This window comes from Hydra vulgaris, chromosome 03 (genome assembly GCF_038396675.1).
Source record: "Hydra vulgaris chromosome 03, alternate assembly HydraT2T_AEP".
NCBI classification, from domain to species: domain Eukaryota; kingdom Metazoa; phylum Cnidaria; class Hydrozoa; order Anthoathecata; family Hydridae; genus Hydra; species Hydra vulgaris.
Window position 1 is genome coordinate 16,873,099 of NC_088922.1, and position 72,089 is coordinate 16,945,187.

Here is a 72,089-nt window from a genome sequence, read left to right on the forward strand (position 1 = left end):
TGAAGATCGGTCTCGAAGAAATAATCTCAGGATTAATGGACTGAAAGAAAACGAAAATGAAACATGGATGGAAAGTGAAACAAAAGTGATCAAAGTGTTTGAACAGACTTTAGGGGTAAAAAATGTTAAAATTGAACGAGCGCATCGCTGCGGATGTAGAGATGCAAAAAAACCACGAACAATCATGATAAAACTTTTAGATTACAAAGATATAGTGGAAATTTTAAAAAATTCTTTTAAATTAAAGGGTGAAAGTATTTTCATTAATGAAGATTTTTGCTACGAAACTAATGTAATAAGAAAAGAATTGAGAGAAAGAATGAAAACTGAAAGGCAGCTGGGAAAATTTGCATATATATCGTATGATAAGCTAATTGTGCGCGATTGGGTATCAAAAAAACCGTGCCAAGAAAGCAAGAGTTAAGTTTTATTGTTTTGTTTGCAATTATTTGTTTATACAAATCCTTTTTATTTTCTATTATTATTATTTTATTTTATTTGAAAACAATTAAACAAAAAATGGAAGAAAACTTAATAATTAAATTTTTTGATGAAAATATCATTCTCAGGGACGAAGATGACTCTGATAATTTTAATCAACAAATATTTGAAAGTCAATACTATACAGTTTTTGAATCTTTTCAATATCTACAAAAAAGGGAAGTTTTTTTTTCAATTTTAAACATTAATGTTCAAAGTTTAAAAAAAAATTTTGAAAATATTAAGTTTTTGTTGGATGAATTAAAACATGACTTTAAAATTATTTGTCTTACGGAAACTTGGTGTAAGTGTGGTGGAACAAATGCGGAATTTGAACTAATTAATTACAATTCAGTTCACCAACCACGTAATTTTGGTATTGGTGGGGGCGTAAGTATTTTTATCCACAACTCAATTAAATATAGTTTACGTAATGATCTCTGTGTGAATGAAATAGATTGCGAGTCATTATGTATTAAATTAAAAAATAAAAACACAAAAAACATAATTGTAAATACGACATATAGACCACCATCAGGTAATTTAAAAAAGTATAAAACTCATCTGAAATCATTTATAACAGCTATCAATAAAACGCGAGATCATGTCTTTTTGGCTGGTGATCTAAACATTGACCTAAAAAAACATGCTTCAAATAATAATGTAAAAAATTTTATAAACACTCTTCTTCAAAGTAGCTTAATTCCCACAATAAACAAGCCAACTAGAGTGACTAACAACTCTTCGACACTTCTTGATAATATAATAACTAATAACTTTCATAATAACCGTCTTAACACAGGTATAATCAAAACTAACTTATCAGATCATTTCCCAACATTCTTAGTTACTAATAACATAATAAATAACAACATTCCTTCTAAAACTACCATATTTAGGCGACAGATCAATGAAAACTCTGTAAAACAGTTTCAAAACCTTTTAAGAAACAACGTTGATTGGAATCTGGTATTGCAATCAAACGATGCTAACAACTCATATGATCTAAGTCAATTCTGCAAGCAATATGAAACAGCATTTCCTGAAAAACAAATTATAGTGAACACAAAAACAGTTATGACTCCATGGATGTCTAATGGGTTACTAAAATCCTCAAAAAGAAAACAAAAGTTATATGATAAATACTTAAAAAAAAACCTTATAAAAACGAAATGACATATAAAAACTACAAAAATGTATTCGAAAAAAAAAAATCTCTAAAAAGCTTTATTATGCAAAACTATTAGACACAAAGCAAGCGGAAACACCAAAAAAACTTGGAATGTAATTAAAGAAGTAATTGACAAAAATAATTATACGAGAAACACTCTGCCAAAAAAAAATAACAATTGATGATAAAAATATTTATGATAAATCAATTATTGCTGAAAAAATAAAAAGTTTTTTTATTAATGCTGGTCTAATTTTGGCATCAAAAATTCCTCTGAATTCAACTTTATTTGAGTCTTATTCAAAAAATTACGATAAAGTTATGGATGAACCTAATCTTAAATTAATTGAATTGCGAACCGCCTTTTATTATCTTAAAAACAACAAAAGTGCTGGATTTGATAAAATTAACGTTAATGTTGTAAAATCTGTTTATAATATAATCGAACCTCTTTTGTTTCACATCTTTAATCTTTCTTTTAAAACAGGTATTGTTCCGGAAAAATTAAAAATTGCACGAATCGCACCAGTTTTTAAGACTGGCGATGACTCTATTATTTCTAATTATAGACCTATATCTATATTACCGTGTTTCTCAAAATTGCTTGAAAGAATAATGTACAACAGGCTATTTAATTATTTAACAGAAAACAATATGTTGTACTCAAAACAGTTTGGTTTTAAGAAAAAATGTTCCACTGAACATGCAGTGATTGATATAGTCAATCAAATAACAAACGCATTTAGTACTAACTACTTTACATTAGGAGTTTTCATTGATCTGTCAAAGGCTTTTGATTCTGTAAACCATAACATACTAATAAAAAAACTTGAATATTATGAAGTAAAAAATAATAACTTACTTTGGTTCAAAAGCTATTTGACCAATAGAATGCAATTCATCCAATATGCGCAAAAACAAACAATTCCATATGCTGTAACTTGTGGTGTCCCCCAGGGCTCTATTTTAGGACCCTTATTATTCTTAGTATATATAAATGATTTATACCTAGCAACACACTTCTTAAACTGTATTTTTTTTGCAGATGACTCCAATCTTTTTTATTCTCACAGAGATATTAAAACACTTTTTGAAACAGCTAACGAAGAGTTTGGTTAGGTTAATGAATGGTTTATAAGTAATAAACTGTCTCTAAATGTGGAGAAAACCAAATTTATTTTATTTCATAAAGTAAATAAATTAGAAAATATTCCCATTAAACTCCAAAATCTAATAATCAATAACGCTAACATTAAAAGAGAAACTTCAATTAACTTTTTGGGCGTAATATTAGATGAACATTTACGTTGGAGTGATCATATAAAAAGCATTGAGAAAAAGTTATCAAAAAATATTGCCATGATATATAGGGCTAAACCATTTCTAAATAATAAATCTTTAAAAACTTTATATTTTTCTTTGATTCATTGTCATTTGATTTATTGTTACATTGCATGGGCAAGTACAAATCATACAAAATTAAAAAAATTGTACAGTAAACAAAAACCTGCCTGCAGAATATTATTTGGAGCTGATAAAATTGTACCATGCGAGCCTCTTCTGCGTATACTGGGCGCATTAAATGTTTATAAAATAAGCTTACATCAAGTTTTAATGTTTATGTATAAAACAAAAATGGGACTATCTCCTAAAATATTTCAGTCCTATTTTGAAAAAGTAGAGCATAAATATCCGACAAAATTTTCAAATAATAACTACATTGTCCCTAAATATAATTCAAAACACATTACATATTCAATTCAATATCGTGGACCCTATTTGTGGAAAAAGTTTCCTAATATTGCAAATACGGAAAAAGTTAGTATACATCAGTTTAAAAAAGAATCGAAACAGGTGTTATTACTTATGGATTTTAATATATCCGATTTTAAATGCCTCTTTTAAACTAAAATTCAATTATATAAAATATGTATCAGAATTTATCAATTTATCAATTTTTGTTTGTTAGTTTTTTCATTATTTGAGTTAAGGTGTTTCCTCTAATCTTATAAGTTATTGGTGAAATCTTAGTTTTTCAGCATTTTACTTAACTATTAATGAGTTGTTATTTATTTTACTTTTAATTAAATTGGTTAAAAATATACATACATAAAACGGTATTTTTTAATTAAGTACTCTTTTATTTTGAATTTTTTGTTCTTTATTTAAAAATTACTTTATCACAAATTGTTATAAATTTTATTTTCATATTCTTCAACAAATACTTTGTATAATATACGTATATAGTGTGGCTCTTGAAAATACGTGCTCTTTAATTAATTTATTTTTTTGTTTTTCTTTTTTACTTTACTTTCAGTTTTTCTTGTTTACTTGATTATTACTCTTAATATGAATATTGTTCCTGAAGTATTTCTTAAACTAATTGTTATTTATTTTTATATTTATAATTTTTAATAAATAGTTTGTAAAGTATAAATATATTATCCGGCTATTGTAAATACGTACGATTGGGGCTCGGTGATAAGACAAAATAATGTCTTCTACTTGCCCCGCCAGTTTTTTTTATTTATAAACCTTGTAAATTGTAAAAGTTATTAAACGGTGAAATAAATAAATAAAAAAAACAAAAAAAAAAAACAATTTCTACAATGCAATATTAGCTGCTTAAGATTTGTGCAAACCACTAAAAACTTTAACATTTTTAACCCCAAACTTTGTATGACCCTATATATTCGAAGCTTAATAAGATTACGTCAAAATTATATCAAAATTGGTTCGTATGTTAAATGGAGGAAGATGCAAAGATAAATAAACTAATCATCAAAAGAAATATGCTTTTGACCTGCAAATCTCATCTTTACTTACAATAATATTTTAATCTAAGTTAGCAAAAGACAATAAAATATCAATATTCGTCTTTCTTTCTAATTTTTAAAAAGCTTTTGATATGGTTGATCACAACAAATCTCTCTTAAAACTTCAAAACTTGCTTCCTAGCTAGCTTACATGGATTGCTAGTTCCCAACACAATCGTTGTCAAAGAGTAAAAATAATTAAGCATGTAACCGAATGGAAATGCAATAAAGCTCGAGTCATTCAAGATAGAGTTCTTGGATCAGTTTAACTTATGTTATTCATACATGATATGAATGATTTTTTACAACCAGAGACAAACCTACAAAAATACGTTGATGTTATATTAACTTACATCATCTATGACAACGATGCAAAAAAACATACCTCAATCTATTGTTGATGACGTAGCAAACTGGGCTTCGGTTAATGTCATGAAACTCATTTAAAAATGAAGTCACTTAAAGTGCAAAACATTATTGATAGAGCGTCAGCACCTTAATCAAGTTACAATTCCATCGCCAATTCTTTTAAACTCTAAACTCGAATCATTTGATTGCTACAAGTACCTAGGAATCTTAATTAATAAAAATCAATGATCAATGATTTGATGATGGGATGATCAATGAATAAAAATTCATAACTCTATTAAGTCAGCACCCTATTTACTTAAGCGCCTTAAAAAGATTATTTACACTCAATTAAACTTAATTCCAATTTATAGATCCTACGCATTCGCTGTACAGAATGTGAGGTTCTCTCTTTATCTCACATTCTGTACATCGCCCCTATACTCTCATCTTGCAGTATTGCAGTAAAAAAGAACTATTCTACAAAAAATCACTTGAAGTTATTGAGATCAATTCAATAAACTCGCAACAATTCAATACCTGTCACAATATCAAAGAGCTTATTGGTAAAACAAATATAAAACTGCTTAAAAAATCCTATCTAACCAAACACATGTGATAACTGCAAAATAATCTCAAACCACAGTTAGAAACCCTGACAGATCATTATATAAAGCCAATACTGTTAACACTACATTGTATCAAAAAACGTTTGTTTAGAAATATTTACGTTTACTTCGAGATGGTATCAAAAACCTATACCGACGTAAGTAACATTATCGGTACATCTCCCACTTATAATTTTAACCTAAGAGAATAATACTCAAAATACATTTCAAAGAAAAAGTTGTACAATTCATTTATATGCTATGCAATTTTAAATAAATACTTATATCCATAAATTTGACAATTTGTAGATATGTTTTTGTGTTATTAATCCAGCGATATATACCTGAGTATAAACTTAAGTGTTAACAAACTAAGATAAACTTAAATGTTTTCAAGTTAAACAAAATGTTTAACACAACTGGTGTTTTGTTTAAATTTTATTTTATTCTAAAATAAAAAAAATAGGCGTTATATAAGTCAAGTTTTCTATGACAGAGGATAATTTTAATATTTTATATCTTTTACACCGCGGCAACAAATTACCTATAGGTTACGTTCCAGAACGGTTAGTTAAAAGAAATCACTAGATCACTGGATATGGTACGCTCGATGAAGGTTGTCTGTAGTCAAAAATGGAAATTTCTTTTATGATTGAATGATTTATTTGTTGAACGTTTCTGTTTAGCAACCATCTATAAGGCCATGATAATGTTAAAAAATGAGCGAGTTGAAAATAAAACTTGTTCATCCAAAACGGCCGGGTAGCATTGGAGTTTTTAACTTTGTCTTTAAACCCAGGAATTTTAATATCTTCGTCGTATTTAATATATAAGTCTTTATTCTTGTTTCTTTCGACTAAATCCGATCGAAGTTTTGCAAACTTTTTGCTTGTTTGTTCGTCCCTAAAAGAAAGCACTTTTGATAGATTTATTCGCATAATGCTTTTTCGAGCAGACGGAATTTCACTACGATCTGATAGGTCTCGACAACTTTTGTAATCAAATTTTACAGATTCAGTATGGGTGGTTACATTTACTGTATAGGCTTCTTCACCATAACCTTCTATTACCTGGTGGTAGCATTCAACTGTAAAATAAATTTGAGGATCACTCTCATAGATCATATTTAAAGTATAATCTATTTCATCACTGTTATCTGAATATTCAAGGTATCTTTTTTCTCTACAACACTGCGCCTCTAACAATATGTACAAGTAATAAAATGATATTAAAACTGCAGCAGTTATGTTTATAGTAAAAAACAACGGAATGTTAGATTTAAGACTGAATATAGCCATAGCAACAACTAAGCAAATGAGTATTACCATACCTAAAAAATAAAATATAGGGAAATGATATTGATTAAGATAAATGTAAAACTAAATTAAAAGGGTATACAGTACCATCTTCTCAATACTTGTCATAAAAAAAAGAGAAGAAAAGTTGCAAAAAAGAAGAACTGTTTTGTTATACTTGGTTTTTTGATAATTTTAATTTTCTTGCCACTACCTCAATTCTCCTAATTTGGACATTAGATAAATCTTCTGATATCTCAATCAATTAAAACATTAACTTAATACTCAAACGGTTTACATCCATCTAAAGCTTAAACCACACACACACACACACACACACACACACACACACACACACACACACACACACACACACACACACATTTATGACCATTTTCTAACCATTTTATTGATCACGTTTTTCTAACCAATTTATTGATCACGTTTTTTATCACTATGGGATGCACAAAAAAAAAATATATGTATATATATATATATATATGTATATATATATATATATATATATATATATATATATATATATATATATATATATATATATATAAATATATATATATATATATATATATATATATATATATATATATATGTATATATATATATATATATATATATATATATATATATATATATATAGAGAGAGAGAGAGAGAGAGAGAGAGAGAGAGAGAGAGAGAGAGAGAGAGAGAGAGACGTATTTATAAGGTAAGGGTGCAAGAAGAGCTTTGGCCTCGAGCGCAAAGTTTTAATAAGGCACCAGCCGTCAAAATTTCCAGTAATTTGCTTTTTATGCCTTTAAGCATGTGCGCGCATATATTTTTTAAAACGAGAATGTAAACATTCTCGTTTTAAAAAATATATGCGCGCACTTGCTTAAAGTCAGAAATTCATCTTTATAATCATTATAAACATAAAATACGTTTATAATGTTTATAAAGATACTAATGGTTGGCAGAAGAGAGAATCATTCTAAAGGCAATCAAAGTCCACTTGCAAATTATACATAATTTTACGAGAGTTATTCATGCGAATACGTTGATTTATTAAAAAAAGTCACGTGTCAAAATAAATAAAATAAACTTGACGCAGCACCATTACTTATACCAAGACTGTAGTAGTTGAACGCAATGAAAAATAATATATTAGGAATTAATAAATTGTGGGTTATATATATATATATATATATATATATATATATATATATATATATATACATATGTATATATATATACTTAAGCTTTTTTGAGGCTTTTGTCCAAGACAAAGACTCTTGCTTACAACAGATGCGGCATTTATCAGTAAATGATAATACCAGTTTTAACTCAGAACAACACCTTAAGCTTAAATCCAAATCAAGCCAATCATATAACAAGCTTGGAGAATCGAGCAAATGTAGTTATTGGAATACAACCGATTCCATCAGCAACAAATGTCGTTTTTGGAAGTACTTTCCAATTAGAAAGAAAGATTATGTTTAATAATACATGCATAAATTTGGAAAATTATTTCTTCATAAATATGACGAAAATGACAACCTTCTATTATACCGACCAAATGTCAAACTTGAAATTTCAAAATGATCATTTTATTGAATAGGGACTACCCAGCCAACACAAAACGTTAAAAAAACGTTCAACATACGTTCAAGAAGTTTCTATGAATGTTCATAGAACGTGCTCGAACGTTCGCAACGTTTGTCGACGTACTTGAACGTTTTGTGTTAGCTGGGTAGGATTATGACTAAGATTATGGAAAGTAAATTGGGATTAAGATTATAACTATGATTAGAAATAATGAAAGTGGTTTAAAGTTACATTTTTGATAGAAGACGTAAACTGCTTATTTTATACGTATATTTTGTGGTTTTGCATTTTTACTTTTAACTTTTGATTGTATTTTTTTTGTTGTTATGCTCTGTGAAAAAAACAACTTGCTCTGTGAAAAAACAACTTGCCCCACATGGATTTCATATGGTTTCCCATGAATCTGTTACGGAACCCAGATAAGAAACCATGTGGGACATGCATTTTGTTTTTACTGGGTAAGACGCGCATTTTTAGCAGTTTTTAACTGCAGTGTTTTTATATTTATGATATATTTTCTGCATAAATATTTTACAATACTAGTAACAATAATTAATAATATGTTAAGCGCTTTTTTTTTAAATATTTTATCTTATTAATTCTAACTGTATAGCTAAATGGTTTTTATTTTGAAAATAAAAAAGTAATAATATTTTTAATTTTCCCAATTTTTTAACTTGAAAAATTGATAAAAAAGATTTATTGAAATAACTTGACTAAACTTTCCTTAGTTGCATCAAAGCATAGTATATTATCTTAATTTATCTTTTGTATATAGATTTTTCTTACATATGCTGATCTGCAAACTACCAAATAGTGAAATAAGCACATGTAATGCATTCTGTGATTTTGTAAGCGCTGTTCATTTAATATTAACTTTTATAATAATTTAGTTTATAACAACAGTAGTAAAATGTATCTACTTGATACTTTGTGCTTATTTTTGTTTCATCTCTGTTTTAAAATGTTATATGAGTTTCAATAAGCGTTATATTAAAGTAAGGTAAAAAGTGCTTGCCATGCACTAGTCTTTGCAATTTGGTAACAAAAAAACAAGCAGAGAAAAAACTAATTTCTAAAAAGCTTCTAAATCGTATTGAAAAATAATTTTGATGTTCTTTGACAATAATAATCAGCTACCGAATTTGTGGACCATTAAACACACTACTTTGATTTTTGAAAATGAAAGTCCAGGAAATTGTGAGATTATATACTTAAAATAGACCTAGTTTTATGTGCAGAGGTGGAAATATTATTTTTTTGTGGGAATATTAGGAGCACTTAAGAAATAAAAATCAAGAGTTGAATAAAAGTTTTTCTTTAAAAAAAATTACTGTTTCCTAAATCTAATAAAGACTTACTTTCGGAAAATAATTCTGCTGAACCTCATGATAACAATTGATTGTCTGAGATAATAGAATTTCCTTCAAGTAATGCTAATGATATTTACGAAACTTGTACTGAACAGGCTGATGCCAGTTCTAATCAATTATTATCTAAACTCATTCGTATTTGGGCTCTACAACACCAATGCACTCCAGCTAGTGTCGATAATTTGTTTAAGATTTTAAGATCCCATGGTCATCAACTATCAAAAGATTCAGGAACTATATTGGGCACATTTGATAAAGTTCAAACCACTGAACTAAATGTAGGAGAATATTTTTACCCTGGTATAAGAAAAGCTCTTCAAAATATATTAAAGTATAATAGTTATGTTGACAAATAAATTAAACTTCTGTTTAACATAGGTGGTCTTCTAATGTCCATCTGGATACCAGCTATGACAAATAACACTCCTACTATATTGCTGCAATATTTGCTGTTCTATATGCTCAAAATTTGTGCAACAGTTGGACAATGTAGTGGACAACTTAGTGTACAATGCGTGTGAGCGTTGTAATGAATATGGTGTCTCTGTTCAAGGTCATGATAGTATATGTTACAACAAATCACAATTTAATAAGAACTGATAATGGGCTACGGATTTGTCATTATTCTAAAAGAAATGATCATAACAGGTGTCATCATCACATCGTGACACCAATGTATGAATACATAGTCTAGATCTTGTTAGACAATTTCCATTAGACTATGTATATTTGGTTTGTTTAGGCGTAATGCGCCGTATTTTATATTATTTTAAGGACTCGTATTGACGAATATTTTCCGGAAGATTATCTGCTGCCAACTTAATAAAAAATTTTATTTGTCAAATTAAAGGAAGTCAATCAAATAAGTCAAGTTAAAGAAAAGCATTCTTCTGAAATTGCAAGGCAGCCTAGTAAATTTACTGAGGTTAACCGTTGGCAGGTAACTGATTTAGGACATTTATTTTATATGCTGGCATTGTTATTCATAAGAATGTTTTAGACCCTAAAACATACAAACATTTCTTAAGTTTAGTGCTTGCCATTTGTATGTTACTAGAAAGTCCGGACCCTTAAAAGTTGATCTTTGGCCTATAACATAAAAGCCTTTGTTTCCATGTGTGTGTTTTTTTTTTTACTGTAAACTTTTAAACTTGGTTCTGTTCACAGGTCTTTCATGATAGGTCTGATTCACACCTCCCACTTATTTTTTACTGATTTTCAATAGTTTACAGAAAATGGTAGAAAGTATTGATTTTAGTTTCTTTAGAGATCTAATTAAACGTTTCGTTTTGTGTTGCTTGAGCATTTTATGCATATAGCATAACAAAGTCGATAGATATAAAAGTTGACTCAAATCTTTTGACTCCTATAACATCAAAGCTTATTATTTTTCTATACCATTTCCAAAATAAAAACAATGCAACAAAAAACTGAAAAACCTATAAACCTAATAAACTAAAAAAATAAGCTATATATGCATCAAAACATAAATGCAAAATCCTAATCAAAATGTAATAATTTTAAAAAGTTTTAAAAGTCGAAGAAGAGTGTGAGATCACAGTTTAATTAAAGAAGCTACGAAGGAGAATAACTGACTAAGCGTATTAAATTAATAACTCACAATTCATCTATAAAAAAAAAATTTTAAGTTATAATTAAATTTAAAAATATAATTAACATTTACATACAAAAAAATGTAAAAAATATAAGTTGAAAAAATGAAAAATAAATAAAAACTAATTTTTCTTTTATGTGATATTTCGGTCTAATTTGTATAGACCGTCATCGTGCGTAAAATAGGGACTTTAAGCAAACACGACGGAAGCGTATCTACAACGGGATTTTATGACTAATCGTCATATTTTTTTTACTACGCATGCCCAGTTACGGTGATTCCCTTATCCTCATGCCGTTCTGAACTAGTTTAATACAGAAAAAAGCCATTTTGCGGTTGTTTCAAAAACGCGTGCTTTTGCGTTGAAATGGAAAAAAGTGTTGAAGTTACCGAAATTAGCAGAAAAAGGTGATGTATATTTTTATATGATTTATTTTAAGTATAAATATATTTGTTGTATTTATAACAAGAATATAACTAATAATTTAGGCTTGTTATTGAGTTATTTTTAAAACCCTGCCATTAAAAATAAAAGTTCAATAATAAACTTTTCTAAACTCTAAACTTAGCTTGAACGTTATGACTTATAGTTGACTAAAATGTTTTGAAAGAAAATGTCATCAATAGTTTGTAAATATTTTATTTTTTCTTTTTAGAAAAATTATGGTGTGGAGTCCTTTGAAAGACGAACTGCTGTTACGAGAAATAATGCTAATAGAACCTTATAAACATAAAACAAGAAGCAGAGAAAGGGGAAGTTCGTGGAAAACAATTGCAAATAATCTTTGTTCGAGCTCTAATGATGATATATATACGCTCGTGCTGTGAGAGAAAGATTCGATCTTTTGGTTTCTCAATATTTATCTAAACAGAAGACTGAAGAGAAAGCAAGTGGAATTAGTCCTCAGGTCACTCCTGTTGATGAAGCTTTAGAAAGTGTATTAGAACAAATAAAAGTATGCGAAGAAGAGTTGAGCCATAATGAAAAACAAAATGATGAGGAAGCTAAGAGAGAGAAAGCAGAGGACATGAGAAAATAGTCTATGGAAAGCTTTATGGAAACAAAAGCACGTAAAAATACAGAAAATAATGTAACTACTCCACCTTCAAAAAAACAAAGAAGTTCAGGAACTGAGACTATTCAGTATCTCAGAGAAAAAGCTGAAGCAGATCGTGAATTACGATTACAAGAACTAAACCTGCAGCGAGAAGAGCTGAGAGCTCGTCAAGAACAACAAAATCAAATGTTTTCAAATATTCTTCAACAAAATCAGCAAATTCTTGGATTAGTTGTGCAACTTTTACAAAAACAATAAGATAGATAAATATAGTAAATATTTTCTTTGTTTCTATATTTCAATTCTATATTTTTGATATGGTTGTCACCAAATGTATGTAAGTGATGAATAATAAATATATAACATTTTGAGAAAACGATTGTTTATTTTTTGAATAAAAAAGAAAATTAGTTGCAAGTTAATCAATTAAAGATGTCAGTTTTAAATAATAAATTGTTACATATTACCAATTTGGTAAAAAATAATCAATAAGATACTGTTCATAAATTTTGATTTATCATTGTAATTATAGTAAAAATTATGGAATTTGATACTCTAAACATTTATATTTTAAGTAGGAGATAATTATTAATAAAGAAAATATAAAACACGAATAATTATAAGTTATATAGTTGCTAACACCTGAAAATATATAAGAATCATTATAAAAAATAGTGCTCTAACAATCGGGGTTCAACCTCAAAATAATTGGATGTGTTTGATTTGTAAAGGCAAGTGTGAGCATTGGTTAATAATGCACAAACTTGATACATTTTTCCCACTGCACTTAATTGTACTTTCAGTTTTTTTTTAAAATCCAGGAATGCAAAATAGTTAATAATTTCTCCAAAAACCCATTCCACAGACGATCTTACTTTACTCATAGCTTTGTTAAATTCCTTTTGTTCTGGATTTAATGCATAACGATTACTGTAAGGGGTTTGAAGATGAGTTCTCAGTGGATATGCTAGATCTCCATAAATACATAAAGGATCTCCATTTGGTCTTACACTATTTTGTAGTAATAAGTTATACAGATTTGACGAGGCAAGCTTTGAGCTATCGTGTCTGCAACCTTCTACAGGCCCAAACAGATTTGCTATTAGTCCATTTGGAGCCACAACTGATTGAAACTTAATTGAATGAACTCGCTTGTGCCCGTTATACAATACTTGTTGGTCTTGTCCAGGTCTGCACACAGGTCTAACTGTCCCATCAACAAATCTCCAGCAAAAATCAAATGGGGCACCCTTATTATGTATTGCTAAAGCATAACGCTCCAGTTGATTAGGAGCTAACCAATTCTGGTTAAAACTCTTGAGCAAGTGGTGGTGATTTGAAAATATTCCATTCATGACTACGTTTGACATCATACATAGCTCGGGAATTGGTCGACCAAAACGAGGAATTAAGTCCAAATAGCGTGAAGGGTAAGCAAATCGCTTTAGAAAAACACAGAAGGATTCTATGCCATTAAAAACTGATCTGTTGCTTCAGGTATTTCTTCAGGTATTCTGCGATTCGATTTCTTCAGGTATTCTGCGATACGATAGATGTCATTTTTATAAAATCTAAATTCTGCAAAACATTCATCATCTGTCATTAAATCTAATTCAAAATGTTGGTATTTCTGATATGGAAAGTAAAAATTTGTACTGGAATTTATATCATACAGTAATAGGAATTCTTCATCTGAAATCTTGTTTTGGCTATAAGCGGCTAAAATAACTTCTTTTGTTTCTCGTAAGGATGCCATATTTGTTTACGCGAATGCTAAGATAAATTTGCTTAATTTATAAAACTAAAAACGGAAAAACTCAGAACGGGAATTAAAATCGCCTTAAGTTTACCGTTGTCAACAAAACCCGTTGTCTTTGCTTAAAGTCCCTAATACCAATTTAAAAACAGTTACAAAATAAAATATTTAAAATCATAAAGAAGTCATTACAAAGACAACGTCAATAAAGATTGCTTCATTTTTTTATGATTTTCTAAAATAATAGTCTCTAACTATTTGAAGCAACATTTACCCCGTTATCCCTGTTAAGTAGTACCGGATTGTTTAATTTCGTAAGATGTTTGCGCATAATTAATTCCAAGCATTAATAAGTTCGTTTTTTAATGAGAAGAGTCAAAACGTTTTTGAGTAAACAAGAATCCTCAGCATAAATTTTCTCACGAAAATTTTCTCACGAACCACAGTGGGCGGAATTTCAAAAAACCTGGCCAAAAGTCAAAAAATGATTATAATTAATGGAAATTTTCTGTAAAGCATTTTTTTGAATCCCCAACTTTGAATTTGGCATAAGTGTACCAAAATTCAATAACGGTAGATCCAAAATGGCGGTGTTTTTAAAACATTAATTATTAGAAATGCCTTTGGGCTTTCGTGTTTAACCAATTAGTTCTAATTCGACATTTAAGTTCAATAGACTAATGTATTATTTACATTACATATATAAACATTATATATAATACCGATATATAATGTATTATGACTGTATTATTATGCCGCAATGTTAAAAAAAATAATTTGAAAAATTCATTATTTATTCTACTTATTTATTTGTTCAAGGAAAACTTTTATTTGCATCATTTATCATAATTGTTTCATTTATATTACTTTAAAATAAATCACCACTGTCATCTGAATCATTTATTGTTGAAATATTGTTGATAAACTCAATCACAGACGAATGAGTTTCAGAGTTTTCGTTAACCTCCGGAGGTAATAACATTTGTAAAGCTTGAGAAGACAAAGATCTGCTAACTTTTGCATGAGATTTTAAAAGTGAAGATATTGCAGGATCTGACGAAACCAGAAGTCTGCAAAAAACGTCATGCATTGTATTTTTTCTGGAATTTTTCCTGGAGAAATCTTCGCGATATTTTTTTAAGTCTTTGTTTCTCGATTCCTGTGCATCCTCAGATAGTTGTCCTATGGGTAGTATTGCTGTTTTTGTTATTAAGGCTCCATGAATAAGTACTTTGCGTACTGTTGTAGGCATGTTGTACCAAGGATACTTTTCAACAAAAAGTAGTGCAGTTTCGGTAGAATAGTTATCGAATTTGTCTGCGTCTATTGGAAAGCCACTAGATAATACCTGTAAAATTTCATGAAACCGATTTATTAGTTCTAAATCCACTCCTAGAATATCAGCAGACACTTGTGAGTTTTTAAAAAATCTTCGAGCTGTATTTCCGTCATTTGTATTACCGCATCCTGGTTTCGGTCGATAAACTATTAACCCTAGCTGCAGTTTAAAAGCATTCTGGATTAACAATTTTTGTTGTAATATTATACTTTTTTCAATGTCAAAACGTGCTTGCCATTTTTTTATTCCAAGTTTATACCTAAGATGCAAAAAACATTCAAAAAAGCGAATCCATGCGTGCAACGTTGATAAACCGTATTCCAATTTTGATTCGTCAACTTTTATTTCTTTAACAAAATTGATATTATTGAATTGACTCAAAGTAGCAGAACACAAATAACACCGCATTGTTGATTTCGTCAATGTTATTGCATTGCAAACTTTTCCGTCAATCATTGTCATAACCAATTTATAATGTATTTTAATTTCTATTTCATGTTGAACAATGATGAGAGGAACCAGTGATTTAATTTTATCTTCAATATAGTCTTTTTCATTAATGCTTGTATGGACATTTTCGTGAAGAAATTGAAGTCTGATAGGTCGGCAAAACCGAGTAGATGAGGGTGCCCTATTTTTCCATAGAATAATATCTTGACCTAAAACTGAATTTGTACACTAAAGTTGTAATGGTACAAGTGAAGTCAGAAAAACATTTGCATCTGAGTTTCTTCCATCGGCAAATCTCGGTTTATATTCGCTATGACCGGAACTGCCATCAAACCCCCACTTAAGAATTAAAATAAAATTTGATAAAATATTCACATTCAAGGAGTCAATTACATTTTGTTGAGTTTTTATAATTCTTAAACAAGTGTGATTTAATAAAGATTGCAGTTTTACTTCGGCGCTTATTTCAGTTACCGTGATATCTTCAGGGTAACATATTTTCTTGGCTTCTTTAAGTTTTTCGTAAGATGGTAAAAAAGAAGAGCTATTCGCAATTGCAGCACTTCTTATAATGCAATATTGATGTTTAGAAAGCTTTGCTTCCATTAGTATAGAAAGAGCTGTTTCAGCACATAGTTCAGATGTTTGTGAAATTTGGGACAATTTAAGGCTCTCTATATAGTTTGCGACTCGGTGTCGAATTGTGGAAGGTAAATCTTTAACTGTAACTCCGGCATTGCATGCTCCTGAAGCCCGAAGACTCATCTGAGAAGCAAATGCTAACTCGGATGAACTAAACGTCGAACGCATTTCGTCTGTTTTTCGCCGTTTCGTTCGTTCACTAGCTTCATCAAAATTCAAAGGTGGTCGACCCATTGCACTATGGCTTTTTCTCTCTTTATTTCGTGCTTGAACAATCTGAAATTATTTAAATGTTTAGTAAATATAAAAAAGTTTAAAACTTTAATAGAGATAAGCATTAAATAACTTACACAAATATTTGTTGAGGCTTTTAACCAAGTGTCATGTGTCTTTAAAAATATTTTTTTTGTTCGGTTACTACTTTTCCATTTTATTTTTAATTTTGTCAATACATTTTTTAGTTTCTTTTTATCATCTGTTGAAAATTGGAAACAAATTTTTCTTCTTAGACACAACTGTGATTGCAAAATATTAGGCTGGTCATCTAGATCTGAAGATAACTCGTTTTTTAAAATTTAAAAAATTTCAATTCGAGGAATTTGCAAATGATCTTTTTGTGAACCTTAGATATTAATTGAAAAAATCATAAAAAAATTATAACTTTACTAAACTAATTAAAAATAAAGTAAAAAGTAATCGATAATATATAATATTATATAAATTCGATATATAAGAGAAAGGTAAAATATACTGTTAATCATATGACTGTATATAGATATAGTTATTATGTTTTTTGAGAAACTGATTTTGTAAAATTCAATAAAACTATACGAAAATCGTCGTAGCTGAGGTAAAAAAGACGTCGTAACCGAGGGGGTTTGTCTCCCCCCCCCCCTACACCCTAACTTTGTCAAAATCTCATTCACGTGTGCTACTAATTTTTTTGTAGTTTTATTGCACTTAACAAAATCAGTTTCTCAAGAAACATAATAACTATAACTATATACAATTTGACTGATTTTGTAAAGAAAACAAAACACCGCCATTTTGTTTACTAAAAAACACGACTAGCACTACGCAATATAAGTTAATGAAGTAATAGGCAAAAATAGGTGCCTTTTCTTTTAATCAATCTTTAGAATACACTTTTATGAACAACATCCAAATTATAACTAAGCGGAATCTCGCGGGTTCACTACTTTTTCAATGCTTGAAAAATAGGTTAAAGAAAATAAATAAACTTTATTCTGTACTTTTTTGTTCGCACTTTTCGCATAAAATTTAGAGAAATAATATAAAACTTTTTACTAAAATATTATATAAATACCTTGAATAGTATCGTCCATAGTTAGTTTTTTAGTAACGATAAATAACTTTTTTGTAAACGATACTTATTTGACCACATTTTTTTTTTTTTTTTAAATGCCAATTAAGTGTTTTTAATAACAGATGTTTAACTGCGTAGATTTAGGTAACTTTAAAATTTATACAATTTTTTCTTATACAATTAAATGCAACAGGGCTTTGTTTATGTAGTTTCAAAATAATAAAATCGCAATAGTGATTTTTTTTTTTGTGACTTTTGGCCAGCTTTTTTGAAAATTAGCCCACTGAGCGAACTATTTTTCACGTATTTCTCTAAAGAAAACAAGTGAAAAATAAAAAGCGCTAGTTTTGAAAATTTTAAATACTTTTCAGTAATCGCGGTTTTAATGTTTTTAAAAATCGCAAAAGTTGCAATTGCAGTGCAATGTTTTCTCATTTATGATTCTGTTGATAATGAGATAAATTTTAAGATGTACTCTATTATAGTAGTATATCTCATAATAGAGTACATCTCAAAATTTACGCAAATAGACATCATTATATTATTGGTTACCATAAAGTCTTTAAATGAGTTTAATATGGTTTTTAGCAACACATTAAAATCATTTGTAACCAGAGGCGTAGAAAGAATTTTTTGGTGTTCCAGATAGGTAACTTCCAGACATGGAGCAAACTCCAAACATTTATATGTTTATACTTATGTCAAATAATGAGTGTTTGCAAAAAATTGCGTTGATTGGAGGCTGGGAACAAAAATGCCCAAAAAATTTTCGCCCCCCTGCCCCAAACGTGAGAGCAACAAGTTGATGAAGTATTATTTGTACTATTCTTAACTAGACTTATATTCATCGATAAATTTTAGATTTCATTTAAAAATATTTTAGCGTTCAAAAATTATGACCATATAAAGTTTAAACCCCCCTCAATTTGAGGGGGTTGCACATTTTATATAGTAATAATTTTTAAACGCTAATAGATAATACTATGAAACTTAAAATTTATCGATGAATATAAGTCTAGTTAAGAATAGTACAAAAAATACTTCATCAACTTGTTGCTCTCACGTTTGGGGCAGGGGGGGCGAAAATTTTGGGGCTTTTTTGTTCCAAGCCTCCAATCATCGCAATTTTTTGCAAACCCTCATTATTTGACATAAGTATAAACATATAAATGTTTGGAGTTTGCTCCATGTCTGGAAGTTACCTATCTCGAACACCAAAAAATTCTTTCTACGCCTCTGTTTGTAACTATTAATAATATTATTAGTTAAAGATGCTGTTTAAGATTAAGAAATTCTAATCGGTTTGATGATGAAAGGATTTGCCGCATTTTCAAATTATGAAACCTCTTTACATTGCTTTTCACGTGGTATAATACTACGCAATACTTGTATTTAAATTAATTGAAAATTAAATTTTGTATTTTGTTTAATTTATATTTTCATGGATAACATTTTTTAAACCAATTTATTTATATTTATTTATTTTATTATTATTTATTATTTATTTATATATAATAACACTATTCAAAATTTCGGTTATTTATGCAATAATTCTTCTGTTTTAGTATGTGTTTTTAAAAATAATTTCTCTTTTTCTAAAATAACATACTAAAAAATGAGAATTTGGTATTTCAGCTACTCGTATGTTAACTTTTTAGATATATTCCAAAAAAAATACAAAACTATAATTGTCAACTAAAATAAACTTATTAAACTCAAACTTAAGAAAAACATATGATCATTAATTTTTAATGAGCAGTTTTTAATGACTTTATTATGAACGGATATTCAAGGGCTTGGCAATAAGACTATTTTTGTCTTCTTCTTGCCCCCGCCATCCGTATATTTTACCAAAGAAAAGTAATAATTTGCAACGGCAAATTTAGAAAAATAAAAAAATATAAAACTCTAATCAACAACTGCATTAAAGAATGTATTTTTGTAATAATAAAAAAAAAAAAAATCAATGCCAAAATTTAATTTGAAAAAAAAATTAATTTGATTTCTATCAAATTAATAATAAAAAAAAATAGTTTGAACAATATTATAATATTGTTTGAAAAATACAAAAAAACTTATAACCAAAACCACTTATAAAAACTTGATTTTCTTCGTTATTCTTCCACAAATTTTAAGTCCGCGTCATTTGATTAAACTTTCGCTCCGAACTTTTGAAATGAGGAACAGAATTTGATTGTCAGACGAACTTATAACTTAATTTAAAATAATATTTGAAATCCTCTAAATAATTGGGGAGATTGCTCAAAATTAATATAGTTTTTGAACACTAAGAGATTATTGCATGACATTAGAGACTTGTTAATGAACTTAAATTTATTAAAAAAATGTATTTATAAATGTTATAAACTCATTGCTCTCACACTAATGGCATAAAAGGGAAGTTAACTTTTTAGGGGTTTATTGTTAACAGACTTCGATTATCGCAATACTTTTGAAAAGCTTTACATAAACATGAATATATGAATGTTAGGAGTTTGCTCCATGTCGTTACATAAAGTTAAGTTCTCAAACAAAAACAAAAAGTTTGCTACGGGCCTGATTTTAAATATGTGATTGGAATCTGGTTGTTTAAATATTGTGATTTGCGCTTTTGTTATTTTTTTTACTTTAAATTTTTGAAAATTTAAAGTAAAAGAAGTAACAAAAATTTACTGAAATAAAAAAAACTTGAAGTTATTTCATCTGTATAATAAAATAACATCAAGACACTTTTATTCATAATCGACCATATAATTTTAAATTTGAAAGTGTGCTTTTATGAACCATCCTTCTAAATTTGCTATATTAAATAAATTAAAATAAACGGTTGTTGTGGTTATGAAAAGTTATAAACTTTTTTTAAGTTAATTACTTTTAATTTTACTTTTTTAACTTTAATTTTCAATTTTTTTAATTCATCTTGAAGTTATGTACATAAGTTATTTATAAGTTTTTTTAAAAGACTGTCTGGTTTATTGTTCTTGCTTTGGAAATGGCTCTGTATTTTGCAATTTTATTCTAAGTTTTGCATTTTGGCTTCTTTTATTCAGCGTGGTTGTTGTTAAAAACTAAAATGAAATTTATTTCTGGAAATGACTAACTAGAATAATTTTTAGATAATAGAATAATAAAGGAATAATTGTTGTCTGGAATAGACAAATTAAAATCAGTTCATTCCAGACAACAGTTTTATGAATAGCTATTATTAATTAAATTAAAAAAAAAAAATTAATTTTCATTTTTGTTAGAGTGGTTGTTACGACCAGAGTTAATAATGCCGCCCGGCGGCAAAGTAACTTTCTACCGAAAGGCCAACTTTTTAGGGAAGCGGAAGCTGTTGGCAGCGGCCTCCCAATCAATTTTTAGCGGCAAAAATTTGCAAATTTTGATTATTTGCAATTTTTGCATTTGCAATTTGCAAGATTATTTGCAAATTTTGAGTTTTTGAGAAAATTTATTAAATAATAAAATTCTTGTTTTTTTTTTAAACTAATAAATTTTTTTAAACTAATAAATTTTTTTAAACTAATAAATTTTTTTAAACTAATAAATTTTTTTAAACTAATAAATTTTTTTAAACTAATAAATTTTTTTAAACTAATAAATTTTTTTAAACTAATAAATTTTTTTAAACTAATAAATTTTTTTAAACTAATAAATTTTTTTAAACTAATAAATTTTTTTAAACTAATAAATTTTTTTAAACTAATAAATTTTTTTAAACTAATAAATTTTTTTAAACTAATAAATTTTTTTAAACTAATAAATAAGTTTAATAAAAAGTAGTTTTATTCAGCTTTTTACTTTCACTTTTTATTTTGCATTCGTAAATAGTTATTATTATTTAAAACAAAAGTTGAAAAGTTGAAAATTTTACTTTTATGCCATTAGTGAATAAATCTTTTTGACAAAAAAAAAAAAAAAAATTATAATAAGTAATTAAATTGACTGACTTTGGTTTAAGTTTCTTAGAACAAGTCGAAATGCTAAATTTTTTTATCTATTTTTGCCATAACGTTAAATACTTATTTTTAATAATTGGATATTGTAAAATTTATTTAAAAGATATCTGCTAATGTTTATTAAAAATTTGCAATTACGCTGTATTACGCTAATATTTTTTCCAAATTACAACAAAAACTAAAAAAAAAATTTATAAACGTTAAATACATATACTTTTATAAATTATATTTATATTTTATTCTATACTTTTAAAACGTTTCAAAATATAGACTCAACTACTTTTACACGTTTTGAAGTTTTAAGCGATTAAAAGTTTAAAACGTTTAAAAGTTAAAAATTTGTTCGGTAGTCCAAGAAAAACCATCTGACAAAATTTTAATTTTTCTTTTAATTTTTCAAATAGTCAATAAATCATATAAAACAGAACTTTGATGTCAAATTTTTAACATTTTTTCTCAGTTGATATTTAATTGCTCATTAACTTAAAGACAAACGTGCAACTATTTTTCATTACCTGAAGTATTACTCAGAAGTGCCCTCAAACAGGCAATGGATTCGAATACCCTTCCTATCTCAAAATTTATGTTAAATCAACTAATCTTTGAGAAAGTAAATAATATAACTTACATTGTTTTTACTTACAAAGTAAAGTATAAAATTTCAAAGAAAAAAATTGCTTTTATTTGTAAATGTTTTCAAATTACTTTTTTGTAAGCTATTTTTGCTAATTTGTTGTTATAATAAGTAATTTGTTGTTATGATGTAGTTTTATTTTACTTTGTAAAGTAAGTGTTATGTTTTTTAAATATGATGTTTACGTAAGTTTACTTCATAAATAACTAATTTTACATTTAAAAAATAAATTAAATTTTGATGTAAATTTTTTACATAATTATAACCAAAATTGCTTTTAACAGTAATTTACTTTACACGACTTACCATTAAAAGTAAGTTACATTTACAAGTAAAAGTAAAAATGTGAATAACTTTTACTTGTAAAAGTAAATTACTTTTTCAAGTAACAGTTACTCATTTAAAAAACTTAACTTAAGTAATTAAGTTTTACACGTTATATAATTTATATACAAAAAAACAAATTACTTTTAAAAGAAAGTAAATTATATATTTTTATATGAGTTATGTAAAGTAATTTACGCTAAAAAGTAATTCGCGTTTTTACATCAAAATAACTGAAAGTACCATCCCTAATTATGACCCTGCATAAGATTATGCATGATATTTTACGATTCGTTTACTTATTCATAATTTTTAGATCCCCAATATTTTTTCAGGTTTTTTAAGAAGAATAAAAATTTTTTGAAAATATCAATAATTGATAACTGCCAAAAGAATCGTCACATTATTTGATTTATATGATCAAAATTTAATTTTCACAATGTAGTTAGAGGTAGTCCATAAATTACGTACGCCAAAAACTTTGAAATTTGACACCCCTCTTTTAAGTCCTCACCCCCCTTAAAAAGTACGTACATTTTTCAAATACCCCTTTTTTTCAAATAACCCCGTTTTTCAAACACTCCACTTTCAAATCCTCCCTCACCCCCTCACCCCCACTAACTTTTTTTATTTTTCAATAAAAAAGTTTATTGAAAAAAAAAGGTAGAGGAGGTACCTTAGATACCTTATACGATCCCAAAGTCCTTTGTTTGCGGCACACGATCCCAATTTAAAAAACGTCTTCATATAAATATAGAAATATTAATTTTAATAAAGTTAAATTCCACGTAAGCGTATGTGTACTTGGCCGAGAGGTTAATGATATACACTTCGACGGCAACAATCGTAGTTCGATTCCTGGCCAAGTCATAAGTTTTTTTCAGACACCCCTCTTTAGTAAGTCCGAAAAAACAAGTCTTACGAGAGATCAGTAATATTGAAAACAAACCTAGGCCGAGGTTAGGCTACTCAAACAAGAATTGATGAGGGTAGGCTACCCATACCCCTTAATTAGGGAGGAGGGAAGGGGAGGAGAAAAGCAGCAAATTTTGTGCCCTTTTGCTAATTTAAGGAGCTTTTTATTTTAGCAAAACCTAGTAGTAAAATTTGGAAGATTTTGAGATCCTAACGACACGTTTTTTTTAGGGGGCCTTCGACCCATTAGCCACGGCACTGCTAAAACCTGTTTTTTGATGACTCAAAAAATGGGTTGCCTGCAATGCGCCTTACTCAGGGCTAGTATATGAGGGGTGGAATATATGGGCTAGTATATGAGGGATGTTCCAGATAGGACACTTTCTCACCTTTTAAATTAAACTCCCCCCCCTTCCCCTCCCCTCCTCCTCCTCCTGCTATACGCTTTTGTACGTTTTTTGAAGACTTTCCTCCCCCCCTCCTTTGAGCGTACGTACTTTATGGACAACCCCTAACTATTGCAAAGAGCAAAGAAGTTAATCTAGTTAAATATGACTTGCAAAAAATATGTAAAATAATGTATTCGTAACTTAAGAAGATTAATTTATTTTTTAATGATACGTGTTAGTCTTGAAAACGTTAATTTTTTTTTTAAACGTTAATTTTTCATTTACTCGACTAGGTTATTTATTTACTAGTCGAGAAGGAAATATTGTAATAGCAGAGCTAATCGAGACGAGTTCCCTTCGTACCGATGTACTACTGATGCGCTGAGTAGGCGTTGCCGGGATTTGAACTTTCAATCCTGCTGCTACGGCCAATAATTATTCCGAACTTTTAGCATCCCAGATATTTTTAAAATATCTTTAAGCATTTTTTTATTGAACCCATTTTCAACAACAGCAAAATTTTTTGACTGAAGCCAAGTTAAACCAGTTTGCATTAGCTTTGCATAAAGTAAATTGCAATGACGACATTGAATGAGATAAAACAGAAACACTTAAAGTTGAGGATAAAAAATTTGAAAGAAAAGTCCGTGAAGCCTAAGAGACACAAAATCATCAATGTTCTCCAATGTACGGTGGTATAAATTTGGACAATGGACAATATGTAAAAACAAATTTCTGGACTTCATTCTTTGTATATTCAAGTAAAAGAAACCGTTGTAAAGGTGACGTCAAAATTTAAAAATTTTTTGTTATTTATCGGTCACAATTTTTGTAATTATATTAAACTATATGCTGATGATGCCGGTGCCCATAATCTGGCGAAAATTTCAAATAAGTTATTCAGAAATTGAAATGATTCGTATTATCTGATTATTTAAATTAGTTTATATGTAAATACTTTATTAGTTTATATGTAAATATGAAAATATTTTAAATATAAAATTATGTCTTCGATTCAATTAAATATATGTATGTATGTATGTATGTATGTATGTATGTATGTATGTATGTATGTATGTATGTATGTATGTATGTATGTATGTATGTATGTATGTATGTATGTATGTATGTATGTATGTATGTATGTATGTATTTTCACTTGTTGGTAATAAAAAATGACAACATTAAGAGAAATTTCTCTGGTTATATTGTTTATATTTCTTAGATTAGTTATATTTCTTAAACCAAATAAAGGTAATGAAGTTGATGATGTAAACAGTAATGTAGTAATTAAATCAATGCCTTATTTAAAAATTCCACTTTTGCATATATTTACGCTCTCTTTAAACCAAGGAATCTTTCCCGATAAACTTAAAATTGCAAGGGTAATACCTATACTAAAATCAGGAGATGAGACTAGTGTCTCCAATTACAGGCCTATCTCCATACTATCATGCTTTTCAAAGTTATTAGAACACATTATGTATAAAAGATTGTATTACTTTTTAGATGTAAATAATATTTTCTATAGTAAGCAATTAGGGTTTAAAAAGAGCCACTCTACTGATCAGGCTATTGTTCATCTTGTTCATGATATTTTTAAATCATTTGATGAAAATAAATATACATTAGGTGTATTTATTGATCTCAATAAGGCTTTTGACACTGTCGATCATTACATTTTTTTAACAAAATTAGAAAAACTATGGTATTAAACATGTAAATATTGCGTGGTTTAAAAGCTATTTTTCAAATAGAAAACAATACATTTCTTATAATGAAGGTAAAACAACCAATATGAACATAACATGTGGGGTTCCTCAGGGATCTATATTAGGGCCACTCCTATTTCTCATTTTTATTAATGATTTAAGCAAAGCTTGTACTGAACTAGATACAATTTTATTTGCAGATGACACAAATCTATTTTATGCATATAATGATATAAATATTCTATTTAAGTCAGTAAACAAAGAGCTATTAAATCTTAGTGAATGGTTTAATGCAAACAAATTATCTCTAAATGTAACCAAAACAAAATATACTTTTTTCCATCGTTTTCATGACCGAGATAAAATTCTCTTGAAGCTTCCAAAACTTTGAATTGCCAATCAGGACATAAAAAGAGAAACCACTTTAAAATATCTCGGCGTGCTTCTTGATGAAAATGTAACGTGGAGAGATCACATACAATATCTCGAAAATACAATCTCAAGGAACATAGGCCTGCTATGCAGAGCTAAGCCTTTTTTAAATCCAACATGCTTAAAGCTTTTATATTTCTCGTTCATTCATTGCCATCTAAATTATGCAAATATTGCTTGGTTCAGTACAAATAAAAATAAAATAAAAAAGCTATTTAATAAACAAAAGCATGCAATCAGAATCATTTCCAATGTGGATCGTTATACACACTCCCAAGCATTATTTGTTAATTTAAATATAATTAAATGTCTATCAAATTCTTATATTTATGTTCAAAATTAATAAAAATTTATCTCCTAAAATATTTTACCCATTATTCAAAATAAATCAGAATAGATATCTCACCAGATTTTATATATATATATATATATATATATATATATATATATATATATATATATATATAAAATTATGGGTTATAAGAATTATTCACATATTTAAAGGTATATGCTGGTGTAAAAGGAAAGCTTCAGGATTATGCGTATTTGCTTGCTTGCTTTTTAGTAATATAGTTTCCTTGTACGAATTCCTTTTTTTCTTTTTTTTTTTTTTTTTTTTTATTTTAAAGTTTTCTTAACCAACACAAAAACAAAAAGTTAAAGTAGGACTTTAGGACTGATGATTTTTATTTTATTAAATCTTCAGAAAAACGTTTTAAATTATATAGTGTTACGTTTTTTAATTTTTGTTGTCTTATATTTACGGTATAGACTAAGGGGCTTGGCGATAAGACAAATTATGTCTTCTTCATGCCCCTGCTATTTGTATTTATATTATGCTCTACGACTTGAATAAATTTATATGGTAAATAAAAACAAAAAAAATAAATAAATAAGATATGCTTTTTCAAAAAAAAACTTTCGAGCTTTCATTATTTCTATTTTTCATACTGTGACTAATAGGCAAGGCCCAGTTAGTATAATAGAGAGTTTAAGTGTTACGTTGAGGCAGTGGTCAGAATACAAAAGAATTTCTCGTAAACAATAAATAAGTTTTAGCGAAACTTCCTTCTTAACGCATCGCGTTTAAAACATACGCTATAGCGTTCGTTATTACAAACAAAATCTGCTTTATAAACAAAATCTCCGCCTTACAAAATCTGCTCTATAAACAAATTCTTTGCCAAACAAAATGTGCTCTTTTCACAATCAAAGTAATCTTACTAAAAAACCTGCATCAAAGTTTACTTTAAATTTAAAGATGACATATGGAGTTTTAGAGATGTTAACCTCAAAAGTATTAAAACAAATCATTTCTATAGAAATCTTATTTCTTACCACTGCTTAAAAACGTACGTTACATGATCTTAAATCTCATACTTTTGTTTTGAATGATTTGCTTTAATATTTTTGAGGTAAAGATCTCTTTAACTCCTAATATCTTCTTTAAATTTAAAGTAAACTTTGATGCAGATTTTTTAGTAAGATTGCTTTGATTGTTTAAAGAGCACATTTTGCTTGGAATTTCTTTTGAAGTTGTTTAATAATAACTCACAAACGATGATACGCGATAATCATACGATAATACGCGATAATCATAAGTTCAAAAATCCAAGTCTATCCCCTAACTATTAAAACCTTTGACAGGAGAAAACAATTTTGAAGATAGTCCACCTCCCATAAACTTTTAAAAAGCGAAACAGAAGAACGTTCGGAAAAATTCTTAATGATTATATTAGTTTATTTAATTCGTCTTTTGAAAAAAGCTTTACAACCCAGTAGGCACGCAACGTTTTATTCACGTTTCATGTATTTTAGGTGACTTCGTCCCAAAAACATTTATAAAACTCTACTATACATATGAGTTTAAAAACTAATTTTTGTTGTAAATGAAAGCAAAGGGTTTACAACACTAAACAACAATTTAACAAATTTATTTTTAACGCAGCTCGCATTGTATAAAAAAAAAAAAAACGTTTTTCCATTTCGACAAAATTATAAGACCGTTCCCTCTATAGAAAATGGACCGTTCCCTCTTTAGAAAAAAACCGCAATGCATTTTGGTCTTTGTATTCACCGAAAATAAACAAATCTGTGTTAAAGCTATTTAAAATAAACAGTCAAGTAATTTAATTTAAAAAGACTTTTCAAAATGATTTCAAACGATACAATATCTTGTGATAAACTAATAACTCATTCTATTAAAGAAAATATTACTGTTGAGTCAACAACAACAACAAAATACCGCGGTGGCATAACTTGTTGTGTTCCATTATGCAACAATATTTCGCTCAAAAACAAAAACTTATCGTTTTACATCATCCCAAAAGAAAGTAATTTGAGAAAAAAATGGCTATCTTTAATTCGTAGGAAAAACTTTGTTCCTTCTACTTCTCATCGGTTTGTTCAGTCCACTTTACAGGAGGAAAAAAGACTTATATGAACAACTGTCCATCTTTACTGTCAAAACAAGTTAAACAACATAAAAAAACCAAGAATCACAGTAAATAGTTCTATTGGATATAAAAGAAAAATAGATGAAATTGAAAACGAAAAAAATGATGTTAATTTTTCATTTGAAGAAACCGAGCCTGAAAAGTTAAAAAAAGAAATTATTATCCTAAAGGACAAACTGAACATTATAAAAACTAAAAAGAAAGAAATGAAAAGTATTACTATGAACCAAAATCACACTATCAATCAATTAAAATTTACAGTTGACAGATTTAAACATAATCAAGCCCACTTTAAATTTTATACTGGCTTTGAATCATACAATCTATTTAAAGTTTTACTAGAATATTTAGAACCTGCTGCAAGCAAACTTATATATTGGGGGTCAAATACAAACATTGAAAAAACAACAGACTTTAATTACAATAAAAAGGGAAGAGGACGAATGAGTTCAGAGTCTGAATTGTTTTGACATATCCTCAAGTCATGTTAGTAGAATCATAGTGACATGGACTGATTTTTTGCATTCTCAAATGCGCATGCTACCAATTTGGGCAACAAAACAAACTGTAAAAGAAACAATGCCAAAATGTTTTAAAGAAAAATATGAATCAACAAGGGTAATCTTAGACTGCACTGAACTGTTTATCGAAATGCCTACATCTTTTCGAAGCCAGTCTGCAACTTTTTCTAATTATAAACATAAAAATACAGTAAAAGGATTAATTGGAATAGCACCAAATGGAGCCATAACTTTTGTTTCTGATTTATACTGTGGTCGTTTTTTGGACAAACAAATTACTAAAGATTGTGGCATATACAACCTGCTTGAACCAGGAGACAGTGTAATGGCAAATAGAGGTTTTGATATTGCTGATGATTTACCGGAAAACGTTTCATTAAATATACCACCATTTCTAAATGGAAAAGCTCAACTCAGTCTAGAAGATGAGAATGAAACTAGAAAAATTGCTGCTGTTCGTATTCATGTAGAAAGAGCAATACAGCGAATAAAAAATTATCACATTTTACAAACACCATTTAAATTGTCTATGGCACCAGAAATTAATAAAACTTGGATAGTTTGTTGTTATTTAGCAAACTTTTTGCCACAACTTGTTTCAGATAAATAAAATGTTTGTAAAAAATAGAAAAACAGTTAATCTAAACTGCAAATATATTTTCTTGCATAAACTTAAAGTAAAATTTAGTTAATTTTGGTAAAGAAGTTTTTTCCCATTGCTTTTTAAGAAATTTAATACTCTCGATAAAAACATCTTTTTCAGTATAAATTATAAAATCTAGTTCTGTGACCTCTAATAATGCCATAACACCTTGACATTGATAAAAATAAACATGATTTTGTTTAAGCATTGTTTTACCATCAACAACAGAAAGAAAAAATGTTTTATCTAGGCAAGCTTCAGCTATAGTTAAATCTTTTATTGAATAAGGACATTTGATTTCAACAGCCCTTATTTTTTCATTTACAAATACAATTCCATCAGGGCTTGTACCGAACCAAGGCCATTTTGGGTTTATGATAAATCCACATCTCGTTACTGATACGTTTTTTATATATTTCATACTTTTTTATTGCGGTGTTTTCATTTATTTTACCCCAATTACAAGCTTTGTTGCAAGAGCTTTTTTTATTGTTTTTCAAAATTCTATTCAAAATAGAGGCAGGAAATATACTTTTTTGTCTATTAATAACAAAACCAAAGTTTGAAGATGTCAAGCGTTTTTTTCTTTCTTCAAGCCATAAACTTGTAGATTGTGATAATGTAGCTCATTCCAAAGTCTTTATTTTCTCTTTTGATAGAACTAAATATTTTGAAATAAACATCAATTGAGTTTCATCAAATTAAAATGAATCACTGAATTCTACTTCAAATCCATTAATTACGTTATCAACAAGATTAAATATGACATCAGAATTTAAATAGAGTTCTTCTACATTTAGCTGATATTCAGATATTGATGTTTCATAGTAAAACGTGGAATGATAATTGTTTCCTTTTAAAAGATTTGCAAATGCTATTCCTTCTCCTAGATTATATAAACTATCAGACAGTTTTTTAATTTTTTCATCGCTTGGATTATGTACAAAAATTGGGGTTGCACAAAAGTTTCTATTTCCTGATACAAAAGGACGCTTTCGTGAGTTGTTTAAATCCTTTTCTAAATCAATCTTTTCAAAGGAAACTTTAGAAAGCTTAATTGGCTCTGAATTTTTTCCTTCAGCAGGAACATGCCATTGTTGTAACACTTCTGTGCATGTTTTATCGAATGGTACAGAGTTTAAATTGAATTGCTTATATTCATTTAACTGAAATAATACTGCAGCAACATGCTTGTAACATCCTCCCATACCAGCTTTACAATTACATTTAGCATACAAAATATCTCCTTCTTTTTGACAAAAATGTACATAAATAAGGTACTAATTTTTTTTCATTGAAGCTGAAACGTTAGCTCTAACAAGAAAATAATTTATTTCAATCTTGACATTAGGTTTTACAACTAAATTTTTAACGAAGTTCTCCTTAAATAGTTGATACCTAGAGATTTTATGCTTTGAAGCACCTCTAGCTCCGAAATCAGTCGAACTATCGTCTATAATTAAATATTTGTGTATTTTTTCTTGGCTTATATTAGGTAGTAAAGAAAGACATCTTGACCAAGAGCTTATTTGTTCTTGTACAACTTCTTCAGCATCTATTTGGTTAAACTGACTAGATATTTCTCGAAATACTGGTTGAGTAGCGATTGAAATGTTTTTAAAAAACATGGATCAATATCAATAGTATTTGAATCATTTTCTAAACTAGTTTCATAGCTATCAACTTTTTTTATTGCTGACATGATAATATGTTTTGATAATTTGTTTATTTTCGGTGAATACAAAGACCAAAATGCACCGCGGTTTTTTTTCTATAGAGGGAACGGTCGATTTTACAAAAAAACGTTTTATTTTCAAACCGCAGTTGTGGGCAATTAAGAATATTTATTTGATGTAAACACCACAGACAATTATTTAACTGTAAACTTTTGTGAACTGTCAAAAATTTAGTTTAGGTTTTTTTTTTTTTATTAAGTATAAAATAACAAATTAATTAATCCATCAACATTAAGTGACCGTGATTAGCAAAGATACTGATAAAAGATAAAGATTACTGTTAAATAAAAAGGTTCAAAATAACGGAGTGATTTAAATCAATTAATAAATTTATAATAATATTGGATCATATGCATTGTTGTTTGGTGTCATCCATAAAGGACACTTTGCTCTCCGACTTTGAGAAATAAAGCGATCTCAATGTAAATTTCTATGCAATTGCTTTAAGTTTTCATTTGGATATTTAATGGTGAGAAAGAATGTGTACCTATTATAAGGAAATGTCTAAATAATGAGAAAGGAGGGCTCAAAATTTTTGTTTATAAGATCCCTCTGCGGATAATCAAATTCAGTAGACACATTTAAAATATAAAAATTACAAGTTCCTCTGTTTTAGGTTTCTTTTGCATTGATTTTAGAAAAGAATTTTCAGTAAGGGAAGTTGCTTAAATAAACCCAATCATAACAATAAACAACAATACAACTGCTTGCTATTTGTTTAACAGCTCTGATCCTGAACAAGATGAGTTAAAGCTCATCTGTATGAATACATATAATAAATTTTACCTATTTTATTAAGAAGTTGCTTATTATTTTTATAGCCCCACCTAGACTTCCTGTGTTGGTAGCTGTTGTGTCTGTTCCAATATACTGGAAATCTATATCAAGCTTTTTTCTAACATTTTTAATAATAATTTTATTAGTAATGCACTTTTTTTCAAAGCTAAGCAAACGAGGAGAGAAATAGAATAGGGTCGTTTCCACACTTACCGTGAGTTTAACATAAGTTATTATAATATGTCAGATTACTCAAAAAGTAGAAATGCATTAAAAATGAATTTTTGCAGCCGTCAATGTAATACTATAAGGGGTAGTTTAAAGTTATTCTCACTCTGAAACTTAAATCATTATGTACTTATTTTGATTAAACTTTTAAAGTGCAGTTTTCCATACTTATCGTAAGTGTTTCACGCTTATCGTATATATTGTCGATACTTATCTTAAAATCTGCTTTTAGTGTCTGGTTTAAAATGCGCTCGCGGTTTCAAATAAAAATTTATTGCATTAGTAACATTTTATGAAACGTTTTTAGGTGTATAAGTAAAAAAAAAGACTATTAAATAAACATTAATTATATAGTAATAAAATTATTATGAATTAAATCTAAAGATTTTAAAGCATTTCCATTACTTTAGTATCCTTATTCTTTAAGTTCTTAAACTGGAAAGAATAGATTTTCATCATAACTATCTGAGTCTTATTTTATAAATATTATTAACATTTAAATGGAACTCGTTTTCTGACTCAGTTTCAAGGCTTTCTTTTTCTTTTGCAACTTTTTTGTTTTCAAAATTTTCATGTTTTCTCTTTCTTTTTTAGTTTTTTTATTTAATAAATTTTTCTCCATAGCCAATTGTTTCTTTCTTCATCTTTTTTCCTCTACTTTTGACTTTTTATCTGCAGCTAATTGTTTCTTTCTTAACTTTTCAGTTTACAACCGATGGTAAATGTTCTACTTTACGCTTGGACATTTGGACAGGTTGTTTTGGCCATATTAAAACACTTTCGATTAAATTTATGATTTCTGCTGCTATTTTTAAATTAAAACAAGCTAGTTTTGATTCTATTATAGTTGCATTATTGCAATCAGGCATTTCTATATTGGTTATACCTTGCACATTTTCTAAATTACGAGATGTTGATAGATTTTTATTACCCTGTTGTATTTCATCGGGTAAAATTATGGTCTTATATGTTTTATAAATTATGGTTTTATATGTAAAATTATGGTCTTATATGTTTTAGATAAGGCTCTTTTCCAAAAATGATACAACTGAAGGTATTTAAGATCACTATTCCAACCTAAATGTTCGTCAGCTATTTTAAACAGCTCTAAAATACTTACATCAATACACTTTTCAATAAAGGTTATGGGAGAGGAAGCTGATAAAGTCACACTTGAATGGTTCTCTTCTAAGTAAGGAGCTGGAGCAACAGTTGACTCAGATAGTTTTTGAACAATTTTGTTGTAGTCAACGCTATTAGTTACGCATTTATCAAATGGAAACATTCCGGTTTTTTTAAAACCACGTTTAATATTATTTGCCACAGAAGGATCAATTATAAAAGAACTTAATGCTTCTGGTACATTTTGATTGTTTATTTCTTGTCCTCCATGGTCAATGCCCCCCATTGTCGGCAAAAAGATTTCCACTTTGCTTTCATTGGCTCAAAAACAACCACATTAAGTGGCTGCAAAATAAATGTTGCATTTGGGAACAAAGCAACAAAAATTATTGCATTTTTAGAGCAAAACTCACTAAGTTCGATAGAAAAATGTGACGCATGACCATCAAAAAAAAACAAAAACTGGTAAAGGAATTTTTTCTTTTATTAAAAATGGATGAAAAACGTTTGTAATATACTCAAAAAAATATTCTGTTCATCCACCCATTTTTACTTTTTCCAATACCCCATAATGATGGAGCAGCATTTATAATTCTATTTGGAAAACGAACATATTTAAAAATTGTAAAGGTTGGAGCAAAAGTTCCGCTGGCATTTGCTGCAAATAAAGTAGTGATGCTTTTTTTATTACTTTGAGCACTTTCTTCGTATGTATTTTTTCCTGAAAACCACTATCATCCATATTGAAAACGCGCATCGAAATATTTAAATATTGAGCGTTTTTTCCCAAAAGCTTCGGAATTTCAGTAAACCAATCTCTTGTGGCTTTTTCAGTTTCTCCTCCTCTAGCTCGGTTTAAGTATTTATCTCGTTTTTGAGATAGTTGCTTGTGACCGCGAAGAAATCCATAGAAATAACTTTTTGTAGGACGGTTGTTATTAAATTGTGTTTTTATATTGTTGGAATTCAAATATTTTTTCACAGTATCTAACAGCTGTATCAGAGGCATGGTAAATCCCATTCTGGTGCATGTTTGTAACCACTCGACTAACTTGTTTTCAATTTGTTCACCTAGATCCGATTCATACCCGCAGTGTTGTATCTTCAAAGAAGTTCTTTCAGATATTTTGTCACGAAGCGTCTGATAAAGAATTCAAAACGTCATGCTCGCTTTCTACAAAACCTTACTTTTTTTAACAGTATTAATAGCACCACGTAATTGAAAATCTATATTTCGAAGTCTTCGTTTTGAGCTACAAACTTTTTTTATATAATTTTGTCCCATTGTAAAAGAATCTAAATAAAATATTATTTATTTTTATAATAAAAAGAAACAAATTGATTATTCATTGGACATACGATATGTATGGAATGACATTTTTTTTAGTTCACACTTATACTTTTAGTTCTACGTTCAAAAATACTACATTGATACTATAATGATGAGTTGTTTTAATAATATTAATAATGATTCATGTTTTATTTACCTGATTAAGTCAATTTAGAAATAAAACTTTGTGTTATCTTTTTAAATTTCCTTGCTTCTAACAGCTGATACTTAAAAAAATTGTATATTCATATTCTGAAGTAATAAACCCACTGAGTTGATATAAGTAACTATGTATTGCGATTTCTATGTATTGTAATAAATGTGCATAACGATTTTGCTGATACACAAAATATGAAAAAAAAAAAAAAAACTTTTTGCAAAATTTATGTTAGTATTTAAAACCTACGATAAGTGTCGACTCACGGTAGGTATGGAAACGACGCTACATATGTTTTTCAATAGTATTTAATGTTGTTTTATCGTGTTTATTAATACAAGTTAATTTATTTTTGTCAAAATACAAAATTTCTATTGTTTAATACAATCATAAACTATCTTTCTGAAATTTTTCCGTTACTTTTTTCATTTCCTTAAGAATATTGTGGAGGTCAATAACAAGTTAATAAACTTATTCATTAACAATTTTAACCTGAACAAGAACAGCTGAAGAAATAGCAACCGCTGTAAGAACTTTTCATTTCAATTATTGTTATTTGAGCTTTGATAAATCTTAGCTCTATTAGAGAAAATTTTAAAATTGCTTGACAATTAAAGATTAGAGAAATATCACAAGGAGAACTCTAAGAGCCAGCGGGTGTTATTTCATCTTTACATAAAATATTGTGTTTGCAGCAAAGAATATCGTAAAACAATTTAATTTATATAACTTATTCTTTACAGAACTTTTCACTCTTCCAAACAGTTTGACCGACTCTTTTCCATGCTTTTTAATTCTCTGAACAATATAGTGATTTTAATTCTCCTAACTATATAGTTAAATTTGAATATTATAGCTAAATATTAATATTGATACTTTTATACTACACAACAGCTTAAATCAAAATCATTTTTAATTTTAAGGATAGTATAGTATAATGATAAAATAGTATAAACTAAATGCATTAATCGAAAAAAGTTTTATTACAATATTAGGCTAAGTTAGCCTTATAAAATGACCTTTTGAAACCCTCAAGAATTATCTCTTCTGACATATGCTAAAGATGTCTAAGAACTCTGTTTCAAACAGCAACAATTTAATAACAGTTTTATGGGTTGCCAATTCAGAAGAACAAAATTAGCACCAAGTGCAATTAATTTTTAACCATTTTTGCTTCTTGGACAAGAATTTCTTAGCAAATCTAACATTTTTTAATTTTTATTTAATTCATACTTTTTAATATTCGAGAAGAAATTAACTTAAAATGTATTTTAAATTTATAGTATTTTGATTATTTATATATATATATATATATATATATATATATATATATATATATACACATATATATATATATTAAATATATATGTATATATGTATATATGATATATATATATATATATATATATATATATATATATATATATATATATATATATATATATATATATATATATATATGTATGTATATATATATATATATATGTATATATATATATATATATATATATATATATATATATATATATATATATATATATATATATATATATATATATATATATATATATATATATGAAACACCTGTTTCATAAAATTTGAGACTGGCTTTAAACTTGAATAAAAACTTAAATAAACATGATAAAAAAATTTTTTTTGGTATGTTCTTAGAATTAAATATGCAAAATAGGAAAATAAAAATAAATTTATCACAAGATTCCATATCTTTGAATTTGATCAAGTCTGATATTGGTACCTTGTACCAGCTTTTGTACAGCATTTAGGTCAAGTCAAGTGGCACAATAACGAATTCGACGCTCAAGGTTTGATATATTATTTATAGACCATCCATTCTTGTACACATTCCGCTTAACCATTGCCCAAAAATCCTCTATAGCACGAGCTTCTGGTAAGTTTGCTGGATTATCTTTTTTTTGAACAAATTGTATCTTCTGGGTTTTTAACCATTTTGTTACCGAGTTAGCATAGTGAGATGTTGCTCAATTGGGCCAAAAGATATACTTGGTGTCTCAATAATATTTATTAATAAAAGGTTGCAAGCGCTTTTATAAACACTCTTTTTAATAAATCTATTGGTTTACCGCTTGGCCAGAAAGAACAATGTAAAAAGATGTGAACCCTCGAGGGGAGATTGCCATCCATACAAGTAATGTTTTTCAAATTTTGAAACATCATAATACTTAACAATATCTGGTGTCAATTTTTGATCATTTGAATAGTATGTATTATTACCAGCCAGTGTGCTATTCGACAAAGTAAAGTATGACTCATCGTCAATAATAAATTCATGGTTGCGATATTTTGAATAAAGTTGACCACATTTTTGGCGACCCCAAACCCTCAGTTCAGGAGTTCTGCTTGGTCTTTTTTTTCTTTTATAACAAAGAATAGGTTTTTTAAAGCATTTTAAGATTCGTCCGATGGTGCTTTTGCTACAACCAAGTCTTTTAGAAGCATTTGAAAGTGACACACCTCTTCGATTGGTAAACATTTTCCTTATTTTGATGCGGTTGTTTTGTGTATTAGGAGTCGGTCTTCTTCCACTTCCAGCTTTGCGACCCAATGGTTTATTTTGATAGTAACTGTTCGTATATCTATAAATTGTAGCTTTTGAGCAGCCCTCCATCTTGAAATGGTTCCAAACAACGTGTTTTCCATCTTCATGTTTTTTTTTATAAAAATTATACACACGAATTTTTAGGGCTTGTTGATTTGGCATTTTAAATTGTTATCTAAACAAAAAATAATCAGAGAATTATATGCTAATTGAAAGAGGAAATATTGAGCTTTCATTTGATACCAAATACTCATACTTTTATCAAGCTTACTAATTAAATATCGCTAATTCAAGTTAGTCTTAAATTTTATGGAACAGGTGTTTTATATATATATATATATATATATATATATATATATATATATATATATATATATATATATATATATATATATATATATATATATATATATATATATATATATATATATATATATATATACCCCTATAACATTTGGTTACATTCTCTAATTTTTAATAAAATATTAAATAAATTAACTAGATAATGCAGTAAATAATTGTTTATCATTGCCGTATTGCTAAATACTATTTTATTTTATTTTTATTGTAAAACAGCTTTGTCTAAAGTGATTACTTTGTCACGAAAAAAAAAAAGTCTCATTACGCAACGTTACGTCTCAATTGTTGTTTTTTTAACTTTATAAAGTGTAACCAATTGAGACGTAACATAACGTAACTCAATCTAGATTTGAGGCCTAACTAAAATACGGCTAAAATACGCTCCTTCTGAATTCCACTCTGATTCATTCGTGCTTCTCAAAATTACTTGCTCTTGGTTCGCGAAGCGGGTTATGATACTCTTTAGTGAGCTAAACTCGTCATTGCGAGTGGCAATTAGCCAGAGGAGGATAAGCCATAATACCAACTACACTTTCACTTATAAATTGCAATACGGTTTCAAAATATAAGGCGTTACTTTTAACACCAGATTTAGTAAAAATATCAGTTTCCACTGGCTAGTAGCTCATTACAAAATAGAAAAAAAGTCAGATTTCTGGGGGTGCGTACTTTGTCACTTAGTAAAAGACAATGCTGATAAATACGAAAGCAAAATCAATAGTGTGGTTTTTGGCAAACGTGTTGACCATTTTTAAATGGGTAATAGAGCATCTACATCAAGCTATATTCAAAAACCTGTGGCAAAAGACCAATTATAATCCGTTCAAATAAAAGGCACTTTTCCTACACGTCAAAAGTACGATTCTCGGAATTTCATCTCTGAAGGAGCAAAACCTTGCACTTCAGCTCAAAACATTCTTTCAAAACAAAGAATCTAAAGAGGAAGAGGCTTGTGATTAATTCTATTTTTCAAGATTAGCATAATTAGCAAGTTTGCAAAATGCACAATAAAAAACCAAAGCTGTAAGTATGTAAGACATATATAAGACATAAAAACTTTCCAAAACACTGAAAAAACAAAATCTTTCAGCACTAAAAAACAAAAATTGAAATCTAAGGCAAAAACAAGTCTGTATTTAACATCCTCCTAAAATCAATCAAAAATATTTACTTTGAAGTGGCAAAAAACAAAAGAAAAGTTGTGTCAGCAGCTCTTCTCTAGAACAGTTCAACAAAAGCAACAATGGTTTGGACTTAAATTTTGAAAAAAAACTTTACCTCCCACGCATACGGACCAACACAAAATATCCTCTTTCAATTTCTTCACAATAACTTACCTACTGCAGCTTTGCCGCCAAAATCGCTAGGCAACAGATTGTTAAAAACAGCAAATGTAAAACTTGCGGAAAAACTGAGGACAATCTTCACACCTTTGCCTGCTGTCCCCCTTCTGCTACAATATGGAAATATTTTTAACACGTATATAACTTCCTAACAACCCAAAACAATTTTTCCCTAATAAATTTGATTTTCTCGCTTGAAACTGCAAAATTGTCGGAGAAAAACTCTACCTTGCAGCTTCTATTGACCCTCACAAACCATCATGAGTGCAGTATGGAACAACAGTTGCTTATGTCTAATAATTTTGAAATTGACCCATTGGCAGTAATCAGGTTAATAATCAAGAACATAAGGAATATTATTACCTTAAAATATAATTATTATCTTTGTAGAAACACTGCGGACATTTTCTGCCAATTTTTTTTTATCAAAAACATTTTCTGTCAAGCAGAGAATGGGACTCTGAAACTAAACATATCAGCTAAACTAAAACACTGGCTCATAAAAAGATTTTCATGTTTAGTGAAAAGTTCACATTCTCTGCAAATTATTTTACAACGACAATATTGTTATTTACGCTTAACAATTAATCCAATCCTACTTTTAATATATTGTTTTATGTTATAATTTTTTTTGGCGTTCGTTATGTTTTGTTTTGTATTTGTTAGTATTTTTGGGTATGTGTAAGTGCTTTAAATGTTATAATTTTTATATAAGTAACTTACTCTACCCAATGCTCTGAATTACTTTTAAAAGATTCTTTATAAACCCTTCTTCACTTTCAATTTCATACCGTACATAGGCAAAAAGACAAAATTTAAAAAATACAAAAAATCAAAAAATACAGTATGCAAATTCAAATAATACAAATAAAATAAAAATAAAATAATATATATATATATATATATATATATATATATATATATATATATATATATATATATATATATATATATATATATATATATATATATATATATTAAGGTGGTTCTAAAAACAACTTTTTCTGAAAATGACTGCTGCCACCCCCTGAATATGTTGTATATAATTAAAAAAATGCTAGATTTAAGAAATTTTTGAATAAAAAATATTTTAAGGGGTTGCTACCGACCCTCGAAAATTATATAGGTCCCTAATATTATTAAAAAAAAGTTTTTCAAAATTATGTCATGTTGGGTCTCAAATGAAGGGAAATTATATAAAAATTTTAAAAATATTAATCTATTTATAAAAAAACAGATAAAAAAAATTATAATCAAAAAATCTTGTTAAATTCCTTATTTTTCATTTTTAGTTAAAAAAACGTAACTTTTTGTTTACTTAAATCTAAAATAAAAATTTAATTATAAAATGTCTAATTTTGATGCAAGTGATTCAGCAGTTAATCAAGTAATTGAATCTTTTTCAATGTTAACAACTTCTTTCAATGCACAATAAATTTCTTTTAATCCCAATTATAGAGCATTCACATGACTTTCCAATCTGCTAGTACTTAATGACTTAACTGTTAATTTGTAACATTTCGATTCAAAAGTTTGCCAACATTTTGAAGTCGCAGAGGAAAAATTATGTATAGCGTGAATTTGTGAAAAAAATTTCTTAATTTCTAAAGAGTGACGGACACAAGGAATATAAAAGGCTCATGAATTTAAATCAGTTATACGCTTCTATACACCAATTTTTTTACCTTTCATATTGCATTCATTATCATATATATAAAGATAATCAAAACAAAAAATGTGTAAAAATAATTAAATAAATAATAGACTAACAAGGAGATTTATATTGTTTTTATAAAAACATTCAAGAAAATGTTTTTTAAATCTGAATAATAAGGTGCAGACATGTCATTTACAACTGATCATAGGAACTTAAGGCGTGGACCTATTTCAGTAAAGCTAGCATCAATGTCGGCCATCTTGTCCGGAAGTAAACATAAAATGTAAACTTTCGTCTGATTGGTTAGCAGAAAACATTGGAAAAAAAAACTGATTGGGATTGGATAAAGGGGCATAACTCAGTTTTTACAAAAATGGACTAAGTACATTTTGCATTTTTAGTTATAGATCTAGAAAGGCCTATATATTTTGTTTCTAAGCAGAATTTTAATTTTGCGCCTTTTTAATGCTGCGCCTGTGTGATTCGCACACTTCACGCACACTACGAGCCGGCTCTGCTTGTATCCGATGAAAAGTTTAGCAAATAAATGCCGTTAATTAATCTTTCGTTGAGGTTAAACTTTCGCTACCAGTAGTTTTAACAAAAATCTTTTTTTTGAATAAAATGTGGAAGGCGCAACATTGACAACTAATTAAAATTCGAATATAAATCTCTTTAAAAGCTTAACAAACTATATATCAATAGAAATCTAAATCAAATAAACTTTTTCATTAAATAAATTTTTAACACGCATCATTGAACAATAAAACCATTGTTTTATAAATAGTAACTAAAACATCAAGTCCAAAACAAAACTCATTTAATGTATAAAAAGAATGTTTTTTTGAAACGAAAAGAAGACGTTTTTAATTAATTAGCTAAATACTTTTACTTTTCTACGAGTTAAATTTTACAGTGCTTACTAGGGTTATAACTTTTTTCCAACTCCGTGCTCCTGTACTGTAGATTGATGAACTTTTACCTAAAAAGCACGAAATGAACTAACATTTGCATATCTTTTAAAAAAAGTTCACCCCGCCATTGAAAAATCGATTTTGACATAAGTACTACTATGTATTACATAGTAGTACTTATGTCAAAATCGAACCATTTACACAGCCGCTAGATGTGAATGGCAGGGGCGCCCAAAGCATTTTTTGGTCTTTGAGATAGCAAACTTCCAGACATGGAGCAAACTCCAAACAATCATATGTTTATACTTATGTCAAATAAGGATGTTTTGCAGAAAATTGCGATGATTGGAGGTTGGGAACAAAAAAGCCCCGAAAATTTAGCCCCACCTGCCCCAAACGTGAGAGCAACAAGTTGATGAAATGTTTTTTGTATTATTTTCAACTAAACTTATATTCATCGATAAATTTTAAATTTCATAGTAAAATATTGTAGCGTTCAAAAATTATGACCATATAAAGTTTAAACCCTCCTCAATTTGAGGGGGTTGCAAATTTTATATTGTCATAATTTATGAACTCTGAGAGATAATACTATGAAACTTAAATTTTATCAATGAATATAAGTCTAGTTAATTTGAAATGAGTTGACGATTCTCTTCCACAATAAGTTTAAACAATAACCTGTCTTTTAACTAAAGGATAGCTGTAGCACTGAATTGATCTTTTACAATAAGAATGCAAGATCAGGAAATTTAAAGTACTTTTGACTGTGGTGATTATTGGAGTGTTTGAGATTTGTTTTTACCATCATCATCTTACTCTCCGTGGAATGGCCGCTTGATATTACTAAACCATGGTTTAGTAATATCAAGCGGCCAAAAAAAAAAAAAAAGACCTTGTTAGAAAATTTGCAATTTGCAGCCCTCTTAGAAAAAAATATTTTCTAAGAGGGTTGCAAATTGATTTCTAAGTGGGTGTCGAAAAGCTCTCCGAGAGCAAGGTTGAAAAAACACTCCGAGGGGGTTACAAAAATTTTTAGAAAGTGAAGTGGTCAAGTGGCGTCAAATCGACGTTTACGCGAGTAAAGTGATCAGGTGGCGTCAAACCTTTAAATTACTACTACATTATTTTGTTTAGTTTAATATACATTACGACATACATATTACAAATATATACTACGCCGTGTAAAAAATATATTTGCATATATTATATAATTAGTTGTACCCAAGTATTGCATAATTGCACATTCTAACATCTAGTTCAATATCTGTCTGCTTTCTCTATGCCTTCTTTCTAATTCAACTTTTTCTTACTTTCATTTCAATGATAACCATATGGTTATCATGGGATTAAGATCGGCAACAGAGCGCTGGCGATGCCCCTTATGTATCAATGATTTACCATAATTATTTTATGATCGGCAACACTGTGTCAATTTTGCTAATAATACCGATCTTGTGTCAATTTTAAACCATGTTTGCAACAAAAAAAAAGTGTAAAATTGCGCACGGGTAGTTCTTTATAAAAACTTCTTACGTGAATATTCTACAAAACTTAAGCTTTCTATAAAACGTCAGCCTCCTCACAATTTATAAAACTTTGACTTCAGATAATCACATATATTTTAGTTAGCAGCCGTATTTGTATTATACAAATAAAGGAAAATAATTATAATAGAAATAAATACAATTATGAATGATATACAAGCTAAAGTTTTTGTTACCGGTTCTAAATGTAATTATTTTACTATCTACATTACTAAAAATATTCCAGAACATTTTACAACACACTTTTTTAAAAACAATATAAATAAATACAATACAAGAGCAACAGGCAACTTTAAGATACCTTTTGAAACAACAAGACTCTCAAAATTCTCAGTTACATATCGTGGTCCCTATTTATTTAACAAATTAGTTTCCAGAAACGAATCACTACTAAACTTAAACAACGAACACTCTCTGAAAAAAAAGCTAAAATCTACAATAATTAAATTAAACAACTGTAAGGAGTTTTTTTAAATTTGAATAAATAAAAAAATGTAACTTAACTTTTAATACAATTCGATAATAAATATAATATTAATAACAAGGTATATATGTAACACGTACATATATACCGCGTATGCAACTGATTTTTTATGTGTATTACACGTCTAAGAAATAGGTACTCGATGACAAGACTGACTTAAGTCTTCTGCGAGCTTCCTATGACTACAAATAAGTATTTCTTCTTATCAATCTTACACAAATTTTGTTTTTATCATATTTTATACACTAACATTATCTTAAAATGTGGTAAATAAACTTATAGTGAAACTTCTAAACTCTCCTCCAAAAAATCAGCAGATTATTTTTATTTATTGTATTTTTTATTTTATTTGGAGTAAAATAGAGATATATTTCTCGGATTATTTTTACTTACACGTTATTATCTTGTTATAATTGGTATTTATTTTATTCATGTCTCGGAGTTGTAAGCAACTATATTTTTATTTACCACGTATATTTTGAACTTTATATTTATGATTTAAATTTGTATATCTTTACTGCCAATCAGTGATTGGTAACTTGTAATTACTTTGTAGTTGTAAAATAAAACATGTATAAAAAAAAAAAAATATATATATATATATATAATAATAAATATAAATTTATTACAATCAATATAATACTTTTATGTTATTAATTTATGTTGTTTGAAAATATTTTTATATTATAATATATTTATAAAGTAACATCGTTACATAAACAAACTAAATGCATTTAATTTGTATACATTTTGTTTGTTAAGGGGTTGTTTATAGACTAAAAGATGAATAAATGCTCCACTAGAAAGCGTATAATGCATGTTCTTCTACGTTTTAAAATAACTTATTGCGAGCTTCAAATTTGTTAAATGTTTTTGTTGATAGTTCCACATCATTGTACATAGAATAATGTTATTCATAACGTACATAATTTACATTATTTATCATATCATGCTGAGAGGTTTGGTTGTCTTGATATGGTTTTGGCATTTTCATTTTTTTATTTATTTATTTATTTATTTTTGAGAATTTTTTGAATTCTTTATATATAACTAAATTTATTTTATTCTCTGAATTTCTTCAGCAAGAGTGCTCAATGAATAATATAAGAGCTTTATATGTTTTTTTGACGAGATAAAGTCAAAAATAATTATTTTTTTTTTAATTTTTTTATTTTTTAATTTTTTTTTTTTTTGTGTTTCATTTATTTTGCTGTTTAATAAAAATAATCGACATACATTTATAGAAGAAATAAAAAATGTCTGTAGAACGAAAAAGATAAAATTTGAAAGAAAATTTTGTCAACAAGCACCGTTTTTGTATATACAATATAAAATAAAAACTCTTTTACTTGATAAAATAGTGATTTTACAATGATTTTTTTAAAATAAAGAATTAAACTGACACGGGGCTAAAAGGAGATAGATACGACAATACATGATCGCAATCTTTTCATAGATTTACTTTACCTACATATACTTTCAATAGAGTATAGATATTATGATAATAACCCTAATGGGCATAAAACTGCTACGCTGAATAGTAAATTAAATAAAGTAAAAAAAATTAACTGAAAAAAAGAATCAATCAATTTAAGATTTACTCAAGCGCAAAAAAATCTCAAATTTTAAAAATTTCTTTTTTGATTTGAAATTGAACTTAATGACTTTTCCATACATTAAAGTTTTGATTTCATTTATTTCATAACTTGTTATTAGGGTTTTCAGGCGAGGGATTATTGTTGGTTCGACACATAAAAATTAAATGCTGATAGATATTTATTTCAAAAATATCCATCATTTTTACATCATTTATTATAGGTTTAGTGTGTTCGCGTTTATTTTTAGAGTAAATAATTATGCACGCATGTTTTTGTAAGCTATAAATTTTTTTACACTTTGATGGTTGCGTACTTACCCATGGAATACTTGCATAACTAATGAAGCAATGAATTAATCTAAAATATATCAGTTTGAGACTTTGTTTATTAATATACGAACGAAATCGATACATAATACCAATTATATTGGTAATCTTAGATTGAATATATCTTATTTGAGAAAGCCAGGTTAAATTCTCATCAACAAAAATTCCTAAGAATCTGTTACTGGCTCGTTTTTTAACTAATTTATAAATTACGATAAGGTCAGGCAACTTAAAAAAAAGGTTTTCTTGTATTTTTTTATGAAATAATATGTTATTTGTTTTCTCTGAGTTTGGCAAGAGTTTATTAGCCCTAAATGAATTAATTGCTTTATTTAATTCATTAATCATGTCTATATGTTCACAACTACATGTTTACCACAAAAACTAATCATCAGGTAAAAAATATGTAATATTATTTTTTTTAAAAATATATTCTTCTAATTATATTCAATATTATGCTTTTTTCTTTTTTATAACTTAATCTCGTCAACAAATACACACACACGCACACGCACACACAGATATATATATATATATATATATATATATATATATATATATATATATATATATATATATATATATATATATATACATATATATATATATATATATATATATATATATTTATATTATATATATATATATATAAATAAATATATATATATATATATATATATATATATATATATATATATATATATATATATATATATATATATATATATATATATATATATATATATATATATATATATATATGTACATCGAATTTTAATTTGGTTTTGCATAAGATACCAAAAACGATTGTTTGGCACGTTTTCACATATTCTAGCTTGTTGATCCTTAAAAGATAATCGTCACAGTTGTTTATAAACTTTTCACGTATTTTTATCCTTAAGACTGCAAAGGACTATTGTGGAGGAAGCAAATGCTATTTATCTATACAAAATTTGTTTTTAATATTATTATACAAGTGTGGAAAGCTATGATCTGACGACTATATAAACAAGCTAGTGTGGCATCATCAGCATTTATCAACATAGTTGGGGACAAAAATAAAATGATATCTAGCTATCTTTATAAGCAACTTAAAAAAAAATTTAGTAAATGATCTTCAATATTCAAGTTAGTAGAAACGTGAATATTGAAATAATTTTTTTCATTTAAAATCCATATTTATCTGCAGTCTGTGTGGAAAAAAAACCTACAAACTTTAAAAATGGCTATCTACTGTAGTTTATATATAGTTGTAAGGTTGTCGCAAGTTTTAACTTATTTTTGGCATAACGAAAAGTATTAAACAGTATAAAAACAACTTAGACTTACTGAAATACGACCAGAGTGAAAATAATCTAAAATAGCTCAAATCTTTTCTAAAACATTTAACAATCATTGGTCCTACTATTGGAAGAGTAGAAGCCAGTACGATAACCGAAATATTGATCGTATCAAAATCTTCTGCTTTAAAAACCGGACTTGGAGTGTTTAAACTTTTTGTAGTTGTAAAGTAAGTCGATAAAAAAACGTATTTAAAAAACCTACTGGATGGTTTGTTCATTTTTCTTATTAATAGCTTGATGTTGTAAAACTACACAATTAATTTGCTAAAAATTTATTCTCGATAATTTGCGGCATCAAACATTTTAGAGCAAACTTTAACATAACGTAATGAGACGTAATCGAAACGTGACATAATACTGACTTCAGCGTTCACATGATTTTCTCTATCCATGTTTATAATCTTAAAAAACATTATGATCTTTTTCATAAAAAACCTCAATAGCTGATTATAATCGGCTTGTTAATCCTTAAAAGTTATTCTTTAAAGTTTATTGCTGTTTTATAAAAAAAAAAAAAGGTTTTAATAAACTTTTTTTTAATCTCCAGTTATTGTAAAATTCAAATTTTAACATAACTTATTTTATGTTTGACGCACCGGTGCAAGTAACAAAACCTACGGTACAAGTAACGAAAACTAAAAAAGCTGACTCAGCGGAGTCAGCTCTATTGCTGACACAATTGTATCAGTAACATTAATCAGTAAATTAAACTTGACTTATTTTAAAATAAATAATTACAATTTTATGAAATAGATCAAATTCCTATTAGCAAGTAAGATTATAGAGTGTTATAATAGCAAGTAGTTATAGAGTGCGTATCATAAAAAAAGAATCGACATTTAAAAACAGCATTTAGCTTTTTATTTTCATATTTTAATCACAAATAATTTTTTTTTAATTGACAAAATCAACTTTTTTACTAATTTATCGAATAGGTTTTTAAAATGCCAATGCTATAAAAAATGATGGTAAAAAATGATATAGGGAAGAGTGGGGTAAAAACGAATATTGGGTAAGTCGAATGAGGTCGTAACAACATGATAGAGTAGGGTCCTTTACAATCTCTTTTAGTTTGCTGAAAGGGGGTACCATGCTCTATTTAGGCCGTCCAGTTGTATAGCAAATCTGCACACATTATTCAAGATAAATTGAGCTTATATTTTTCTAAATATTTCATGCCATTTTTAGCTTGAGAAGCATTTATAAAGCACCTACTAAACAAATAAATAAATCTTTTTTTTATTTTTGAGTTGCAAAGTTTCAAAACCAAGGAGTTTTTACACGTATTATATTTTGGGTATGTTAATACAAACTCAATAAGTTAATCCTATTTCACTTGTTGGAGTCCGGGAGGCAATTACAAAGAATTTTTATTTGGTAATTTCAGTCTCTTTACGCTTTAAAACATGGTCTGATAGGCATGAATCAGTAACGAGTTGGTTTTTTCCCACTATTGATCACTTAATGTTGACATTTGCTTGCGAAAAATGTGAAGTATACTGATACTTCTAAAATGTACGAACACCTTTTTTTTAAAGATGTTTTTATTTAGGTATGATTACCCGATGTTTTAAAATAAAAAAACACAATGCACAAAAATATATTTTAGACTGTTTGAAGTTTTTCACTATATCGATTGGATGGTGGGAAACGTACATCAAATCAAAATGAAAGACTGATGACTGAAGGCGATAAAGATACAGATGACTTTGATATTGATGATGAAGATAACAATGACATGATTTTTTCAGAATTGTTTTAAAAATGATTTTATTTTGTTAAATTTTTAATTTTAAAAATGTTTAAATTTTTTTTTGGTTTTACTTGCTTTCTAGTTACCTGCGTTAACGAAATGGTAAAGGGGCTGATTATTTGTAAAAATATAATACAAAATAAACAGTTAATATAATATAAAATTAACTATTAATAACATAACAGTAATAATAATAATAATAATAATAATAATAATAATAATAATAATTATAATAATAATAATAACAATAATTGATAATAAAAATAATGTCTGTTTTAGTTCAGCCATACTGACCGCTTAGTGTTTTTTTTTTTTTTTGTAATGATTTTTCCCTTTCATTTTAATTTTCAATTTCATCAAAATTATCTAAAAAAAAAAGCCAATAATGGTGGACTTCATCGTTTTTAAGAATAATTTTTTAGTCTTTTATACTTTTTTAAAACATAATTTACTCTTGTGCTCGACGTCTGATTCGTTTAGCATTTGAAAAACAGTTACCGTAATATCGCCTAAGTTTGATAACGATGGAACTTCGGTCATTTAAGAAAAAATATGAAAAAAAGCATGGAAAAATTTTCTATCTTTTTCCCCTCAAACAATGTTTCTTATTACTTCGTGTGTATGAATCTCTAAAAATATTATGTTTCTTTGCAACCTGCTGAAAAAATTCTTCAGCGAAGCAACAATTTGAAACAAGGCATACTATTAAAATCTAAAATAAGCAAGGTATTAAAATAAATGATTAAATTTAATCTTTTTATTATTAAGAATCGCCAAATAAATCATATTTTAAAAAAAAAATTAATAATTTTCGAGAATTAATTACTTTTTTTTTGAAAATTACTGAAATTTGTAAATACTCTAACTTCGGTCATGAATAAAAAACGATGGAGAGATTTAGCAAGAATGTTGTGAAATGTTAATATGTAAAAAATGTGGCTTAGTGAATATAATAGTGTTGTGAATGTAAAATTTATTAATACCTTTAAATTCTTTATTCAAACTTTGTTTAAATAAAGAATTTGTTTATAATTTTAAAATGAACTTGTTTAAAAAAAAAAATGTGGGTGAAGGTATGTGTAAGAGATGAGCAGCTACAATATCCGGCTTCAAAAACTGAACCTCCATCACAAGAGCTAATGGCATCAACACTAAAAAAAATGAGAAACCAACTATTAGCAACATCGAAATTATTTTAGTAAAAATAATTTATACGTGATATCGGTTTTATTTTGACTAGACTTGAAACATGTGTTGTAAATAACTACGTGGTTAATTCAAATCAAATGTGTTTTGATGACAGCGAAGTTACACTTTCCTGGTATTACTCATTCATCAGTTGTCATTTTGATAAAGTACTTCAAATAATAAGCCATCAAACCATATAATGTTGACCTAGTCCAGCACTATTGATCGATGGTACTTATTACAATTATTTAAAAATTAAAAAATATATTTATATGTTTACATATAAACATTTTTTTAAATAATTTTTTTTTTTTTTAAATGAAAAAAGCGCAATTTTTGAAAGGTAAAATTCAATTTGAAAAAAACTTTGATTAAATAATTTCTTAAAGTTATTTTATCAAAGTTTGGACACGTTTCTAATATGTGCAATATATATCTCGATGAATCTGACATTCAATGTAGTCAAAGCAAAGATAAGGTAGTGTGTCGAAATGATTTAAAATGGCGTAAGAAACTTTGGAGTAGCAACAAAAAGGCTTCAATCGGAAAACTCGTCTGCTGTGATGTTTTTGGGAAATTCATGTCTGTTCATGTTTTATTTCAAGGCCAAAGGTAATATTTACTCATTTAATAATATTTAGTAATATTTACTATTTAATATTTAATAATAATAAATATTATTTAATAATAAATAATATTTAACATTTAAAACTATTTAATAATATTCACTAGCAGAACGCAACCCGTAATACGAGTTATGGTCGTTCTGTTACATGATTAATTTATAGTGGCTGTTTTTGGCTACAATTTAAAGTTGGGTGTTAAAGTTGGCTACAATTTAAAGTGGCTACAATTTAAAGTTGCGAAACCTTAACTAATACCCTTTTAGAAAAACGGCTTCAAATTGAAAAAATTAATCCATCTGTAAAATTAACATAAAAAGTATGAGGAGGTAAAATAATTTACCAATTATTATTTAAAATTATTTGAGCAATCTACAACTGACATAGGTCATATCAGTGTAAGGCAGAACCAATATACTCGACATTCCTAAGTTCAACACAATACTAATAATTTTTAGTTACTGACACAAAATAATAACACTTCATCATGGTTTAAATTGACGAAAATATCAACTAAATTCTTTTAATATTTTTTTTATAACATAAACTTTAATTAATTATTAAGATTATTATAAAGTTAACTTATATTAAACAGGAGTTATTAATTTTTGGTATCCCCATGATTAATTTTTCTTTAAAAAAAAAATTGTTATCTTAAAAACGTTAAATACTCACAACTAAATAATTTTATTAAAAATAACTAAGTTTACTATAAATACCTAAGCAGTTGAGTACAAATACGTTTCAACAAAAAAAATTTAATTTACAATCAATCAATACAAAAATATGTAAACTTTGATCTTTTATATTCCATTAAGGGGTCGTATGACGAACCTAAAATAAAAATTGTAACAGATAAGTAGACATAAAATAAATAAAAAATAAAAAATTTACCTGCTTTTGGTAAACTGTTGTCATACTTCAGTTGCTGTCATGATGCAGCTTGTCGGTGTTGTTGAATGAAGTTGTTTTATGTTGGTTTTTAGTAAACTTTAGTTTAAATAAAAAGACATCACAATAGATTTAAAATATTTTAATTAAAAAGCAAAATAACAAATACTTCAAGGAGCTAAACAATAAACATTAAAGATAAAAAATCAAATTGAGATATAAATAAATTGCATTTATATAGCTAAATATATTGCCTTGGCTTATAGTAAATTTTAAAAGCAGTGAATTCAATAAATTAAACTACCAATTAATTATTTTTAACAATAGAATGTAGCATCATTATATTATGATAATTGGATAATGAATCAATTTAACTATATTTAAGTTTAATTGGTGAAAAAACAATTAAAATTTGAACTAAAAAAGACCAAAATAAATCAAATATACAACATTATAGATTATTAAAAAAAAATTTACAAATTAAAAAAACAAAATTAAAAAAATCACCGAAAAAAAAAGCGGCAACAAAAAAGTCATAAATATCTTCACTGATAGAAGACATTTACAACCTTTTGGTTGCTGTTCTTCGGTGTCTCCCAACACCCCGGTATGGATGAGTCCTCGATTTATATTTCGATCATACCGCCATTACTACACCACTTATTAAAAGACCTCTCCGAGAGAGGCTCTGGGTGTTGGGAGCAATAACTTCTGTAGTGCTAAAATGTTAACGTATCTAAAATTACAAAAGCTCTTAAATGTTAACAACTCTAAAATACAAAAAGAAGAGTATAACAAAAATTATAAATATTTGCAATTTTATTTAATCAAAATATAAAGCATAACCTCACCACTTTCACTGGTAACAAAAGACAATGCTAAAAATATTTAAAAAAAAAGACAGTAAATCAAAAAGTTCTGAATAGTTAAGTTAGAGTTATTACAAAGAATTGAAGGATGTTCTTTTCTTAAACAGAAAAAGAAACATGGTAAAATTTACTAAAATTTGATACTTAAAAAACAGGATATATGAAAAATGAAAGGCAAAAAAAAGGTTGTACTCTTAAGTGCATAATACACAGCAGTCGATGTTTAATAATTTTCAAAAACATTTTCCACCCACCCTGAGCTTATTAAGACTCTCTCCCTCTATTTGTTTAACTTGTTACAAACTAAGAAACTGTATCCCAAATCTGAAAACAAAATTTCAATTATTATTTTCTAATTTTTGGGATCCATTAAGATCTTAAAAATTTGAAACTATAAACTTACATCTCCCCCGATTGATTACACTTGGATAAAAATTCCCATCAATCCTTTTATTTTTATCCCACATTGTGTTAAGCAAGTTAGAGTAACTTGACAGTAATGAAACTGAAACAGCTTCGACCAGATCTACTTGCTCCTTTACTAGTTGCTGACTTGTCTATTCTGTTTTCTTCGTAACTTTATAAATTTGGAACCTAAATTTCATAAACTATTTAAGTTTTAATGTGGGTGAGTTGAATTAAAAAATGCGGATGCTCTTTTTTTTTTTTAAGTTAAAAAATTCATTTTTAATTGTCTTGAATAATTTAGTTAGAATTATATGAATTGGATTGTGATCTTTCCTAAATCAGAAATAAAAAACATTGTCAAATTTATATCATGAGTAGATAAATTTAATGAGGAAGTTCAGAATCATAATTTAACTTTTTTATTTGTTGTTTCTAAGAATTTTATAAGATTTTTATTACTTAACTAAACAAGTTTTACTTACTAAAATAATTGTTATGAATATTAATTGTTATAAATATTAATTGTTATAAATATTAATTGTTATGAATACTAATTGTTATGAATATTAATTGTTATGAATATTAATTGTTATGAATATTAATTGTTATGAGTATTAATTGTTATGAATATTAATTGTTATGAATATTAATTGTTATGAATACTAATTGTTATGAATATTAATTGTTATGAATATTAATTGTTATGAATATTAATTGTTATGAATATTAATTGTTATAAATATTAATTGTTATGAATACTAATTGTTATGAATATTAATTGTTATGAATATTAATTGTTATGAATATTAATTGTTATGAGTATTAATTGTTATGAATATTAATTGTTATGAATATTAATTGTTATGAATACTAATTGTTATGAATATTAATTGTTATGAATATTAATTGTTATGAATATTAATTGTTATGAATATTAATTGTTATGAATATTAATTGTTATGAATATTAATTGTTATGAATATTAATTGTTATGAATATTAATTGTTATGAATATTAATTGTTATGAATATTAATTGTTATGAATATTAATTGTTATGAATATTAATTGTTATGAATATTAATTGTTATGAATATTAATTGTTATGAATATTAATTGTTATGAATATTAATTGTTATGAATAATAAAAAAATAATATAAAATTAATTGTTATGAATAATAAACAGTTGCTTTATTATTGACCAGTGGCCAACATTTGGACAAGATAATTGTTGGTAAAAAACCCCAACATTTAATAAAGTTGTTACCATCAGTTTCTGCATTTCATTATTTTATCACTTTCTACATTATATGCGCCACAATGTGTTTTATATGATGGAGCATTTATTATTTAATTTTAATTTGGAATTTAAAGTTTATAAAAAGAATATTATAACAGATATAAACAATCTACCTTTGTTTTTTTACCTAAAATTATTTTAAAGAAAATAGTTCTCACAGCAATAGGCAAAGGACTTCCAGTTAGGCAATGCACTGCAATAGTGGTAAATGTTATTGGTAATTCACGAGGTGATGTTTCTAATAGTGCGCTATCTTTTTCAACTGTTTTTAGAGTTGTCGAGGAAATTGTAAATAAAAGAAGAGAAATGATTATAAAACATACTGGTCAAATAATCAGACAAAATTTAGTCTTATAAACTTGTAAAACTCTTTCAATTAATAGACAAATCAAGTTTTTATTCCTATGTAATAAGTGAGGGGAGATACAAAGAGAAGGGGAAGAAATGGGGTATTAATAAACAGGAACGTAGGAGCTCTTATTTTTATTTCTATGAGTGAGTTAATATTTTTTTATTTTTATGACCTGAATGGTCTCATAAATTAAAAAATAATTATTAAAATTTTTTGTTTTGTTTTTAGTTTTGAGATACGATTTCTTTTTTCACAACAACTAAAATCAGGGATGCGGATTCCCAAAAGCTTTATATCTCTATTTTTTCCTGGTCCTAGTATCCAAAAGCTCAAATATGTTGGTTAGCTTATGATCTGCAAAAAGAAAAAATTCATAAGATTTAATAATTTGGAAGTTATTGTTTTTAAGCTTGAAGCCCTTGCTGGCATTATACCTAAAAACTGCTTGTTCAAAAACTAAAAGTTTTTTTCCATTAGTAGTCCATAAGCTTTTTTATATTTTTAGACCTCCAGGATACTGAAAACCAGGAAAAAATCTTTTTGTGACTTTCAAACTGGAGTCTTTTTTGGGACTCTACATCCTTGAATAAAATTCAATAAACGGGGGAGGGCTCTTAATATGCTCAAGGCTCAAGGTAGGTGGGAAAATTTTGCGAAAATTGTTAAATACCAACTGCTGTGTATTATGCATTTAAAAATACCACCTTTATTTTGCTTTCAAATTAACAAATTGAAAGGAAAAAATTTAACTTTTAAAGTAACAAATTTAAGTAAATTTGACCATGTTTTTTTTTTTGTTTGTTTAAGAAAAGACCACTCTCCATTTCTTTGTAATAACTCTAACTAAACAATTCATATCTAATAAACAAAATAATAATAAATCAAGCTACATTAGCATTTTTGTAATTAAACTCGCTCCAGTAAAATTGCAATATAGGTCAAAATTAGAGGTGTTATGTTTATTTTTAAATATTTTAAGTTGTTTTTTTAGATTTAAGTTGTTTTATTGGATTCCTTGCCTCAAAATATGTAAGTGTACATATTTTCAGCTTTCCACTGCACACAGAACAGAAACAACGACTAAAACCATTTTTCAAAATGGCAGATTTTTGTTTGTTCAAGGCAATGTTTGAGGAATCATATCTTTGAAAATGTTTAGAATAAGATGATAAAGTTCATAAATTATTAAACTCTTTGAGTGGTATAAAAATCAACAAAATCTGAGACATATGGTTGCATTTTATAAAAAATTGAATGCTTTCACACATGGAGTTGCCCTTCTACCAAACACAAAAGGCAAAAAAATATACCTCAGAATAATCGATAAAATAATATTTACATATAAATAAATATATAGTTATAATTTTTTTACATATTCTCCTTATTTCCTCCATAAAGTTGTCTAAAGTAAGAAAAAAGATAAATGAAGCTAAAACTAACTAAAAATAAACTAAAAATTACTATAAACTAAACCAAAACTATAAACTAAAATAAACTTTAAACCTTAATACTTGTACCTCAGAAGACAAAGGTCGGTTGTTCAATTTTTTGTGAAAATGAGTTATCCATGAGACCTTTTTAATTTTTTTAGTATCTACACAGAGGTATAAAGACTGTTGTCCTACAACAATGTAAAACATAGTTAGGTCAATATAAAAGTTCTGGTGTCTCCACAATGTTCAAAGGAAAAACGTCTGTTGTCCAGAAACAACTTTTACTTTTTTTATTTAACTTTTTTTTTTGTCAAAATTGTATTTCATGTGCCTCAAGAAAAATGAAATAAAACACGAAAAAAGTTACATGAAATTAGGACTTTCTACATAAGTTGATGGGAAAGCTGCAACACATCCTGGTCTAACATTATGATCATTTCCAAAGTTGTTTAAATGTTCGTGTAAGACATCATTCTGCTCGCTTCTCAGTTTGTTTTGATTATTTCTGATGAAAGCAAAGTGCTGGCCTTCAATTTTAACATACGCATCAACAGCATAAAAGAGTAAAGGAAAAAATTGTCTAACCGCAAGTTTGTAATTGTAAAACTGAGATAATGTAACATGACTTCTAACCAACGCAGCACGTTCAGGATCTAAGTTGGCAGACATACTTGATATAGTTTTAAGAGGATGATCTCTTGGGTAAATAACAACTTTCCTGGAAGCAGGTGGTGCACCATCTTCACCAACAAACACAACTACAACTTCATTATGTGAAGGTAGATTATAGCGACGTTTATCTTGCCCTTCAAGTAACGACATTTTTACAACTGACACTGAGCAACCTTCTATAGCTTGATGAATTTCTTTATCTTACACTTCAGCATGTTTTTAAATGCAAGAGCAAATGGGTTTGCTTTACTAATAACAGTATGCAATTGAAACATTAAATCATATAAACAAACATCAAGTTGTTCCATTGTAAAATTTACTGCTGCAACTGGATCATAGATGTATAGTTGACAATATGTCGGCGGAACATCTTGATATGGCTTAAGATTACCAATACAATGATAAACTTGACCACATATTCTAAAACATGGTGGCCCATGAATCATGGGTTGAACTAAATTAGCTTTAAATGAAGCAAAAGAAAGAAAGGCATTATAATTTCTAATATATTTTAAAAAATTCAGATTGGCATACCTATCTGCATAATTTCCTTTAAAAACATTTTACTCAATTTTTCCTTTAACTCACGATTTACAAGATTTAAAAAATCTTGTAAATCTTGAGGAAATGGTGAAGGTTTGCGACAAAACTACCTTTCCATTATGGTAACATAAAAAATATATTTCATCAGGAAATTTCTAAGCACCACAATGCTGAAAAATGCAATTCATTTCTCCTAAATGGTTATAATCTGGAATAGTATGACTTCTTGCAATACAATGCATTCTTTCGTATCTAGCAGCATATCTATTATTTTGTTGACTATTAATTTCGTCTCGCCTAAGCCTTTCTCTTTCATTTCTGCGACGATTATTTTCAACTCGCCTTACCACGCTATTCTCATTTGGGTTCGAATTATTTGCTGCTTGCCAAGCAGCATTTCTAGCATTTTGTTGATTATTAATTTCATCTCGCCTAAACCTTTTCTGCGACGATTAACTTGCCTATTAACATTTCCATTTACTAAACTAATATCTGCTTCTTGCCTAATATCATCCATTTAAACTTCACTTTTAATTGAAAGTAGTAACAAAAAATCTTAAAAGAATCTCGAAGATTGTGATCTTTTCTATATAATATTTTTTCTACTCTTAATAGCCCACACAAATAATTTTTATATATAACAAACTGTCATTTAAAATAAATTATACAATAATATTATGACTTTAAAAAAAATATATATCAGCTAGGAGATGTTTAAAAAAAATTTAACTTCTAAATTTTTTTGTTTATAAAAATTAATCTAAATAAATAAATTTGCATTTATCATAAAAAAGTTATTAAAAACCTGGAATTCTAATAATAAAACATGCTAGCAAAGAAAAATCAAAAACAAAAAAAGTTGTATACCCTTTTTTGCAAACTTCAATATTATTTCTTTAAAAACATTATCAGTAAACGTTTTAAAAAATTCACAAAACTTTGCAATATTTTGTTATTCTATACCACTTAAATACATCATCTGATAAATCTAAATTAAAAAAAAAAAAGTAACGAATAAGTAAATAAATAAGAAAAATATATTGTATTCAAAAAATGGAAACCAATGTACCTTATAGAGAAAAACTGTTGTGATTTACCAGAGTCGTAGTTGTTAAATATTATTATTTCATGTTAGCTTTTAGAAAACAATTTATGCTGGTACATGATTCCAAAATATTTATACATGATTCCAAAATATTTATAGCAAAAAAAATGTAACGAACAGCGCAAACGACAAAATATCAAATTGAAAACAATTTATCTTGGCTATTAGTTTATAAAATAATTTGTATTGGCTTTAAGTTTTTAGTTTTATAAAATAATTTGTATATTTGGTAAAACAATTTGTCTTGGCTTTTAGTGAATGATTAAGAGCAGTGAGATCTTATAATGAAATTACCTATTTATTATTTTTAACAATAGACACCTGGGTGAAGGTAAGCCAAATGTCTATCAACTCACAAGATTTCAAAAAAACAACATCACAACAACAACACACAACAATAGCTTATAACAATAATTATAATATACATATAACATAACTTAAGTAACATAAAATTTTTATATAACAGAACATAATATAACAACATTACGCAAAATGATATTAAAATAAATTATTATGTATTTTCAGAATATTATAGTATAATAATATAGGCTTGAAAACACCACGAGCTAAATCAGTAACAGTTTGACACTAAACATTGACGTGTAACCTCGTGCTATAAGTACATCACTTGGCTAGCAAGGTTAACAAATCTTGCTCTATACGTTTACCAAGTCTCAGCACCTCGAAAACATGGAAACAACATAATATAAACATATGTACCAACTGTAAACACGATATTTATATTTAACCTTATATAAACATATTTAAACACATTTATAAAACAACTATATAACACATTTTACCACACACACAAACAATAAAAAGCACTTGACATTATTATAAAAACACATTGATAAAACAGCTATAAAACACATATTAGCACATACACATACTTATCGAAAAAAAAAAAAAAAAAAAAAAATATATATATATATATATATATATATATATATATATATATATATATACAAACAATGATAACTTGAATTGTGCAAACAGAAATTTTAAAAATGACATAAGAAAATTTAAAAAGGTTCAAAGTGAACAAATTATAAATATATATATATATGTATATATATATATATATATATATATATATATATATACAAACAATACTCTTTGCGTTCATTTTTTTTTTTCCGGTAAGAACTGTAATCCTCATAACAAAATTTAACCTTTACATACAATTACATGTGACATGTCATGTCAGTGTTGGCACAAAATTTTAATTTATTTTTCTAAATTTTCCAAAAAAGAACAAAATTACTTAATAGCATCACAGAAGTTCCAAAGTAGTAATAACTAATTTTATGGAAATAGAATTAGTATAACTTTTTGCGTAAAAAGTACTTAAAAAATAATTAGGCCTCATCCATACCCTTATTTACCTTCTAAAAAATAAACTATAAACTTAATAAAAATAAAACTGCTTAAAAAAATAAAGCTAAATGAAAAACTAAAATAAACAAAATGTAAACGATTTAAAAAGTTAAAAGGAGTAATCCTTTCTACTTTATATCTAATAAAAATGTTATACAAATATTGTTAAATTATTTTCTATACTTATTTCAATTATAATATGATATTAACGATGGTTATTAATTTTAATATGATTCTTTATGTAATATTGCTAAACTAATAAATGATAACTAAATTCCAAAAGGTAAAGATGTTTTAACTCGCTTGATAGATCTTTCTTTAATGACCTGCATTTTGAGAACGCGCTCTTTCAAATTTAGAAAAGCCTAGTCACTAATAAAAACTACTTTAAAAAACGAAAGCGAAACGACGTTGAACGTTAACGTTGACTCTAACAATTGTATTAAGATTATTATTATTATGCTATAATTTATACTAGGTCTTTACACGTCATCAGTTTATAACTGCTTGTAAATGTCCCGCACGATTATATATATATACATTATTATTAAAGTGAAAATATATTGATTTGATTTGATTTGATATGAATGTATAACTTAAAAAAATTTCTTTACAGTCGTAAAAGTTCGTTCAAAAACTTGAAAATACTCCATATTCAAGTAAAGTTGCACATGCGCAGGGCGTCGTTTTTAGCTTTTAAAAAATATTTTTTAAACGTTTTTGTAAAGTCCCGTAAAATATTTAATCAAATGATAAAAAATTCCGATTAAAACGTTTTTTAAGCGTTTTTTGAACGTTTTACTAATACAATCGTTGATCAAGCGACCATTAAGCGTTTACCAAACGTTTGAAAAACGTACTAGTGGCCGCTGGGTACTGTCCCAAATTTAATTTGTTAAAGACGGGTCGTTTCCTAACCATTAAAGTTCCAATTACTATAGTTTTTATTATTATTATTATATTCTTAGTTTTGAATAATAACGTTCTTGCGCGTTGTTACTTTTGCAAACAAAGATCCTCTTAAAACTATATCAAGCGTGATAGAAACGTTGACGCGAATCTTAAAAACGTTAAATCGCAAAAAACGTAAAAAGTCATTAAGATAAAAAAAAAAACTGTGGTGTAAAAGTTGCATAAGTTTTCAACTAATGATAATATAACGATAAGGTTCGTATTTTTTAAAGGTTATTATTTAGCTCTAAGTTATGGTATTTGATTTGTTTTCATTTTACATTTTAAAAAAAAATGTTGAAGTTCCTATCTTAATGAAATTTTTCTTAGTTAAAAAGTTCTTAGTTAAAAAACGAAACTTTTAATCATAGAATTTTTTCTTTTTAATATTTGTTTTCAGTCATTTACATTTTTAACTTTAATTCTTTTTCACATATAAACACTCATTAGGTAAATGAAATGAAATGAAAGTAGTATTTCTGAAAAAAAGAGCATTTAAAAACGAACTAAGGTATAAAAAATATAAAGGTCACTTTGAATCCATTAAAAAACTTTAAAAGAATTATACTCTTCAAATAAAATAAAAAAATTCAAAGACTCAAAAAGCGTGGCAACTCATTAACAAGTAAATGTAAAAAAAAAAACACTTGAGCTATATGGTCTTCCAACAAAATTAAATTATCATCATCAAGATATTACAAAAGAATCATAACTGCTAAAACGTTTAATGAGGTGTTTGTCAATGCAGGTTTAAATTTAGCATCAAAATTTAAACACAGTGAATTTAACAATGAGAAATATTTGACTCCTAGCAAATCAATAATGGAATATGTTGAGTTAACGGAAAAAGAGTTATTAAATGCTGTGCGTTCATTAAAATTAAACAAATCATAAGGATTTGATAATGTTAGCAGTAATGTTATGATTAAATGTATTTTCTATATTTTAAAAATTCTTTTTCATATAATTAATCTTTCGTTTAAACAAGGAATCTTCCCAAAAAAATTTAAATTTAAAAAGGTAATACCAGTTTTAACATCTGGAGATGAATATAATATTTCTAATTATAGGATCAATCATGTTTGAAATACATATACTACTCATTTATTTATTCCTACCTTAATTATGCAAACCAATATAACAAAGACAAAAAAGGTATTTAGCAAACAAAAACAAGCATCTAGATCCAATGCACACCACCTTTCACATTGTTTAAAGACCATTGTTTAACAATCTGGATAGGGTTACCAAAACCCTGAATACCAAAATACCAAAAAACCCAGAACATGAGTATCTTGGTTATACGAGCATACTTAAAGCCTTTTTATATGTAAGCAGTGAAGTTAAAGTTGTTTCGTATTTTTTAAATAAACTCAATGTGGTGATTACAGGAATCAGTAAAATTTGCGTAAATTTGTATGCAGTATATATCATCTAATCGGTTATCATCTAACTAAAACGCTGTTAAATTTTTTGCGTTGTTAAAAGAATACCATCACGCATGAGTAAATCTGTGACACAAAATTTTGGTGCTAAAACAATAAAATTAATTTTTTCATTAAGAAAAATATGTGCGCTAAAAATCAAATCCATTTTTGTTTGAAAAACAATGCATGAAAACATTTAGTTATGATTTTATTTTGAGATGCCATTTATATATAGTATGAGTATGCTCAAATAACCCAGTGTTTTTCCTTGAAATTACGTAGTTCCAAGTCCTAAATAGCACTAGTTTTGAATGCTTTTTGAATAAAAACAAAACATAGTAAACATTTTATTATGTTAACAATAATAAATATTTTTATGTGAAATTAAATTCAAAAAATTTGAGTTTATATCGTTCAAAGGTTTGAGTTAATAAAATTGAAAAAATAACGAAATTTTTTTACGGAAAACATAATACTATTGTTTCAACAAATAGTGGCTTAAAATTTGATTTTTTAATGATAAGTTTTGTTAATAACAAATTATTATATTCCAAAAATTAGTTCTAATTGTCAGATTAGTATTTTTTTCTTAATTATTCAGTGGCGGGTTTTTTGGGGCGCCATGGAGGTATTTGCCTTCCCCCCCCCCCCCCCTCTTGGGACTTTTTTCAGAAATATTCTTTTGTAAATCGACTATTATACAGAATTGGACTATTATACTGACGAGTGAAATTGACTATTATACGAAATTATACGTATATGAACTTGATTATTACACTAAAGTACAAAAAATTAAAAAAGAAAGTTATTTATATATGAAAATATGCAGACTTTTTTTTTTTTTCTTTCAAGACCTTTTTGTCCCTTCCTTGGCGAATGATAAAACCTGTCCCTGTAATTAATGTTGTTTTTTAAAGCAAATTTAAATAGCTCAAAATACCAAGCGGTCTTGGTAACATGAGCACTTTTGCTGCTTTTTCAAAACCTTTGTGTTTTTAAGAAAAAAAATTCGGGTGTCCAAATATCTAAGTGGACCATGAGTTGGGATCCCTAAAAATTGTTTATTCGCAAAAATTTTGGTTCCAGCATATTTGTTTTTGAAAATATTCTAATTTTTGCTTAAGGTGCTCATATTACCCAAATCTACACTTTACAGTGTTTGTTATTTGTATATGGGGTCCTATGGACATCTTTGTAAAACAATTTTTTTGATGTTGCGATTTTACCATGTATTTTATTATGAGGACGTCAATGTAGCCGGTTGACGGAATAAACTACAATACCAAAATGATGTTAAAAGATATAAACCTAAAATAAACTTAAGTGTTATTTGTGAGAAGAACTTGGACAGTTTTTAAAAACAAAATGTTCAACTTGAAAACTTTTAAACAGAAATCCACAAGTCTAAAAATAAAACTATTCCATCTTATTTGGGTAATGTCAACTTCAAACTTCTATTTGTTTGATAAATAAAATTAAGCGTTTATGATATCACTGCATGCTGTTTTGTATAAAAACCAATGCATTAAATTTATCCCATTAAACTTTATGATGATTGTATAGTTACTATATAATTTTATTTTTGTTTTTATTTTTTGATATTTTAATTTCAAATAAATAAAAACAAAAAAATCAACGTAAAAAACAAACAAAAAACAAAAAAAGAGACTTTATATGAGTCAAATTCACCGCCACAGAGAACTTAATATTATATACACCACGGCAACAAATAACACCATCGTTACGTTCTGGATGAAGTAGAACTAGCTCGATGAAGGTTATCTGCTTTCAAAAACAGAAATTTTTTTATTGATTAAATGATTGATCTTTTGAACGTTTCTGTTTAGCAACCATCTATAAGGCTACGATAATGTTAATAAATAAGCGAGCTGAAAATAAGGCTTGTTTATCCAAAACAGCCGCGTTGCATTAGAGCTTTTAACATTGCATCGAAACCCAGGAATGATAATATCTTGATAGAAACAAATGTATAAATCTTTATTCTTGTTTCTCTCGATCAAATTTGATTGGAGTTTTGAAAACTTTTCGCTTGTTTGTTTGTCTCCAAAAGATAACAAAAGTTTTATTCGCGTAACGCTTCTTCGAGCAGATGGAATTTGACTGGGATCTGATACGTCTCTACATCTTTTGTAATCAAAGTTTACAGATTCATTATGGGTGGTAACATCTACTGTATAAGCATTTTCACCAAAATCTTCAGATTTCTGATAGTAGAATACAACTTTTCAAACAATTAGAAGATCACTATCATATTTAAAGAGCTATCATAGTTAGATAAATATTTAAGATATTTTTTTTCTCTACAACACTGCACCTCTTTTTCTCTACAACACTGCACCTCTAGCAATATTTACAAATAATAAAATGGTATTAAAACTGCTGCACTTATATATAAAGTAAAAAACAGCTTTATGTTAGATAATAAGAAAATGAGTATTACCATACGTGAAAAAAAGTATAGTGAAACTATATTATATATAAATATATATATATACATATATATATATATATATATATATATATATATATATATATATATATATATATATATATATATATATATATATATATATATATTTATATACATAGGCCCGCTGCAATATTTTATAACGCCAGGGGTCAAAAATTAACCTGCGCCCCATTATATCTAATTATCCAAAAAAGTTTGATCATTGATCCAAACGCTAAAAGAATTGAACTTTTTTTTGCTGATTTCACTTCCCAAGGCCGAATGAATCTATTTTCCTCGAAAGCTACTATTTTTTTAAGAAAAACTTAACAAAATTAAATAAATTTAAAAATAGACAAACAGACAAGTAACTGACTTTACTATATTGCTAGTAACTGTAAGCTTAAAGTAAAATAGTGTTCTACGGTCTTCTTCATGAGAAATTGACTATCCGCACTTTATTCATAGCAAAATTTGAAATAACTTTGTTGTAGCACAGAGGTTTTGTTTTCAAATTCACACCACGTTTGTTGTAGCACAGAGGTTTTGTTTTCAAATTCACACCACGTTTCAGTTAAGCAAATTATACTAAATGTATTTGAAGTTTCCTCTATTAAATTACACATATTTTCAAAGTTTTTTTTAAGACTTCTATTGTTAAAATGAATAACATTTTAATGATCCCGAGAAAGAAATTCTTTTATTTCATTGTTATAGAAGTAAGAACAATTGTTTTGCAAAGCTCCTGCATCACTAAAATAGTTTAGATCCGGATCTGAATTAGTGTCAAGCACCAAGTCCGTTAAATTGAAAAAAGTTAAATGATAGCGATTCAAATTGTTTTGATAATTAGAATCCATTTTTAAAATTTAAATAACTAGAAATAAAAGAATTCATTTAAAAATCGTTTTTTTTTCAGTTCTTTCAATTCAGCTAGAGTAGCTTCATACTTCTCACTTACAAAGTCGACTGCCTTTCTTAGTTCTTTCATTTCATTTTTAAGATTTTTATATTCTTCTTGTATATTATTAAATTTAATTTCCACTTTATCAAATTTATAAAAAGTTTTATTAATGTGTTTTCATGTATCTCCAGTAAATCCTTTAAATTGGTTGCTGAAAATTTCGCCATTATTTTTTTTTTTTTTTTTTTGAGTTCAGACAGAAAAGGGGTACAGACTTTTGTTAAAAAATGGGCACCAAATGCAGACTATCAAGGATGTGTCCTTCACTTAAATCTAACAATTTGCCATGGATGTGAGATTTCTTCTATTAGAAATATGATGGTTTCCTGCCAACATCTGTTTTCATTTTTTGATAACTCCCAAAGCAACAACGCTTTCTCCAACGAGTTATTTCTACTCAAGCGCCTAAATTAAAAAAGACAAAGTTGAAGAACCTTTGCAAAACACAATGGCTTGAGCGTCACAGCACATTCAATACTATTGATGAACTTTACATTTACATTATTCACACTCTTGATGAAATTGTAACACCATCAGATGACAATGATCTCTATGATGATTTAGAACCAAAAAGTCGGAACTGGGATTCTGAGACTCGGTCAAAAGCCAATGGATTACGACACACATATACTAATTACGACCACATTATTAATTTTGTTGTGGCAAAGGAAGGTTTAAAGCCAATGCAACCAATTGTATCATGTCTTCAGGGTGAGTTAATGGAGGTTTATCTGGTCTTCCAAAAAGCTTCGCAAATTTCTTCTTTCTATTCTACACTCCGCACATATGCTGATGACTGGTTTTCTACCATTTATCTTAAAACCAAGAAAATTGCACAGTCTGTAAATTGTACTGAAGAAACTCCAAGGCTTTGTAGTCGTCAAATCCACCGCTAAAATATACTTGCAAATCCACCGCTAAAATATTCCTCGACAAGGTTTCATCTGAGTTGGCAGCACACTTTACAGAAAATAAGAGAGCACATTATGAATTATGTTCTTTGATTCCAGAAGTTATTATCACCAAAGACAATGAGGATTTAGAAACATTGTCAAAGCATCAAGCGGATAAATGGTATGGAATTCTTCCAAACCCATATGGTCTGAATAAAGAGTTACAGCAATGAAAAGATTTATGTGTTGAGAACAATTTTTGTGGAATGACAATCACGCAACTACTTCAGCAACATGTTGACTCCACATTTTTTCCCAATGTTCGTGAGTTATTCCTCATTCTGCCAACTTTGCCAATTGGCAGTTGTGAGGCGGAGCGTTCATTCTCTTGTGTACTTTTGTGTATATTTTTAAAAATAACACAATTTATAACGCAATTATACAATAAATATAATAATATCATGAATAAAAATAACACAACAAATTTTTGAGTATATCACAATATTATTATAATGTTATTACAATAATAATTGCAGTTATGCAATTAGTAGCAAAAATATAAAGTAAAGAATCCAGAAATGGAGGGCTTTTTTTGTCAACATAAACAATACTTTTATATTGACGCCTATTAAGAATAGGAAAGAATTTAAAATTGGAGAGCTAATCTTAAGCAACATTACAACTTACATATGGGGTGCAAAGTCCTATGGCTTACCTTCTAGCCGGTGCTTTTCGTTAAGTAAGTTAGACTTTTTATGTCAAATTTAAGAACAGAATAGCCAAGGCAAATTTTAAATTTTACCATTAATTACCTTATTAAAATCATTGGAAGTAAATTAAAAATATATGTGTACAAAATTGTTGACATATATTTATACACCGCAGAAGCTGTTTAACCCTTAAATTTTAGACGCTCAGATAAAAATATGTCTGGCAGTGTCTACATGACGTAATTATCAAACCTCTTTTTGATGTAGACAAACCGACTTATTAAATAGTTGCGATTATGACGTAATTTCACACGCGCGCACACACACACACACACACACACACATATATATATATATATATGTATATATATATATATATATATATATATATATATATATATATATATATATATATATATATATATATATACAGTAGTGGCCAAAAAATTAAGGCATGTCATAAAAAATAATTCAAATTTTGCAGTGTCAATTTTTTATTGAATAAACACAATAGAAAATGTAAAATAAATGAAAAAAAATAGATAAAACTTATCAAAAGTTGTTAATATTCAATAAAATAATAGTTATAGCACCAAATTATAGCAAAAGTTTAAATGACTTGAATGTTATTGTTCAATACTTTGTCGGATGTCCCTTATTATCAAGCACAGCTTGTATTCTTCTTCGCATACTATGTACTAATGTTTTACAAAAGTGATTTCATTAGTGCACACTTCTTTAAGAACTTTGTGAAGATGTTCTTCAGATTTTGGCTCATGTGCTGCAACTTTCTGCTTTATTATATTCCAGCAGGTCTCGGTAACATTATGGTTGGGTAAACTTGAGGGCCAATTAGATAATAATATTAATTTTATTATCAGTAAACCACTTCTTAACTGTTTTAGCTGTATGACAAGGTGCTGAATCTTGCTGGAAAATGCTGGTTTTAGTAATTTCCATGTGCAGTTTCACTTTGTTTTTCAATACACTTAGATACTTTTGTGCCTTGACTTTTTCACCTTTTTTAAAGATGTGCAACCCGCATTGGCCTTGCGCTGTGATTGCTCCTCATACCATGACTGAAGGAGGATGTTTTACTGTTTTTATGGTATACTTTGGATTCAGGCATTCTCCCACAGGTTTTCTAACATAGTTATAGCCCGTGCTTCTAATTTGTTGAAACGTACTTTCGTCTGTAAACATTACGCGTTCCCACCATTCCAGTGTCTTGTCTTTTAAACTCTTACAAAATTTAATCCTAGCTTGTAATTGAGATGGAGTTAATAAAGGTTTTTTAGCTGGTCTTGTTGTAACTAGACCAAAGTCATAACACAACCTTCTTCTAATTGTTCTCGAATGATTAGTAAGTCCCCTTTCCATAACAAGTTGCAGATGTTGTGTTTCCATAACCTTGCAGATGTTGTGTGGGGCTCACTATTAACAACATTCTTTAAAAAATGGTCTTCTCGTGATGTACTCACACGTTTTCTACCACAATTTTTGCGATTTGAATAGTCTTGCACTCGTAAAGTATTTTGCTTGGCACATCTTGATATTTTTAATTGTTTTGCTATACTACTTTGAGGATAGCCCTCCGAAAATAGTGCGTTTATTTTATCTTTAACAAAGTTAATAATATCATACTTTTTACCCATAATATCACAACTATGGCAACCTGACGGTGTAAAATAAATCAAAATATCTTCAAAAATCAAAGTATAATAAACAAATTATTTGTATCCAAGGTAATAACGCCATAAATAAACAATAAGTTAAAAAAGTTTAAAAAACGTAGCCTGCCTTAATTTTTTGCCCACTACTGTATATATATGTATATATATATATATATAAATATATATATATATATATATATATATATATATATATATATATATATATATATATATTTACATATATATATATATATATATATATATATATATATATATATATATATATATATATATATATATATATATATATATATATATATTTACATATATATATATATATATATATATATATATATATATATATATATATATATATATATATATATATATATATATATATATATATATATATATATATATATATTAGTTTTGTCTAAAATAAAGTTGATCTAAAATATAAACTAAATAAAGTATTGAAGATTTCTAATTGCATCAAAGACATTTTATCTTCTAGTTTTGTATTTAAAATATTTTCACTTGTTGGTTATTAAAATTAACAACTTTTAAAAAAATTTCTCTGGTTATATTTTTATATTTCGCGTTCTTATTTTATATACATTATATATATATATATATATATATATATATATATATATATATATATATATATATATATATATATATATATATATATATATATATTGTATATATATTAAATATCTTGTATTGTATATACTGTTTATTATTAAATATCTTGTATTGTATATATTGTATATATATTAAATATCTTAAATTTTAATTGTTTATATTATTTTATTTTAGCTTGTAAGTTTTATGAAATAATAACGTAATGTTTTAAAAGTTAAAAAAAATAATAATATATAAAAAATAACAAAAAAAAAAATATTTCTTGGATATACTTCTTGAAAAAATACTTCCTACTGCGACTGATAGACGAGGTCCAGTTAGTATATTTGTATAAAAAATCTATTTGTGATTTACTTTACTGAAAGGTTTCTATATTTTTTCTTTTTTTTTGCCGTTAAATAATACATACAGTTTCGAAGCACATAATATAAAAATAAATATTGGCAGGGCAAGAAGAAGACTAATTTAGCCAGTGGCGGAACTTCAAAATTTGGGCCCCCCCGCAAAAGAATGTTTTTTTAAAAAAAAATAAAGCTTCACATATAAATAGATATTTATTTCATATATCATATTTAAAAACAAAAAATTAAATAAAGATAAAGATAACTTCAAAACGAAGCTAAAACTTAACCGAACTTAAATAGTGAAAACTTTCCTCCTTGATTTCATATTGGCAAAATCGGTAATGATGTTTTTCATTTTCATTTTTCCAACCGCTTTTGCCTCAATAGAAACTATTACAAGGTCGCTTAAACGTTCTTTACCAATGGTATTTCGTAAATAATTTTTTATTATTTTAAGTTTCGAAAAAGAACGTTCAGCTGATGCAACAGTAACAGGTAATGTAAGAAACAATAACAATGCTGTAATCACTTGTGGAACGCTTGCAGCTATAGTTGACAATTTTACTATTAAAAGGTCAGCCGATTCACGTATAGATGATATTTTTGATATTTCATCGTGTAGCATTGACTTTACCATAACCATTTGCAGCGGAAATTCAGTTGTTATATCTTCACTATATTTTCTCTGAATGGCTTCTGCACAGCTTATGATCTCACGTTCTTTCATTACCATTAATTTATTTGGATGGATGCAGGAAAATAACTGTACCACTTCTTGCATTCCTTTAAATCTATTGTCGAGTTGGTTGATAACGACGTCCAAAATTTTTATAAAAATATTGACGCGAAAAATTTCCTCACTACTATCAAAACGGTGATCAGTAGATAATTCGTCAAAATGCCTTTTCACAATTTTTCTTCTTTTTTGAAAAAATATTGCAGGAATCTGCCACGTAGTCGCTATTTCTACCGCTTTAAGTTTTGCTGAATCAAACATCTTTCTATATTGTTTTAAATTTTTGCTGGCATTTTCTAGAGAACCTGAAGCTGTCGTAAGATCTAAATTTTTAGTTTGCAGCAATTTTGATGGTATATGTACCTCATTAAGGATTTTAGACAAAAGCACGCATAAAAAAACAAATTCGAAACTGCTCATATTTTTTTGTATTCGTACTGCTTCTTCGCGTTCTTCACGTTTTGTACTCGTTATTGATATCTCGGAAAGAGCTTTCATTATATCAAGAAAGCGAATTTTAACGGCGAAAAGAGAAGTATATTGTCCTGCCCATCGCGTTGGATTTAACCTTTTTAATGTTATTTGTGATTCTCCTGTATATTTGGATAGTAGATCCCACCTGTTTATGCTATTTCCGAAAAATGAATACACATCTTATAGCATTACAAAAAATGAAGCAACTTCAACACAACATTTAACCGTATCGTTAATAACAAGATTTAAATTATGAGCTGCGCAATGCATATACATAGCATTGGTTGATTTTTCTTAAAAAGGGCCTGAACCCCATTGTATATCCCACTCATGACGTTCGCACCATCATAACCTTGACCCCTGCAGTTACTTAATTTTATATGATGTTTTTCTAACAGATTTAAAATTTCTTCATGTAGTCCAGCAGCAGTGTGGTTATATATTTCCGTGAATCCCAAGAAAACTTCTTTAATTTCAATTGATGTGGCTTCATCTTTTTCATTTTTAATAATTTTTACGTATCTAAATACTTGACTGAGCTGATCTCTTTTAGTAATATCTTGTGTTGTATGCATTATAATTGAATAAAAAGGTGAACTATTAATATCAGCAGTAAGAGTGGCTTTTAAATGCGTTGCAAGGCAATGTATGACTTCATTTTGAATTTGATGGCTTAAATATTTTATAGACCCATTTGGCATACTTAAAACTTTCTTCATAACATTATCATATTTAGCTAAAAGTTGAACTTGGGTTAAAAAATTACCATTATATTCATTGTCAAATGATTCACAATGACCACGAAAAGCCAAAGAATTTTTACAAAGTGCTAATGTTATATTTACTATCCGCTCTAAGACTTGCACCCAAAAATTTGATTGGTATCGTATTTGTTCTTCTATATTTTTATCAAT

At 27.4% G+C, this 72,089-nt stretch overlaps 4 protein-coding genes across 5 annotated transcripts in view; 1 reads left to right on the forward strand and 3 right to left on the reverse strand.

The window, feature by feature from the left end:
* Positions 1 to 424, forward strand: part of LOC136078513 (protein unc-13 homolog C-like) — a 786-nt gene extending 362 nt beyond the window's left edge. Inside the window, exon 1 of the mRNA XM_065794285.1 lies at positions 1 to 424. This exon is cut by the window's left edge and continues 362 nt beyond it. Within this exon, the coding sequence (XP_065650357.1) occupies positions 1 to 424 (424 nt within the window).
* A 5,200-nt stretch (positions 425 to 5,624) lies between these two features.
* On the reverse strand, positions 5,625 to 47,936 carry LOC136077983 (uncharacterized). Of its 2 annotated transcripts, XM_065792494.1 has the most exons (3): positions 47,356 to 47,768; positions 26,151 to 26,406; positions 5,625 to 6,753 (listed from the first exon to the last, which is right to left on the reverse strand). In XM_065792494.1, the coding sequence occupies exons 2-3, from the start codon at positions 26,167 to 26,169 to the stop codon at positions 6,008 to 6,010; spliced, it is 765 nt and encodes a 254-aa protein (XP_065648566.1). In that variant the 5' UTR covers positions 26,170 to 26,406; positions 47,356 to 47,768; the 3' UTR covers positions 5,625 to 6,007. The 2 variants fall into 2 exon arrangements, with proteins under 2 accessions (XP_065648566.1, XP_065648565.1); XM_065792493.1 differs by lacking the exon at positions 26,151 to 26,406 and having other exon boundaries at positions 47,356 to 47,936.
* On the reverse strand, positions 14,973 to 17,900 carry LOC136077826 (uncharacterized). The gene is made up of 3 exons (XM_065791979.1): positions 17,882 to 17,900; positions 16,905 to 17,104; positions 14,973 to 16,830 (listed from the first exon to the last, which is right to left on the reverse strand). The coding sequence occupies exons 1-3, from the start codon at positions 17,898 to 17,900 to the stop codon at positions 16,141 to 16,143; spliced, it is 909 nt and encodes a 302-aa protein (XP_065648051.1). The 3' UTR covers positions 14,973 to 16,140.
* Positions 47,937 to 70,257: 22,321 nt separating the features above from the next.
* The window catches only part of LOC136078514 (zinc finger MYM-type protein 1-like), a 2,545-nt gene continuing 713 nt past the window's right edge, over positions 70,258 to 72,089 (reverse strand). Inside the window, exons 2-3 of the mRNA XM_065794286.1 lie at positions 71,450 to 72,073; positions 70,258 to 71,354 (exon numbers count right to left, since the gene is read on the reverse strand). Coding sequence (XP_065650358.1) covers positions 70,258 to 71,354; positions 71,450 to 72,073 — 1,721 coding nt within the window. The remainder of the gene's footprint in view (positions 71,355 to 71,449; positions 72,074 to 72,089) is intronic.

Coding starts and splice junctions, on each gene's coding strand:
- LOC136077826 (XM_065791979.1), bottom strand. Junction 16,831..16,904: donor AAGCCTCAACAAATATTTGT/GTAAGTTATTTA, acceptor AAATAATTTCAG/ATTGTTCAAGCACGAAATAA.
- LOC136077983 (XM_065792493.1), bottom strand. CDS start 47,587: ATGAACAAACCATCCAGTAGGTTTTTTAAATACGTTTTTTTATCGACT. Junction 6,754..47,355: donor TTCACTCTGGTCGTATTTCA/GTAAGTCTAAGT, acceptor TTTATTTTTTAG/GTATGGTAATACTCATTTGC.